The sequence below is a fragment of the Phascolarctos cinereus genome, unplaced genomic scaffold, assembly GCF_003287225.1.
Source record: "Phascolarctos cinereus isolate Bilbo 61053 unplaced genomic scaffold, phaCin_HiC Scaffold_1;HRSCAF=81, whole genome shotgun sequence".
In the NCBI taxonomy this organism is placed as follows: domain Eukaryota; kingdom Metazoa; phylum Chordata; class Mammalia; order Diprotodontia; family Phascolarctidae; genus Phascolarctos; species Phascolarctos cinereus.
In genome coordinates, this window is record NW_027555514.1 from 54,048,809 (window position 1) to 54,120,897 (window position 72,089).

General features: G+C 38.2%; 2 protein-coding genes across 2 annotated transcripts; one reads left to right on the forward strand and one right to left on the reverse strand.

Annotated features, from left to right (window-relative positions):
• The first annotated feature begins 1,931 nt into the window (after positions 1-1,931).
• On the forward strand, positions 1,932-49,024 carry PTER (phosphotriesterase related). Its single transcript, XM_020966905.2, is given in 6 exon segments — positions 1,932-2,241; positions 2,244-2,317; positions 2,319-2,345; positions 4,225-4,450; positions 4,610-4,655; positions 48,172-49,024. Coding segments are annotated over 6 exon segments (894 nt in total). The 3' UTR covers positions 48,383-49,024.
• Positions 49,025-49,128: 104 nt separating this feature from the next.
• On the reverse strand, positions 49,129-59,063 carry C1QL3 (complement C1q like 3). The gene is given in 3 exon segments (XM_020966906.2): positions 49,129-51,917; positions 58,386-58,751; positions 58,753-59,063. Coding segments are annotated over 3 exon segments (768 nt in total). The 5' UTR covers positions 58,975-59,063; the 3' UTR covers positions 49,129-51,737.
• Between the last annotated feature and the right edge of the window lie 13,026 nt (positions 59,064-72,089).

A 72,089-nucleotide genomic window follows, 5' to 3' on the forward strand; every position in this document is an offset into this window, starting at 1 on the left:
GACGACTAGTTGGTAACTTGGAATTGATGCTATCTCCTTTCTTAAGCTCAGTCATATCCGTACATTTGAATTGTTAAAATCTTATAAATCTGGATTCTATGATATTCCTAATTTTTAAAAAAAGTCTTGATTTATCCCCTTCCATGCAACCTATTTATTGTATTCCTGAAGTTCAGAGTTTTCTTTTTTCAGTCTGTTTTCTAATAGATTTCCTAACCTAGCAGCTAGGTGGCACCATAGTGGATAGAGCACCAGCCCTGAAATCTGAAAGACTTCTCTTCCTAAGTTCAAATCTGGCCTCAGACACTTACTAGCTGTGTGACCCTGAGCAAGTCACTTAACCCTGTTTGTCTCAGTTTCTCCATCTGGAAAATGAGCTGGAAAAGGAAATGGAAAACTACTCTGATATTTTTGCGATGAAAACCCCAAATAGGGTCACAAAGAATTGAATGTGACTGAAAATGACTGAACCACAAATTTCTAATAGACTGTAGGACAAGAATTTTTCAACCTCATATGAGGGGCTCTTAACCTGGGGTCCATGAACTTTAAAAAATATATATTTTGATAGCTATTTCAATAGAATTTGTTTCCTTTGGAATCCCATGTGTTTTTTTTTCATGTATTATTTTGAGAACAGGTCCATGGGCTTCAAATAGGTCTATGACATAACAAAAAAGTTAATAGCCCCTGGACCAGATGGTCCCTTATAGCTCTAAATCTGGGATCCTATGTTTCCTTTTTAAAAATAACAGCTGGCATTTCTATAACACTTCAATGTTTACAAAGTGTTTTACATACATTATTTCATTTAAGCCTCACTCCCACCTTGTATGGTTGGTTCTGTCATTATTTCCACTAACAAGTGAAGAAACTGAGGTTCATAGAGTAACTGATCTCCCCCCACCCCTAATCATAAAACTACTAAGTGTCTGAGGCAGAATTCAAACCCAGGTCTTCCTAAATGTGAGTTCACCCTTCTGTCCCCTCGTGAGAACTCCTAGGTATCTATGCAGTAAGAACACAGATTTGATGTACACTTAAATCATTGTTAACAGATTGAATCATCAAGTTCTTGTCAATGAAAATAAGATTTTCACACATAACTGAGAATTGTTATCTATAAAGCAGCTTTTGAGATTTGCAGAAAGCCTTCCTTATGCACCCTACAACCACCATAATATCCATAGTAAAGAATATTTGACATGAGATTGGTTTTGAGTCATCTAATTCCAACTCTGTTTCTTGCTACCTGTGTGACATGGGCATGATTTATAATCTCACTGGACCTCAATTTCAGTACGTGTGATGACAGTGTTGGACTAAAATATTTCCTAAGATCTCTCCTTATCTGCTCTAAATACTGAAAAATCTATGTCAAGTGGGATGTGATTCCTTTTCCCAGCTTATTTTTAAGAGCACAATGTAGAGTAAGAAGCATGCCTTACCTGAACGTTGACTAATGGAAGAGTCTTCTTAACTTGGTATAAACCTTGAAGGTTAGAGAGGGCAAGAAAAATGAGGATTGCAGTAGGGTGATCTGAAAGGGCATAGCTAAGACTAATGAGATGAAATTAAGTGAAAGAAAAATGTGGACTGAATATCAAGAAATATTTCCTCCAGATGGGGCTATGATTAGATCTTGCAGTAGTATCCCAATGGAAGTGGTATGAGCCTTCTATATCACCCTTGTCACTTAAAACTGGACTGGACTTTAAGTGCTCCAAAAATACATAGTAAGAAAGAGCCTAACTTTGGCAGGATGATAAGTGAGATGACATCTCTAATTTCATTGATTCAGTCTCAGGTGTCTGCTCCTAATCACACATCCTCCCATGGATGGGAGGGGTTTGTGTTTCTGTTAGATTTTACCTGCCTACTTTTCTTCTTTCTTTTTCAAAAATAGTTTTGTTAAAATCCTATCCTTGGAAATGGCTTCCTTAAGTGGCAAAGTGCAGACAGTTTGGGGCCTTATGGAACCAGATCAGCTTGGCCGGACCTTAACCTATGAACAATTGACCATTACCTTTGACTGAAGCTACTCCCCTCACTCTTCAGGCCAAGAAGCTTTGCCTAAGGAACACTTTGTGACAAAGAACTTGTTTTGGATTCAGAAGAACCCATATTCCCACAAGGGGAACGTTCAACTAAATCAGGAGACTGAAGCCATCAAGGAAGAGCTCCTAAATTACAAAGCTAATGGTGGGAGGCCTCTGGTGGGAAACACAACTGCTGGACTTAGTGGTTTATGGAAGAGACTGGGGTCCATATCATCTCTGGGGCTGGATTTTATGTGGATGCCACACATTCTCCAGAACAGAACAGGTGCCATGTCAATAGAACAGGTAAACAATTCTTAGTCAATATCTGTACATGAGATTAAAGTAGTCTTGCCTTTACCTCCTTGTTTATTGGTGAACTTCAGCCACAAATGAAAATCTCATTGGTTCAAAGGTAGTGATGCGTGCTACAGAGGCACAGGGGCACAGAAGGAGAGGGAGATTGAATGCCAGATCATTAATATTTCATAAAGAAAACTTTGGACAAAGAAAATTTTGATGTACCCTATGTTGAAAGATTCAAAATAATGATAATTATATTTCACATGTATTGTATCATTGCTCAGTAGTGGTACCATGGCCTGTTTATAAAACTCAGTTTTCCATTATAAACCTCAGTTATACAAGCTCAATTTTCCTTCACGATTTTATAATAACCCAGCAGTAAAAATTCACTGTAGGGTGAAACTTGGCAGGCAGAGACTTGGCAAGTTTGTGAATTTTTTTTACCTCTCCTTTTACAAAGTTGAGGGTTGGAGGGATTGAGGAGGAGAATCTACTCATCTGTTTTTATCTCTATTATGTTATTGAGTAAGAAGGATGAGTTCACAGAAGAAAAGTAAGAATGACTCTTTAAGGGATGGGGGGGAAATAGCGAAACAATGCCCTAAGCATATATTTACCATCATCTATTCAATAGCAGAGTAGCTGCAATTTTTGCAAGGAACAATTAATCTTTAAAACTTGTTTGACAGAAGGTTCATTTTCAAAATTATAATTCTCCATTTCTTCAGTCTTGAGGATTTTACTTTTCCAAAATATATAGGTAAAATTGAATGGACTGTGTTCTCTGGATTCTATTCTCCCAGCAGTGCTTGCACACATTCCCAATTACTTTTAACAACCATCTTAAATGCATGAACCAAAACGTATAATGTTATGGGACAAGTGTATTGTGTATAGTATTTTCTGTTTGTATGGGGTAAAGGATTGAATAAATAAGATGGAATAACAGATTTGTTCACTGTAGGCTTAATTTATTCCATAGCCGTCCCTTTGTCTGCCAGATACTTCAGTTTGGGGATTAGACTACTTTCTCAATCCACACATTACCTAATTGCTCTTTCCTTCATTTGGTTAATTGATCTTAAAGTCATGGGTTTTAAGTTAAATATTTATAGCAAGAGAAACAGCATGCTATCGTGCTAGTCTTGAAATCAGGAAAATCTTGTTTCAGATTCTGCCTCTGACACATACTGACTGTGAGACAAAAAAAAATGATATTTTTGTGATGGTAAACTAGGCCATCTTTTGTCTCAGTTCTTACTCAGCCCTTAGTTATTGAATGGGTGTTGCCTCAGACAAACTGAGGCCTGCAAAAGATGTTAATTTTGAAAGGCCAAGGTCATCCGCTGCATCCTGGTCCTTCACGGTCGTCCTGACTTCAGTCCTGCCTCGGGATTTGGTAACTCTGGAGTAGAGAGTAAGGCTGATGACTTTGCACAGCTCTGCCTCACTTAAATCCAATTCACTCGCAAGTCAAGACATCACCCAGGTGATGTCATTGGTCCTCTCTGAGAACAAAAGACAAACACAACTGGTCATGAGCAAGTTGTTTAAGCTCCCAGTGCACCCAGGCAAACTTCAAACAAGATGAGTTGAATTACCTCTTTATATCAGTGGAACAAATTTCCATAAACCAATGAAATTACCAACCTGGAATCCCGTCTCCTACCCTTCTCCCATCTCACTCAAAAATCTATTGCAAATGTGCCTTAAGTCTTTGAGTTGGAAGAATTATGTAACCTTGTTTCATCCTTAATAGTACCTCTTACCTAATAGGTGTTCAATAAATGGGTGTTGAATTAAATATTTGCTGAATAGATTTCTTCACCACATGCTTTTACATATCCTTTTGTTTTAAGGTGTTCTGATTCTTCTTTAGCTGGCTGATATTCTTATTAATGAAATACTACATGCAGCTGATGGGCCCAACATCAAATGTGGAGTCATTGGAGAAATTGGCTGCTCCTGGCCTCTCACCACAAGTGAGAATAAGATACTTCAGGCAACAGTCCATGCACAGTCTCTGCTTGGATGCCCAGCTCTCATCCACCCTGGTAGGAATCCACACTTACCCTTTAAGATTATATGAATCTTGGGGCAGCTAGGTGGTGCAGTGGATAGAGCACCAGCCCTGAAGTCAGGAGGACCTGAGTTCAAATCCAGCCTCAGACCAAACACTTCACACTTACTAGCTGTGTGACCCTGGGCAAGTCACTTAACCCCAATTGCCTAAAAAGAAAAAAAAATTATATGAATCTTGCAAGACACTGGGGCAGACGGCTCCAAGACAGTTATGTGTCACCTTGACAGGCAAGAAGGCTATATGGGAACCAGTTCAGAGTAGAGCTAAAAAGCCTGATACATGTGTATGGCCAAATTGACCAGCCTATAGGTTCTGATGTTTATTTTACTAGCCTACCAGGAGATAAGCAAATCAATTCAATCTGCAATGGTCAAAGAAATTAAACACTGTTTGGACACATAGTCTTTGCAAGATTTTTTTACATGGCAATCATGGCCAATTTGCCATATTAGGTAATTGTATAGAGCTGTAATGAGCAGCTTGCATTAATAAGCAGGATAAATGGGAGGGTTCTCCCAAATGATTATTGCATATATAGTCTTTCACATCCATGTTACCATATTGGATTTGAGATGTTTAGTTTGGAATTGGTGCTTCTTTGAAAAACCCACGAGAAATAAAAACAATAGTAAAAAAAAATGGATAATAGACTTCCATTAAAGGTCTATGATGCCTTATTTTGGCCTGGACATTGGTCCTGAGTTCATGACCACTAATCCTGGAGCACAGGCCCTGGCAAGAGTGACTGAAGCTGAAAAGATTACAAAAGTCCCCTCATCAGTGGACTGAGCCAAGAGCAATGAAATCACAAATCCAAATTAAAGCAAGATAGTGAATAAGAGGGGAGAAGGAAGGGGATATGCATTTATATAGCGCCTACTATGTGCCAGGAAATGTGCCAAGGGTTTTTTTTGTTTTTTAAGTTTTGTTGTAGTTTTTTTTACAAATATTATTTTATGTGATCCTTACAACAACCCTGTGGGACAGGTGTTACTATTATCCTCATTTTAAAGTTGAAGAAACTAAGCAAACAGAGGGTAAGTGATTTGCCCAGGGACACACCTAGTAAGTGTCTGAGGCTGTGTTTGGACTCATCTTTTGGACTCCAGGCCCAGGGCTTTATCTGCCACATCACCACCAGCTTCCTGGCAGCTGTTCATTCAGTAGCTCCTGAATGAATGAGCAAATGAATAAATGAAGGAATGAATGAGAGGAAGAGAAAGTATTTATTAAGCAGTTACTATGTGTTACACATTGTGCAGTTGTGCACTGTGCAGTTATTAGGCATGACACATTAAGCAATTACTATGTATTATACATTGTGCTAAGTAGTAGGGATTATTTAAAAAAAAAAAAAGATAATCCCTGTTCTCAAGGAGTTGCCATCCTAATTGTTAAAACAATACTCAAAGAGAATGGTGGCCAAGGAGAAACACATTGGTCCAGGGAGTTAAAGGGATAGTGAGTCGACATATCCCATCCAGAAACGTTGGAAGACTTGAATGATTCCAGAACTGGGGTTGGGGCGGGGTAGGTGGTGAGAAAAGGAACTGTATGTCTGTACATTGTAGCAATGAAATTATTTATATTAGAAGAGATGACCAGAGAGTGGGGAGTGAAGAGAAGCCTGGTCACTGGGGCTTTCCTGAAGTAGTGGTCTTGGGAGAGTCAATCACCACTCAGGAAACTTGAGATCTTTGGCATTGCCAAAGCTGTTGGCAAGTCTGTGAGAGACATAGAACACATACATTGAGTAAAAGAGGTCATCTGACATTTGCAGCTCTGAATTTTACAAACAGCCATAACAGTTTGGCTAAGATTTTCCATGAGTAATAGCTCTTAAATGTAATTGATACAAGAATTAATACAGTTCTCTAAGTATGAAGCTAAGAATATTTTAGAAAATAGCTATTATCATGCACACTGGAATAATGCCATCCCAACAGACTGACAAATCCTGATGAACAGACCAGACATTCTGCTATTTGATTAACTAATAATGCAGTAGAATTTATGGACATAGCTGCTCCCCTTAATAGAAATATTGTAGAATCCTGTGCAGAAAAATAAATAACTCAAACATTGTATCCCAAAAATGAGGAAGCCAAGGTCTATCAAAATGAAACCAGTTATCTCTGCAGCTGTGATGGTTTCATGTTCACTAGTTAACTATCTCAGGAATTTTTTAGTATGTTTTGACTTAACATTGTCACTAGGAGATTTGTATCTCAACAAATGATTATATAATATCTCTGGCTTGTCTCTGACCATTGTCAGTAATACATACCAGATTCATCTGACTTGAAAAGAATGATGTCCTATAATACTGTGTTATTCTGAGAAAGCATCCTTTACATTTACAGATGATGGTTCAACAGGGATTCTTCCATCTTTTACATCTATGTAGCCAGCTCTGAGTAAAAAGCTTTGAGGGTGGACAGACAATTCAAATTCAATTTCATTTAATGAACATTTGTTGAATGTCCCCTACCCACAAGGCACCATGCTAGGTGTTGTGAGAGATACAACACATAAAACAGTTCTCACTCTCGAGGAGCTTGCTGCATTGATGAGATGGAGTACAAAATGTTACCTGACAAAGCCTGGGGAGAGATTTTCATAAGGGGTTCTTAGAAACATCTCCCTTGACAGTAGAACTTTCACAGACTCCATAGACTGTAGACTTAAAGCTGGAAGGAACTTGAGAGGCCATTAATCAAGCCTCCTCATTTGTAAAAATAAGGAAATGAAAGTCAGAGCATTTAAATGACTTTCCAAAGTCTACCCAGATAGAATTATCAGAGCCAGGATCTGGACTCAGGTCTTTTGATTCTAGTCAGCTGTCTTTCCACAAGTCTATGCTGACTTTCCATGGGCTAGCCTCCATCATAGGTGCAAGGAAGGAAGGAAGAGGGGAAAAGAAAGAAAGAAAGAAAGAAAGAAAGAAAGAAAGAAAGAAAGAAAGAAAGAAAGAAAGAAAGAAAGAAGAAGAAAGAAAGAAGAAAGAAAGAAGAAAGAAAGAAAGAAAGAAGAAAAAAGAAAGAAAGAAGAGAAAGAAAAAGAAAGAAAGAAGAAGAAGAAAGAAGGAGGAAGGAAGGAAGGAAGGAAGGAAGGAAGGAAGGAAGGAAGGAAGGAAGGAAGAAGAAAGAAAGAAAAAAGAAAGAAAGAAAGAAAGAAAGAAAGAAAGAAAGAAAGGAAGGAAGGAAGAAAGAAAGAAGAAAGAAAGAAAGAAAGAAAGAAAGAAAGAAAGAAAGAAAGAAAGAAAGAAAGAGAAGAAAGAAAGAAAGAAAGAAAGAAAGAAAGAAAGAAAGAAAGAAAGAAAGAAAGAAAGAGAAAAAGAAAGAAAGAAGAAAAGGAAAGGAAAGAAGGAAGGAACAAAGGAATGAAGGAAGAAAGGAAAAGGGAAAAAAGGAAAGAGAGAAAGATAGAGAAAACAAGGAAAGAAAGAGAAAGGCTAGAGACTCATCATAATTGATACTCAGTAGCTGCACCATCAGCCAGTGTCTTCAGTATGATCTAGGATGGAATGGAGTGGGAGAACCAACTTCAGGAAAGTACTGAGCATTATGGAAAGGACATTTCTAGTGCCTCCACCTATTCTATTTCTATTTTATGTGTTCTCCATACTTAAAAGAGAGAAGAGAGGATGTAGGTGCATTTAGTGGGAAGGCAGCTGGGTAAGATGGCTTTCAAAGAAGCAGTACATTCAAAAAAGCATAATGTAGACGGGGGGAAAAATGCTGGCTGGCAGCAAGCACACAGCTGTAGTTCCTGCAGGTGAATATTCACAGCAAGGCAGTTTCCAGGATGGAGTTTGACGAGGTCAGCCTTTCACAGCCAGTCTCAGATCTGCCGGACAGTATGTACGATCTGATCCACACCAAGTGTGAATCTCAGCTTTTCATAATAGAAGATAAATCACAGAGAGCACATACTTTATGCAACAAAATGCACATAGAATCACTAAAAGGGAGGGGGACAGAAAACAAGGCATCCAGCAAGGAAGCAGAAAATAATTTTGTTTCCCCCCATCATTCTCTTTAGGCATAATGGAGAAGAATTTGAGCCCACAGGCTGTTACCGTTGCATGGCAACGAATCAAGGTGGTGGCTTGGCTCTGCTGGCCCCTTTTAGGGTAGTGAGGGCTGTACAGCAAAGTAAAAATCCAGCCTCAACAGTCTTTAGGAGAAATCATTTCTTTTTTTCTTTTCCTTAAAAAATTTTTTTTAATTATGCTAATTAGAGGTACTAAAATAAAATATTCTAATATATCCAAAAGCACACAAGAGCTTAGGATTATTTTTCTTAAGGCACATAAGTATCAATTTAATAGGATTCATCTATAGCACGATTTACTTCAAAGATGTTATCTCACTGTCCAAGCACAAAAGAGTTAATAAATGACTGGCTTCCTGGGAGACCTCTGGACCACATTGCTGTCATGTGACTATTTGTGACCAGCTTAAGGTCATTTACCTAGAGATATCAGACAGACGAGATAAATCTGCTTCTGTGGATAACAGTGCTTCTATTACCATCTGTTCCCTTAATAAATGGCTGAAGAAATGTGAGCTTGTTGAAAGCACTCCTTAAGCATTAGAAATTAACCCTAGAAAACAGCATTACTCTTTGACCATTGGAAGTGCCCAAATGTAACATTTACAAAGTCACAGTAATACTTAGGGGATTTGCGTAAATTCATGTAATTCACGATGAATCTTAAGTCTTTATAATTATTCAAAGTAATTATATTTTACTGACTAAATGTCATTCACCATGTAGCCAGGTGACTCTGCACCCTACCTATCCACCTCTTCCCAAATTATTACAAACTGTTTGTATTTGAAGATAATGCCCCGATGACATCATATACCTAATTCCTAACAGGGGGCAAGACTTCAGTTCAACATGTTATCTAAGGCAGCTTTGTGCCCAATCTTTTCCAGTACAACAACTGTACTTTCTCATTAGTGGATGTAAAACAAAAATAACTGGAAAGGGTTAGGGTGTTGTCTATATCCTGGTAGACAATGTGGTACACTGCATTTAGAGTCTAAGAACCTGAGTTCAAATTACAGTCGTTTTACTTCTCTGGATACTCTCAACCAGTAAATTGAAGGGAATTTTCCTGCTATGCCTCGATCTTTTTGCTGTTTGGTTATCTATCATAACAACCCCAAAGGCTTCTGCAGCAGAGTGCCCAGACTTTGGAAAGGTAGATGAACTGAATGGGAAAATAGAACATCACTCCTTTTTACAAATCCCTGCTTGGGGATGGCTGGTTTGAAAGGGAGTTAAAGAAAGCTGAGGGAGACAGAAAAGGAAACAGGCAAGCTGAGATGGAGGATTGGCTGAGAATGCCAATCTCAGTCTCATTTGCTTATAGTCATTCAAGCCACATTCGCACAGCTCTTAGGAGGAAAGTGGTGCTTTAACACAATCTCTCACTTTCCTAATTAGAAGAGAGATGATGAATTATCATCCACTCTTCTTCAAAAGTTCCACTCCTGAAGGTTTTCTTTTGCAAGGCAGATTGACTGAGTGGTCCTGTGTCAGTCTCCCACAAGGACTAACGTTCTAAAAGACTTGCTTGAAAGGGGAATCTTTCAACTCCTGTCAGTCCAAGTTTTCATGCTCACGAATCCACCTAATGCCATTCACGAAGAAATCTCAGGCAAATATTCAGCACCCATACCCTCCCTCAGAAAAACCTCTCCAGAGAAGAAAGTAGTACAGTTACATTTTTATAGTACAAAAGGGTAATTTAAAAGCATTAAAATATCTATTTTAAAATAACTTAAATTATTTTAATTTAAATTAAATTAAATTTTAAGTATTAATGTATATATTTTAAATAATTCAAATTAACTTAATTTAAATTAAATAAGAATTTTTCAGTATTAAAGTATGTATCTAAAAGTATTTAAATGTAGATACTAAAAATTTTATTAACTAACATGATTTCAAGTATCTAGAATCCTATATTAATTAGTGTAATGGCTGGTCATTATTAGTATCATACTAAAAATTTTATTAACTAACATGATTTCAAGTATCTAGAATCCTATATTAATTAGTGTAATGGCTGGTCATTATTAGTATCATCACTTTTTCTTGGCCTATGATGTATAGAATAGAGGCTACCCCTTAGTCAAAAATGGGCTGAGTTTTTTCCACGCTATCAGGAATTAAAAGAAATTAGCCTAAGCCTGAAAAAAAATGAAGGATAGAAAAGTAACAATTCATAAAAGAGAATGCTTACAGCACTTGACTTTTTTCTATATCTATTGCTAGCTGTCACTACTTGTGTCATTGGTATGACCTTAGAAAGTATAGGAAACACCTGTTCTTTATAAATACATCTACATAGACATGCATAGACCCTTACACAAGTATGTAGACTCATTCTGTACAGTCTGTGCCTAGTAATGTATAATATACATATATATAATTATGTATGTATGTATATGTATATATATATGTGTTTGTGTATATGCGTATATATGTGTGTATAAATACACGCATATATACACAGACATATATACATATACATACATACATATGTGTGTATATGTATGTATAAATACACACATATACCATTTTGACCTGGAATTCATCACATATAAATATGGATCTATCTAAATGTACATCTATACACATGTTTATAGACATATACATATGTATGCATGTATTTATAGATGTATGTTTATGTATGTATTTATAATATATTGCTAGGCAACTAGGCACAGACTGTACAAAAATGTGTGTTTGTGTGTCTGTGTGTGTATGTGTGTGTGTCTGTGTATGTTAACACATTCCAGGTCAAAATGGTGTTCTCATAGGGAAAGCTAGGTGGCACAGTGGACAGAGCACTGAGCCTGAAGTCAGGAAAACCCGAATTCAAATCTTGCCTCAGACACTTGCTAGCTGCATGACCCTGGGTAAGTCACTTCATCCTGTTTGCCTCAGTTTCCTCATCTGTAAAATGAGCTGAAGAAGGAAGTAGCAAACCACTCCAGTGTCTTTACCAAGAGGGTCATGACGAGTCAAACATAACTGAAAAATGACTCAACGACAATAACATAGGCAGTAGCCATTCTAAGCAACAAGACAATAGGACTCTTCTAGCTCTCACAGACTTCTGTTTTCACATCAAAGCCTTCCCTTGTAAAAATGGCCTCTGTCCCTTGGCATGTTAGTGTAATTACCATCCAGGAGCCATGAGAGGCACTGGTTGGTATCTTTTTGGTACATCTTAAGGAGGTGATGACAAACGGTGATGTTGAGAATTTATCAACTACTCACCAACATTGCCATCTTTATACAGATATATGAGCAAAGCTGACATTTTGCCCAAGAGAAAGTGGTGGATCATGCATTCTAGCTAGCACATTATAGTCACCTAAACCTTTCACTAGTAATTTTCTTTTTCAAAAGCGATTTTTCATGCCGGTGATGCCACTCCCATGAAATGTGACATCTTAACAAATACGGTTGCCATGTCCATGAGATTTATCTTCACTCTTCTAGACTGAACTATGCAAAGCCCAATACGAAAACCAGAGCCTCTTTTGGGCTGTGTGGCAGTGGGAAAGTTCACATGATTTAAAAAAAAAAAACTCTTTCCTATCATGTATAAACTGTGAAATGTATTTTAAAATAAAAATTTAATTACACTTGGCAATTCTGAGCCTACTTTTGGCAACAATCATTTAAACAAGGGTTTTTCTCCCTTGCAGCCCATCTGTTCCTGGTGCTTGAGCCTGCACTTAAGTCATAATATTGAAGGAGTGACATCAGCCCTTGCCATGGTAACAGACTATGATGTCATTAAACAGGAGATAATGACTTAACTATGGAGACTTAAGCAGACAGAGGACTTGATGGTGTGGGAGCAAAGACTCCATTCAAATACAAACCACATAGGAATACACGTATGTGGCAATCAGGATTACTCTTAGTTCCATATTTTCCAAAGTTTTCCCTAATGTTGAAATTTATTTCTAGGGTTACATCTTGTTGTACATATCCATAAAATTAATGATTTGCAGTGAACTGAACATAATGAACCGAAAAATATTTGAATATTTAGAGGCATATATACTGGTGCCATGTACTCCTTTAACTGCTGATTTTGTGCTGTATATGCATGGAATTAAAGCACCTTTATAAATAAGGGCTTATTTGAACTAACAAATTATCAGACCACAGATAATTTTTAGCTAATGCGTTTAGGGATCTGACTTTATGCCAGATATGTTTTACTATATGTATATAGTAATATAAATATTACTAAATGTTTTCAACATTGAAAAAGTTAAAGGCAAAACAGAAAATTGACCAATTGAAAATATGGTTCTCTAATTGAGGTGTATAATTTTATAGTGGCCTTGGAACTATATGAGATATAACATCAAAAGACCTAAGTGTGAACTTTAGCTCTAATGCTTATCACCCATGTGACTCTGCATAAGTCAGTTAACCTCTTTCAGCCTCAGTTTCCTGACCTGTAAAGTAGGGATTCATTCTAATCCAATAGATAGTTATTAAGTAACTATGGGCAAAGTCCTGTGCAAGAGATACAAAGACAAAAATTAGTCTTTCCTCAGGGAGATTGGTGTTATATGTTGTAATATGTTGTAATATATGTTACATTATGTTATGTTATGTTATGTTATGTTATGTTATGTTATGTTATGTTGTGTTATGTTATGTTACATTACGTTATATTATATCATGTCATGCTGTGCTATGCTATGTTATGTTATATTATGCTATGCTATGCTATGCTATGCTATGTTGTTATGTTGAAAATAATAACATCCCTTATCTCATATGTTGAGAAAAAATGAATTCTTAACCTGGGCTCCATGAATTTGGTTTTTTCAATATTTTGATAGCTGTTTTTAAATATAATTAGTTTCCTTTGAAATCCTATGTATTTTATTTCATGCATTTAAAAATATTATTCTGAGTAGAGGTCCAGGGACTTCAGGAGATGGCTAAAGGGGTCCATTCCTCAAAAAAGGTTCAAAACTTCTGTTTTAAATAATAAAGCATTGTATAAACATTAGTTGTTATTATTTATTTAATGGACAAAGCAGAATTAGATTTTATAGATTTAATTTAGCTTGAACTTTTGCATTGCATTTTCAATACTGAACTCAGAGTCATAGAATTTTTGAGTTGAAGAGACTTTGGAGATCATCTAGGCCAACCCCCTCTCATTCTGTAGAAAAGTGAAGTTGAGATAGATGAGTGACTCAGGGTCAAACTGCAGCTTTGTCTCATGTTAAGATTTAATGAAAAGAGGTAAGCCATTTTAATGGCAGCTAGGTGGCGCCATAGTGCATACAATACTGGGCCTGGAAGCAGGAAGACTCATCTTCATGAGTTCAGATCTAGTCTCAGACACTTAGTAGCTGTGTCTTAGTAGCAAGTCCCTTAACCTTGTTTGCCTCAGTTTCCTCATCTGCAAAATGAGCTAGAGAAGGAAAAGGCAGACCACTCCAGTATCTTTGCCAAGAAAACTCCAAATGGGGTCATGAAAACCCAGACACGACTGAACAACAGGGAAAAGCCATTTTAATAATGAATTTAGGTGAGAGGCAGAGCCAAGATGGTGGAGTAAAAGCAACGACTTGCTTGAGCTCTTCCCCAAACCCCTCCAAATACCTGTAAAAAATGGTTCTAAACAAAAATAATGAATTTAGGTAATTCCTTCAAAGGATCTTACAACCATTTAATCAAGAGTAGATTTTTTAGATGGCATCTTGGATACAAGTTGGCCTGGGACAACTCATAAAGATGTGGATTCAAATCTCACCTCTGACACATTAACAGGAAAGTCACTTGACCATAAGGATCTAATCTATATGAAGTACTTGATTCATCTTCAAGCACCACATAAACACCACATATTATTTTATTACAGACCCAAATCTTTCTTATCATAGTGAAATTTAGAAATCATTTATGTTGAAAACAATAATAGTAATAAAAGCTAGCATAGTGCTTTAAGGTTTTTACAATGCTAAACATAGATTATCTCATCTTTTTCTCATAACTCAGTAAGGATGAGGCTTTTATGATTCCCATTTCAGAGATAGGGAAACTGAGGCTGAGAGAAGTTAAGTCACTTGACCAGGGTCACACAGCTAGTAAGTATCTGAGGTGGAATTTGAACTTGGATCTTCCTGACTTCACGTTCAAAACTTTATTATGCCAGCTAGTAGTCATTTGAATTCAACAGTGACTGTTTTAGCTTATGTGTATAAACACGCTTTAAGGTTTAATTGAGTTTTTAAAAATTTGTTTTAAGTCGAGTGTCCCGGTTTTGGGGTGATATCAATAGATAGTAATGCCTTTTAGATTTTGCTTTGGTCAACATGTATTTTAATATTTGTCTCAACTATGATGCTGAGATATCATCTCTGTCTACCTGGTTACATACCTTGTAGTCCAGTTTCCTGCTTTGTCTCAATTTTCCTTTTTATTGTTTCTTGCTTCACATCCAAAATTCCATTTCCCTTGAAAGAGAACTCTGCATGAGATGAGCTCAAGCTTATAAAAGGGTTCAGAAGTCAGGGCCAGCTGTCCAGTGTTATAGCAAAAGCCTCAAGAGACCAGGTGAGTGATCACTGTGTACCCTCCCCATGAAGATAGACTAATAGCTCTAGATGCCATTTCCTTCAGCTGATGGCAACAAGCTTTGTCATAAAATTACCCCAGTGACTTATAAACAGAGAGTGTATTGATTAGCTGTGGAACAAAAATATAAATCATGCAACTGCAAAAAATAATGTTAAAATGTTAACTAGGTTACAACGATAAGTATTTGATTCACAGATCCTATCTTTGATCCTAAAAAAAAGATATTTTTAATGACATAGAGATCATCATATCCACCTTGAAATAGGGATCTTTTTTCAGAGAAAAATGCAGCAACTCTTGTTACAGTTCTTAGCTATATGATGAACAGTTTTGAGCAAGAAGTGAAAAAAACTCTAACTGAAAGAACAGGGAAAATTGAAGAGGTAATATTAGTGATGGAATGGTACCAATCAGTTTACAAATGCCTTAAAATTATAGATGACTTTGACTAATTAGCTAGACTAATTAATTAGACTAATCATCTGTTACATATCTCATTTGGTTACTTTCCACCAGTAGTAGATAATTTCTTAATGCCATGAAAACTTGTTGGGGTTAATCTTGGCTATGTATTAAAAAAGAAAATTTTTTTTCCTGTTTCAGCATAAATACTGTTTCAGCAACACTTTGGCTCTACTGGGAAGTCATCCAGTTAAATGTTGACTCACCCTGGTCCTTCTCACCTGAGAAGGTTTGACAGTATTATGGTGCAAGGTGCTAATTCCATGCCACAAGTAGCTTCACATGTCTTGCTGTGATGTAACTTCTTTTTCCACAGAGTGAATTGCTCTGGGAAACACCAGAAGAGGAATAAAGCTAGAACTGTAAATAGGCACTCTCCCCACACAGCATCTATCCAGCAAGCACACAGCTCTTCCTTTCCAAGGCTTCTCTTTGATGAGTAACACTGACTGTTAGGAAGATTTTCTTCCCTTGGACTTCTGAGCCATGTTTTTGTACCACTTCTGATAAGAATAATTACATAAATTAGTCATTCAATTGCCTGCATACTAATGTTCAGTTATCCCAAGTTGGTCCCATTAAAACACATCTGTCAAGAAGACAAATAATGAAATACACTCAATGACATGTAAAGTACTCTTGTGAACAATGATATGTAGTTAACTTGTAACATCTGGCCAGGAAATGTGTTTTTTGACATCAAATTGACTACCCCTTTTATGATCCATAGCATATCTCTGTAACTGCAGATCTGAGTAAGGACCATTGCCTCTTCCTCAACTTAATCACTTCCTCTCCTCAAAAATCCTGGCTTCAGTATGTATGTGGCCATGCATGCCTAAGGAGTAATCCCACTGAGACCATACACACCCTTTTCTTTGGATAAGCATTCCCATGGAATTGCCTCTCTTGCCTCTCCCATAGACTCCTATGTATATGTATCTGAAGCCAAGACCTCTTGAGAAGTGTTCATTCTCTCCCTAGAGAGAAATTTCCTCCCTGAACAAGTTCTCAGGATGACATAATCTAGACAATTTGACAACATGATTACTGGTATGGTTTAGAGGAAAGTGAACCCTTGACCACTTGAAACTTGGATTCAAATTCTGTCTCTGATACATACTGGCTGTGACCCTAGACAAATCACTGAAACTCTCAATACTCTAAGCAACTTTCTTAAATTCTAAGTTGGAAAAAGTACTGACATGCATTGGTAAAGGAAATTTCCATAATCAGGCATTTCCTATACCAATAAATTACAATCCAGTCCACTTTCCTCTTCTTTCCCTATCCTTCTCACTAGATAAATCTATATAGGCACACAGCAAAAGACAATTATTTTCTTATTAACCACCTCATCCCTCTATGTCTCACAGTATTCCTGGAACCCTCCTATCTTCCAGAATCCCCTACTGGTCTGCGTATCTCCCAAGCCCCACCCCCAGGACCCCAACCCTTTTTCCTCAACATTTCTCTGCCCCATTTACCTGACATTCCCTGTGGCCCTAAATTTCTTTTCCATCATCTTCTTGGGCACAAGGAGCCTGCATACTAACCCCCTGGGGATGTGAGACAAGAGGGCCACTCTCCCCATTTCTTTTGTCCCAATACCCTACTCCACATCACACGAAGGCTTTCCTTGACTCTTATTGGGCATATATTCCAAGGAAATCAGAAGGAGGCTCAAAATATTCATAGCATCACTTTTTGTGGTAACAAGGACCTGGGCAAAAATGGGATGGCCACAGCCTAAGGAAGCATTGAACAAAATTGTAGTATATGAATGTAATAAAATATTACTTCATATTAAGAAGTAAAAAAAAATGATGAATTTGGAGAAACACTGGAAGATTTACATGAACTGATGGAGAGAAAAGTGATGAATAATATACACAATTACTATAATAATGCAAATGAAAAGACCACTAAAAGACCACTGAACACTGCATAAGTGTAATTAGCAAATCTTGGTCGCAGAGAACTAATGGTGAAACACACCTCTCTCCTTTTTCAGAGAAGTAGGGGGAGGGGCCTATACAGGTAGAATGTCCTGTATATTGTCAGATAATTGTGATGATATTGATTATTTTGGCTTAACTTTTTCATAAAATGGAAGGTTCAGTTTGAGCATTATGCCCACAAATGATGACAACGTGAAAACAATACCATCAAAAATCTTTTCTTCTTTTAAAACGTACAAAAGAAGATCTCTATAAAAGAGTTGCACAAAATGTTCATTTTAAGACCTGTGATGGCTGTGGGCTTCCTCTCATTTTATAGAAGGAAAGGATTTTAAATCACTCAACTCTCTATAGTTGATGTTGTCTATTAATCTCATTTATAGTTTTTTTCCTTGCCTGTTCTACCTCAAAACCAGCATACTGCTGGAAAATTAATCTCCCTAAAATAGTACTTTATTGGGACCATTATACAACTTAGTGATCTTCAGTAAGTTCCCTGTTGCCTGCTGGCTAAAGTATATAGCTTGACATTCAAAACCTTTCCCAATCAAACTCTGGCCTTTTCTCTCTCCTGTTTCTATCTTTTATGAACACTCCATTCACTAATCTATCAATGAATCTATATTGTCCTTGCATATCTTCTAGCATTCCTTCTCCCTGAAATATCTTCTTCACTGTCTCTAAATATTGAAATGTACCTTATTCTCCAAGGCCCACCTTAAATGCCACCTCTTCCAACAAGACTTTGTTGATTACCCAAAATCCAAAAATGATCTTTTCTTCTTCTGAATTTATATATCACTCATCATCTATTCCACACATGGGATTTATCGTACTTCCTTGTGTTGTGGCTGTCTTTGCATATACATTACATCCTCTCATATTATGAACTCCTGAGAAGATCTTCCTTTATGCACACACATTTAGTACAGTACCTGTCTTGCACCTAGCAGTTGCTTAATATATTTGCTGAATGAATGGGAGACCAGTCAATATTACTCTCTCTCTCTCTCTCTCTCTCTCTCTCTCTCTCTCTCTCTCTCTCTCTCACACACACACACACACACACACACACACACACACACATAATATGTCAATGTGGAATGCCTGACATCCATTCACTAGCTATTAGTTTGTTTCTAATTGGAACAGAACTGTACTTAGCAGAAATGGAAGACTTGGCGGATATAAAACTAGTGGAGTTTATGTAAGTTTCCAGATGAAGAGCTCCACATGGATGTTACAGTTCAAAATAATCTTAAAACTCTAAGCTTTCATGACACTTTTCTCTACCAGTTTTTCTCCCACTTGTCTGACTGTCCCTTCTTAATCTCCTTTGTAGAATCATCATCATCATCCATGTTCTTCAATCTTTGCATAGAGTTATCATCTTAACCCCAGGACTTTCTCTGTCCTCATTCTTTGTTATACTTTCTTCTTTGGTGATATCATAAGCTCCCAGTCAGTTGACATTTTTGTGCGGGTGACTTCCAAATCTCCATAACTAATCCTTATATCTTTCCACAGTTTTGGTCTTATATTCCCAACTGCCCTGTTAATTATCTCCATCTATTTGTCCATTAGGCATATCAAACTCCATATGTCCAAAACAATTCCTTTTCTTTTCCCTCTCTTCCTATTTTTTCTACTTTTGCTTAGGGCATCCCCATCCTTTAAATTGCAGAGGTGCATAACCTCGGAGTCATCCTCAACTCCTCACTTTTCCTCACTCCTCATGGTGAACAAACACCCACCACATCTTACTAATTGTACCCCTGCAACATCTCTCGTATTTACCCTCTTTTCTCTGCTCACAGTCATCACCCTCAGGTCTTCATCACCTCTCACTGGAACTCTTACAATGATCTTCACTTCTCTGATTCCAGTCTGTCCCCTCTCCAATCCATCCTCCAAACAGCTGCCAATTTGATGCACAAACACACGTTTGACCAAGTCGCTCCCTCCATTGTCCAGTAAACACCCACTTATTAAGCATTTACGATGTTCTAAGCATAGGTCTAAGTGTTGGGAATACAAATACAAGCAAAAAAGAAAGGCAGCACCTTCCCTCACAGAACTTATATTCTAATGGGGGAAGACAACACATAAGAGAAAGAAAAGGGGGAAGGAGGAAGAACATATGCATGTAGTAGAGGTTGAGGGACAGGAATGGTAGAGACAATCCAGAAATCCAGAGTCTGGTATCTCTCTGTTGTATCTAGAATAAAATAAAAACTTATCTGTTTGGCTTGTAAAGCCTTTCACAATCTGGCTCTAACCTATATTTCTAGATTTATTTTTATATTGTTCACCCTTACACATTAGGTCTCTCTATGCTAATCTCCCCACATACCATATTCCATCATGCTGGATGCCTGGAATGTTCTTTGTCCTCATGGACATCTTAGAATCTCCATCATTCTTCAAGGCAAAGACTCAGGGATGATCTCCTATATAAGACCTTTACTAATGCCTCAATTTGGGTTCTTCCCCTCAAAAAAAAAATTACTCATTTACTTTGAATATATTTTGTATTTATTGTATCACTCCAGTAAAATGTAAGCTCCTTAAGATAAGGGACCATTGTATTTGTATATCCTTTCCCCCTAAAATTGTTTTTTGGAAGCAGCTAGATAGTGAAGTGGATAGAGCTCCAGCCCTGGAATCAGGAGGACCTGGGTTCAAATCTGGATTCAGACAAATAACATTCACTAGCTGTGTGACTCTGGGCAAGTCACTTAAGCCCAATTGCCTCAGCAAAAAAAAAAAAATTGTTTCTTTGGGAAGGGGGTGTTGTGGAGAAGTCTGGACCTGTGATTTCATTGGTATAGGGAGTTTTAGGTCTGGGCACTTCTCCCAATGTAGATTGGCAATTCCTCTGCAACACTCTTAGGGAATTATTTTGAGCTCAAATGTCTCTCTGAGATTATAAAGGCAGTATGTGTTAGATTCTGAACTTGAACTCAGGTCTTTCTGAATCCAAGGCTAGCACTCTAACCATTCTGCCTGGCAAATGACAATTGCTTCAGAAATGTTTGTGGAATTGAAATGAAGTGAGTTGAATATATCATATCACAATGCAGTAAATATTATGGAGTGGTACCATTACCAGGTCAGTAGCCTCCCTGGTGCCATCCATCAGATAATACCATAGGGTCTTTCTGGCAGTTTTGAAGTCCAGAGATGCAAACCCCTCCATGACCTTTAGTCCTTTGTAGATGTATAGATATGTACTTAGATCTTGAAATTGATAATTACGGGGTTTTTTTAGGCATGTAATTTTGTGGGACACTCATTATGTTTGGTGCAAAAAAAGAAAATAAATCTGCCAGGAAGGAGAACATACTCAGGAATCTCTTCTTTTGCATTTCCTCAACCACTCTTCCATTCTCCCCATCAATTACACCTGCGCACATCAGCATAGTTTATTTCCATGTCTTTGTGATCACATCTATGTAAGTATCCCCCACTGCAGATTATGACACGTGCACAATGGCTTTATCCTATTTGACTCTTGTTTGCATTCTTTCCTAAGTGGGAGGGATCAACCCGATCTACTGGAGAGCCTTCTTCTACATCTCTTGAGGTTAACTACTGGTGGAGCCACTTAGATTGACCATCATTTAGATAGTTCATTCTCACTGTGTTTGAACCACCTTCTTTTCTGATCCTTCACTTCCTTGATAATATGAGGTGTCCTAAAAGTCTCATGGTAGTTTTAAGCCACTAAAACTTAATAAATAAAAAGCTATTATACCTTAAAACTGTACAGAGACTTTTGGATACCCTGTATATATTTTATGCTGCTTCTCCTACGGTAGTGTGATGCAGTGAAAAGAGTGTTGAATTTGGAATCAAAGGACCTAGATTTGTATCCCAAATTTGCAATTCACTGCTTGTATGACCTTGGGCAAGCCACTTATCTCTGGGCCTCAGTTTCCTCATCTAAAATATGAAAGAATTGGACTAAAATAGCTTTAAGGTCTCTTCCAGCTGTAAATGTCTGATCTTATATTAATCATGTGAAACACAAGAGAGAATGACATTAATTAAAAATGGGTCCAGGACTAATCTACATTTTATAACCAAGGGAAAGTTTCTTTTTTTCAATTTTTTTCCCCAGGCTCAAAGACTTTTTTAAGCCACAGTATGTGCTGTTTGATTAGGGAATAGGGAAAGAGGAGGATTCAGTCATTCTTCAGAAATGACTAATCAGGATAAAAGCAAAGCCAGGCCCTAAAAAGTATCCCAGGAAATCATTCAATCCTTAGCCCCTTTGTGTAAAAAGGATTGTTGAATAATTATAGTCCTATAGTTTTTAGGATATTCTTTTGAAGATATGTCTGACCTCTTGGAAGCATAATTCCCCACTGTGCTATGTAGAAATCTAATACTACATTAATCCTTGTATCCTGGAGCTGCCATGGTAATAAGATATTACCATGGCTAAAACAGAAGACAATGGGAATGGAGTTCAATTTTCAGCCCTGCAAAATGGCAAAGTTTGGAGCTCAATCATTTCCTTTCTTACTCTTAGCCCTGCCCTGAACAACGTAAAATGGGGCACAATTTTTTTCTCTTCCTATTTTTTTCCCAGGTATTTTTGTAGAATTTTCATTATAATTTCTTTTTATATCTCTAAGCCTTTAAACTTTGAAGTGTTCAATTTGCCCTAACCCACTCTTCTTTATTTCTTAATACTATTATTTTGTCTAATCTAGTTCCATCGGTTCTTATCTTCTTATGATAGTATTGTAGAGAAATTGCTAACCTGCATTGACAGAAGCAATTTCTTCATTCAGGAGTTCCCTATATCAATGAAATAATAGGCCAAGTTTTTTAACCATTATTATTATTATTAATTCCAATTTTGATTTTATTTTTGTAAAATCTTTAATTTTTTTAACTGAGAATATCTGTTTTCTTTTATAATTTCCTCTATTCTGTGTTGTATTTTGAATTCTTCCCCTGACTATAGTTGTAAGTCTTATTACCTTGATTTTTCTGTATTTTTTATATTGTAACTTTTTTATATTCAGATCATGTATAAATTTGGAATTTATTATGGTATATGGTGCAAATTGTTGTTCCAAACCTATTTTCCATCTAATTGCTTTCCAGCTTTCCTCGTAATTCTTCTAATAAAAAGTCTCTTTCCAAGGAATTTATATTCTCAAGTTCATCAGAAGACCATTCAAGAGGTTATGGCCATAAACAATAAAGGCCTAAATTAGGACAATGGCCATTATCAAGAGTTGAAGAAAACTCCTAGGCACCCAGTACTAAACACAATACTCTGGAGATGATCTTCCTGGGGTAGAGTGACTGGCTCCCCACAGTTTGTCTCTTCCTCATCTTAGATATTATATAGTCACAAATTCATCATATTTCTTAGCTGAAATATCACATTATTGACTCATATCCTTTTTGCAATACATTAAAATTCCCAGATCTTTTTCAGATGAAATGCTGTCTAGCCGCCTTTGCCCTTCACTACTATCTTGTAGTTTTGAAGTTTATTTTTAACCTAAATATATCTTTATTAAATTTCATATTACATAAAAATTTGGTCCAAAGCTCTAGCCTGCCAACATCTTCTTCAGCTCTAACTTTGTTATGCAGACTTCCATCCTAACTTTGTTTAATATACAAGTTCCATAAACTTATCATCCACGCTCTATCCATTTGTAATGCCCTCTGTGAGGCCACTTCTCTAAGTTACCCTAATGCCTGTGATTTGGCATCCTCAAAGAACATAGCTAATAATTATTCCTCTAGTGGCTCTAGGGATGACCCTGAAGAGTATGATTTCCAACACAAGCCCCCATTGGTCTTCTCCCCCAATTATTAGTCAGACTCAGTCAACTTGTAGAAAAGAGATTTATTGACAAGGTATAGGGGCAGCTAGGTGGCGTAGTAAATAGAGCTCTGGTCTTGAAGTCAGAAGGACCTGAGTTCGAATCCAGCCTCAGACGCTTAACACTTACTAGCTGTGTGACCTTGGGCAAGTCACTTAACCCTGATTGCCTCACCAAAAAGAGCAAAAAAAAAAAGACAAGGTATAGCAGGAATGATTGGGAGAAAACATTCCATCCCAAACTGGGGGCATGCTTTCCCTTGGCATATATGAGATCCTTGGGGAGGGTGAGCTCAAATATAAAATACAAGTATAGTGAGTTACATTGGTAGGCTATATATGTGTCAAAAGGGATACATCTTGACTCTTGGCCCTGAAAATCCTTTTTTTCTCCCTTTATAGAGGTCTCATAAAGTTCCCCTTAGGTACTTCTCTCTACTGGGCTCCAAGAGTCAGTCAGTATCTATCTTGAGCCCATAATTGATACTTTCCTCTTCACATTCTGTGAAGCTGTCACTACCCTTAAATGGCAGCTTTTTCCATATCTGTCTACAGGAACTTCCTTTATCATCAGCCATTAACACCTCAACATCCATTGCTGAGTCATGTCACTCAGTTGCTATCCTAAAATCTCTCTAGATGTTATAATATTCACAAAAGTTGCTGCCCAAGCACATCTATCTAAAGACTGCTTTTTTCATTACCTTTTGTCTCATGTGGCTACTGCTACCATTTTTATGGTACCAGCATATGTCAAGGTGATGTCTCTCAAATGTTGGCCATAGGAGCTCCCTTTGTAGAGAAGTTGAGAACTTATATGGGACCTCTACATGGAACCAATTCACCATTGCCTAGGCACTTCCGTCCTGGAATATATGTTCACCTAAAATCAGGAAAGAAATAAACACACAGAGAAAGAAAAAAACAGAAGCACTCTTTGAATTTCAAATCCACCCAATTGTATTATCATCTGGTCCACATTTATATATTATTTTTACATTTTTACTCTGTAAATGTTTTGCTAAAAATCTAGGTAGTCTATCTATAGCAATTTTCAATCTACCACTGTAGTAACCCTGTCAATAAAGGAAATACAGTTAGACCATTATCTATTTTTAATAAAGCTATGGTGACTGTGGCTACCACTTCCTTTCTCTAGATGCTTACTAATAAGCTCTTTAATGATACCATCAGTAATTTGGCCAAAATTAAATCTGATCCCACTAACCCAGAATTTATAGACCATATTTTGTCCTCTTAGGAAAACAGGACAGTATTTATACTTCTGTTCCTGCAGTGGCTCTTCAGGTCTTCATGATCAAAGATCACTGAGATTGACTCCTCAATCACACCTCTCAGTTCATAGGAGCTCACAGATATAGAGCTGCAGGGGCCTTAGAGGTCATCAAACTCAATCCCTCATTTTGAGGCAATTGAGGTCAGGTGATTTTTTTCCAAGGACAAACAGGTAATATGTGACAGATGTGGCATCCAAATTGTCTAATAGAGCCCCAGGACTACAAATTTAGCATTACAAGTTAAACCTACTTTCCACTTCGTCACTCTGCTTCCTAGAAATGTAGTTCATCTAACTTGAATTCTTCTAACTCGACAGAATTCTCTTTTACTATCTCCTGACTTATTTTGGCAATCAACTCCTATCAGCCATTTTGTTTTGTCCTTTCAGATTCCAAGATCATTCCCCTTGGCAGAAAGAGCAGAAACAAAGTAAGAACTGAGCAGCTCTGCCTTCCCTTTATTGCCAGTTGTCATTGTCCCATCCACCTTCAAACCATGATTTTAGCCCTCCTTTGATCTTCCTCTTTTTCTCAATTTAGCTTTTTACAAGTGTTTCTTAACTTGCCTCACCAACTTTAGCTATTCTAAGCAGTAACATCTGACATTATTTTCACAGGACCAACTCATGATTTTGCATTCCTCCTCCATTACTTCTCATTTCTTCCATTTCCTGTACATGTCTTTTTCAAATCTAACTTTGTTGGTGAGTTCTTTGTGTGTCCATGTCAGTTTCTTTAAGCCAACTCCCATTTTTCTTCCTCAATGGAATTATTTCTCTTTTTTTTCTTCAGAATTTCATTCTCAAGAGTTTCCCATCCTTCCTAGGCTAACTCTCCCTCTGTTGGGGATTTTAGTCCATAGGAAACTGCCTATCCTTTTGCTGAGCTCATCAAAACAAAAAATTCCAGGCTTTTTGAAGACTTTGCTTGGCTGTCCTCTCCTGTATCACAAATACAAGAATAAAGAAGTCTCTTTCCTCCAAGATTCTCATCCTTCTGCCCTAGAAACAAGATCCTCCTTGTTGCTGAAAATCAGATCCAGAAAGAGTTTCCTCATGTTGGTTTCTCTCCTTTACACAGGATGAAATTATCACTAAGACAAGTTTATACAGTATTAGATGCTCTGGTTTTGGCAGAGAGAGAGAGAGAGAGAGAGTTCCAGCAGAAGTATGGACAACCAAAGGCCCTAATCACTACTATTTTATGAATCTGTGCCATCCTTGTGATGTTTCCCAGACTTCTCATCTCTTTCCTCTTCTGTCCTTTTGGTATGAATTATACTTCAATGACACTATTTTTTCCATCAATCTTTAGCGGGGGGTGTGCTGGAGCTTGTTTCTACCCAGTCAGGGGCCAATGGTCAAATTTTTTAGAATGACCATTTATACCTTAGAAATCAGCAATGCTACAAATCAAGGTTTAATTTATTGTTTCGTTGATTGTTTGGATAAGAGGTGGCAAGCACATTGGCACCCAATACTTCCAGTGAAACCCCAATCATATTAAAATATAATTGAGAAATATTTAACAAAATAATTAAAATACAACAGAACATACTTAATGTTAATATGTAGCTTTCTAAATCAACATGCAACACACAAGGGATCCTTGCATATAATTTAGTGGCCCAAGTTTGACAGCATTGGTCTAGATTTAAGAAAGTATTAACAGTGCAGACCAAATATAAAAGTATGTGTGCATATATTTTTTCTGGTTGTTAAATCAGCACACCCTTGTGTTGTCCTATAAAATTGCTTGAACTCGGCAGGAATGCAGAGGGGGTAGTCTTATTTTGGGATCTCTTTTAGGGGGTGATTGGTGGATTCTTTCAATTTCCATTTTACCCTCTGGTTCTAGAATATTGGGGCAGTTTTTCTTGATAACTTCTTGAAAGATCATGTCTAGGGTCTTTTTTTTCATCATGGCTCTCAGGAAGTCCAATAACTTTTAAGTTATCTTTCCTAGATCTTTTTTCCGGGCCAATTGTTTTTTTTCCCCCCACTGGGATAGTTCACATTCTCTTCTTTTTTTTTTTTCATTAGCTTCCATTTGCTCCATTTTAATTTTTAAGGAATTGTTTTCTTCAGTGAGCTTTTGGACCTCCTTTTCCATGTGGCCAATTCTGTTTTTAAAGGCATTCTTCTCCTCATTAGCTTTTTGGACTTCTTTTACCATTTGGCCTAGTCTGTTTTTTAAAGTGTTATTTTCTTCAGTATTTATTTGTGTCTCCTTTACCAAGCTGTTGACTTGTTTTTCATGCTTTTCTTGCACCATTCACATTTCTCTTCCCAATGTTTCCTCTACTTCTCTTAACTGATTTTCAAAATCCTTTTTGAGTTCTTCCATGGCTGAGACCAATTCATATTTTTCTTGGAGGCTTTGGATGTAGGAGCTTTGACTTTATTGTCTTCAAAGCTCCTACATCCAAAGTATATGTTTTGATATTCCTTGTAACCATACTAACTTTCAAAAGTCAGGGGGTTTTTTCCCATGTTTTTGCTCATTTCTCCAGCCTGTTGCTTGACTTTTAATTCTTTGTTAAAGCAGTGCTCTGCTTCCAGGGTGGAAGGCATGCTGTCCCAAGCTTCAGGGGTTTTGTACAGCTGTTTTCAGAGTTACTTCTAGGAACCTGTAAATTTTCAGTTCTTCCAAGATGGTATGATCTAAGGAGAGGTGTTTACTCCTCTCCTGGCCTGTGCTTTGGTCTGTGAATGACCATCAGCACTCTTTTCTGCCCTGGAACTATGAGTAGGGTCCCCCCTCTACTGCTGCTGCAAGCTCTACTATGCTCATGCTCCTCCTCGTCCTGGGACTGCCACCCAGGACTACAATTTGTATCCAAGTATGGGCAAAGCAATACAATCCTATCTCAGTGCTGGCAAAAAGACCCCTGCAATCTCCTCCTGACCAGTTGTTCGACCCCCTTACCGTCTGTGGGCTGAGAGCTCCAGAAGCAGCCACTGCCTCTGCTGATAATGATTCTGTCACTCCCAAGGCCTGCTCCTGGTTTGCTGCAATGTTGGTGCAGCCTGCACTGGACTACACACCATTCTCACCAGGTGTGGCAAATCTTTTCTGCCAATCTTCCAAGTTGTCTTGGGCTGGAAATGTGTTTCACTCCATCTTTTTGTGGGTTCTGCTGTTTTAGAATTTGTTTAGAATCATTTTTACAAGTATTTGGAAGAGTTTGGAGGAGAGCTCAGTCATGAGTCCCTGCCTTTACTCTGCCATCTTGGCTCTGCCTCCAGAGAGGGCAGTCTCAGGGAATAAAGCCATCTTTATTAGGATGAGGAGAGGAGGAGGAGGAGGAGGACGATGATGATGATGATGATGATAAATGTCATTTGTACAGTACTTTAAGGTTTGCCAAGCGTTTTACATTCATTATCTCATTTGAGTCTCATCACACTCCTGTCTTTACACATTTTCTCTCCACCATGCTTTCTCCATCTGGCTACTGAATTTCCTAACATGAATATATCTTTTCAATATACACTGCTACTCTAGCCTCATCCCATGAGTGTATATATAGATAGACAGATAGATAGAGATAGATATTGCATGTATATGTGTGTGTGTGTGTGTGTGTGTCTATATGCATTTTAGGTGAGGGGGTGTCTTTTAATAAAGTACAGTTTATACTTCCAGAGTCATATTCTCGTCTTGGATCATTTTCCACCAAGCCTGTTTGATACTCTGAAGTTAAATGTGCTTAATTATGTTGGACTCTAATCAATGTTGTTTGTTGATCACACTTCTTTTTGCATTTCTGCATACATACATATATACACAAATACACATATATTGCTATAGGTTTGGTTACTGATTACTTTCTTGGATTTTGGTTCATGTGAACATCTGACTGTCTCTACTATTATCTACTACTACCATTTCTCCACATGGTTCATAGTTTGATAGATGTACACAGTCAGATTTCTCCTTCCCTATTCCTTTGCTGCTTAAAACCTTTTTTTTGTTGTTGTTAGAGTTGAAAGACTCTAGGAGGAAAAAATCCTTAGCAACCCTTGTCAAGTTAATTCCATCCATGGCCGGGTCCTGCCATTCCAATAATTTAAGCCCTTGTCCAGATCATGGGGATCAACCATCCCATACTACAAATAAGAGAGTTTAAGAAACTTCACAAATGCAGAAAAGAAAAATATTAAACATTTTTGTGGATCACAATGTGATAAAGATTATGTTTAACAAATGCTAATGAAACCATTAAAATTAATTATATACTAAACTCAATACTAAAGAATGAGTGGGTCTAAGACAAATCATAAAAGTAATAATTTCATTAATAGCAATGAGGCAATATACCTTTTAAGCATGCAGCCAAAGCAATCTGTAAGGAAAAATTTATGTTTCTAAATATTTTTATCAATAAGTAAAAAAACAGATCAATGAATTGGGCATGAAAATAAAAACACTTGAAAACTGACAAATTTTTAAAACTAATTAAATAAAGAACCCAATTAAATCAAAAAAGAGAATAATAAAATTGAAAGATAAAACCAGCACAGTAATAAATAAAATTAAGAATTATTATAAAAAACAATTAAATTGATAAACCATTAGCTAATTTGATTTTCTAAAGGAAGAAGAAAACCAAATTAGTAGCATCAAAAAATGAAAACTATGAGTTCACAACCATAAAGAGGAAATAAAAGGAAGTATTAGGAAATACCCCAATTATGTGCTAATTAAATTGGCAATATAAATAAAATATATAATAACCAGATGGATTGACAAATGAATTCTATCAAATTCTATCAGACTTTTCCAGGAATGAGAAATCATAAGGGAACCAGTAAGGTCCAACTGTTTACATTTGTAAATGGGAAGATTATGCTTGTAACTTTTAAAAACCTTATCATTATTAAGGCAGCTAGGAGGAGTATACATAGACAGAGGACAGAGGTGAGAGTTGACTATGATAGGATGATATCCAGAAAAATAAAACTAAGGAGTAAGAAAAGGGGATGCACTGGAAGTGAGGGGGTGGGGTAAATTATTTTGTATAAAAGAGGTACAAAAGATCTTTAACAGCGGAGGGAAAGGGGGGGGCAAACACTTGAACCTTACTCTCATTGGGTTGGCTCAAAGAGGGTATAAAAGTCTATCTCACAGTGGATAGAACATTGGCTCTGAAGTCAGGAGGAACTGAGTTCAAATCTGGCTTCAGACCAAACACTTGACACTTATTAGCTGTGTGACCCTGGGCAAGTCACTCAACCTCAATTGCCTATAAAAAAGTAAAAATAAAAGTCTATCTCACCCTACAGGGAAGTAGGAAGAGAAAGGAATAAGAGAAATGGGGGCTAATAGGAGGCATATTGGGGTCAGACTTTTGAGGAGGGGCAGGGTGAAAGGAGAAAGAGAAAAGTTTAAGCACAGTAATTATAGCTGTGAATGTGAATGGGATGAACTCACCCATAAAATGGAAGCAGATTGCACAGTGGATTAAAAACCAGAATCCTACAATATGTGTTTACAAGAAATACACTTGAAGCAGAGACACACACACATACACAGAGTAAAGGTAAGGGGCTGGAATAGAATTGGCTGAAATAAAAAAAAATCAGAAAATAAAATGTACAATTTTGATCATATAAAATTAGAAAGATTTTGCTCAAACAAAACTAATATAGATAAAATTAGAAGAGAAGCAGCAAATGGGAAAAGTCTTCACAATAATATTCTCTGATTAACGTCTAAGATAGATAGAATACTGACTAAAAATTATAAGAATAACAACCATTCCTGAATTGACAAATGGTTAAAGCATATGAGTTTTCAATTTTTAGAAGAAGAAATCCAAGCTACCTATAACCAGGTGAAAAAATACTTCACATATAATAATTAAATAAATGCAAGTTGAAAAAACTCTGAAATTCCCACCTCACACCTATCAGGTTAGGAAACATGATAAAAAAAGAAAATGACAAATAATGAAGAGGCTGTGGGAAAATAGGTACACTAATGAAGTATTGGTGGACCTGTGAACTGGTTCAAAACCATTCTGGAAAGCAACTTGGAATTATGCCCCCAAAAAAATTATGCCCATGACCCCATGGAATTATACTTCCATATATTAAACTACATGCCTTTTAACCCAGGAATACTGCTACCAAGTCTGTATCTCAAAGAAATAAAAGAAAAAAGGAGAGAAAAGTTTTATTTCAGTTTTTTTGTGTGGTTGAAGAGAATTGGAACTGAGGAATTGCCCAGCAATTGGGGAATAAGTATAAGTAATTGTTGAAATGATGAAGGGAATAGTTCCAGAGAAACCTGGGAAGACTTGTATGAAATGATGCAGAATAAAGTAAGCAGAATTTACACAATTCACACAATAAATTTACACAATAAAAATAGACAAACAACTTTGAAAGACAGGAACTCTGATCAACAAAATAACCAACTATAATTTCAGAGGACTCATGATGAAACATGCTACCCCCTCCCTAATAGAGATGTAATGGACTCAGAGAGCAGATTGAGACATTTGTTTTGGGGCACGACTAATGTGGGAATTTGTTTTGCTTGACTATACATGTTTATAATAAAAGCTTTGTTTTTCTTCCTTTCTCAATGATGGAGTTACAAAGAGGAAGGCAAGTGGGAGGGAGAAAAGGTAGGTCCTTATGGGAAAAAAAATTCTTTTTAAAGGAGGCACTTAGGTCTAGAGAGGTGATTTTACTTGCCCAAGGAACTGGACCAAGATTTGAAGCCACATCTTCTGATTCCAAATTTCCATTACACCATGATGCCTTCCTCTCAATCCTCTGTGTGTGTGTGTGTGTGTGTTGTGTGCGCGCGCGTGTGTGTGTTTGTATTTATAAGCTAAATTCAAGACATAAGTATTTTAACTAGAATTTTTCTGTCTGTTCCTCCTGCTTTTTGTTGGTAATATCAAGAAAAGATAATGATTTTATACAGTTAGTTTGAATCTTGATGCTGTGCTAAATTGTTATATTTTTTGTTGATTTTGGGGGGTGGGTTCTATGTATGTTGTCTGCATGTGGCCTTAATTCTGTTTCCTCTATCAAAATTCATTTGCTCAATTCCTTTTTCTTTCTTATTGAAGACTTAGTATTACTTATGCCATGTCAAATAGTGGTGGAGATAGAGATCATCCTTGCTTCATTTATGGTTTTATTAGAAAAGTTGTCAATGTTTTTCATTGTAAATAATACTGACTCTTGGTTTTAAAGAAAATTGTTTTAAACAAATCCCACTATTGATCATATTAAGGTAAGGCCCTTCTATTCGTAGACCTGTTAATATTTTTCCTAAAAATTAAGGAAATTAATGACCACTCTTCTGCATCTTTTGATGTCATTGTATAGTTTTTGTCTTTTTATGGCTAACATAATTAAATATTCTAATTGTTTTCCTGGTGTTGAATTGAACATTCATCCCTTGCATCCATTTGAGTTGGTTATAATGAATAATGTTTGAGATGCCTCACCATGGTATTCCAGTGACTCTAGATTCTTGTAGGCTGTTCCATCTAAAATAAATTCTAAGTTCCACCATGCTGGAAAGTTTTGGGGTATGAACCTAGTGACAAACTGAGACTGTTTTCTAAGGACAAACCTAAATAATTACAAAAGGGCACATCACCAGTAGGCTGGCAACCGGATGATTAGAAGAGGGGGAAGGGTGGATGTTTTCAAGCCATGAAACAAAGAAAATATTTTAAATAACCCTCAGTCCTGTACAGCCCCTTCTCCTGCTTCTGCAACAAGCAGAGGGTACAAAGAATTACACAGTTTTAAAACGTCAGTAAACTTCAATTTGACTAATGGTACTCTAAATGAGAGATCCTTTTCCAACGACCAGTTAATGGGAATGTTGCTGGAGAAGCTGAATTGTGTCAACCCTGACACTCTTATTATAACCAAAACCAGAAGAAAAAAAGTTTCATATATATGGAAGGATGGGTTCACAAGTACTCCTTAGAGAGGCAAAGGAGAGAATTGTCAGAGTGGGTTTTATTGTATGCTTAGAGGCAAACGATCTACATTGGTCAAGGCGGTTCCTATACTGACAATTTCCAACCACCAGCATGTCACAGGTCATTTATGTATTTGCCTCATGTTTCATTAATACATAGTGACTTTAAACATAATGTAATTTCCTTTGCTAGTGGCTGGTTTTCATGTACTTTACTGTATACTTATCCAGAACTGATTATACCTCCTGTTTTAATTTTTCTACAACATTATATATTTTATTCCCTTCATTTTATGTATATATGTGTGTGAATGCATATGTGTGTACACATGTGTATTTATGTTTTAAATATGTATCTTGTAGGCAACAAATTGTTGGGTCATATTCTAATACAGTCTTCCACTCTTCCATTCCATAGGCAAGTTCACTCCTTTAACATTCAAAAACAAATTTATAAGATTGTATTTCACTCAAATTTTTCCCTTCTCTATTCTTGTTCAGATCAGAGTACAGTAAATATTGTATTCAATAAGGGACCATGGAAACACAGATTTAAAAACTAATTGGACACTAAACAATCTAATCTTAAAGAATGAATGGGTTAAAGGACAAATTATAGAAACAATTTCATTAAGGAGAATGATAATAATGAGACAACATATCTCTAAATGCTTATATCAATAGAATAGAGAAAGAGCAGGCCAATAAATTAGGAATGCAATTTAAAAAACTAGAAAAAGAACAAATTAAATATCTCCAATTAAACACCAAATTGGACATCTAAAAATTAAAGGTGGGATTAATAAAATTGGGTGTAAAAAAAATCACTGAATTAGTAAACAAAACTAGGAGTTAGCTTTATTTAAAAAAAACTACAATAAAACAGATAAACCATTGGTTAATATGATTTTTAAAAAGACAGAATACCAAATCAGTAGCATAAGAAATGAAAAATGAATATACCACTAATGAAGATGAAATCAAAGCAATTATAAGGAGCTATTTTGCCCAGTTATATGCCAATAAATTTAACAATTTAAGTGAAATGGAAGAATATTTACAAAAATACAAACATGAGGAAATAGAATACCTAAATAAACCTATTTTAGAAAAAAAAATTGAACTGGCCATAAAAGAGCATACTAAGAAAAAAGCATCAGTACCAGATGGATTTATAAGTGAATTCTACCAAATATTGAAAAATTAAGAGGGCAGAGCCAAGATGGCGGAGTGAAAGCAGCAACTTGCTTGAGCTCTCCCCAAACCCCTCCAGATACCTATAAAAAAATGGCTCTAAACAAATTCTAAGGCAGCAGAACCCACAAAAAAGACAGAGAGAAACAAATTTCCAGCCCAAGATAACCTGGATGATTGATCAGAAAGGTGTATCGTGCCAGGCTGGGAGCGCAGCACAGCGTGGGCGTGCAGGCCACAGTGAACCTGGAGCAGGCCTCAGAGGATTGAATCGGGGGCAGCCGTGGTGGTTTCCAGACTCCTCAGTCCAGGAATGCCAAAGACAACTTAGAAGGTCAGTGGGAAAAGTCTGTTTCTGCGGTGCTGAGGGAGGAAGGCAGGGTTTAAGATCCAGTTCCCCAGAACTCGGCCCTGGGGTGGGCAGCTGCATCTCAAGCTTCCAGCCCACAGACCAAGGGGGAATCAAGTGGCTGATCAGAGGGGGATTGCAGGGATCTCTCTGCTGGCGCTGAGGCAGGAATCTCTTGCTTTGCCCATGCTTGGATATAGGTCACAGTTGTAGACGGGAGTTCTGGGATGAGGAGGAGTGCTGGCATGGTGGAGCTTGTAGTGGCTGTGGACAGGAAACTAAAATTTATGGGTCCCTACAAGTATCTCTGAAAACCCCCGAAGCTTGGGACAGTACATTCTCCACATTGGAAGAAGACTCTTACCTTAACAAAGAATTTAAAACTCAAGTACTTGGCCAGGATCATGAGCAAGCAGTGCAAAAAGAGTCAGACTATATTATCTTACTTTGGTGAAAAAGAAGATCAAAATATACAACCAGAAGACAACAAAGTCAAAGCTCCTACATCCAAAGCCTCCAAGAAAAATATGAATCAGTCCCAGGCCTTGGAAGAGCTCAAAAGGGATTTTGAGAAGCAAGTAAGAGAAGTAGAGAAAAAACTGGGAAGAGAAATGAGAGTGATGCAAGAAAATCATGAAAAACAAGTCAACAGCTTGCTAAAGGAGACCCAAAAAAATACTGAAGAAAACAACACCTTAAAAAAATAGCCTAACCCAAATGGCAAAAGAGGTCCAAAAAGCCAATGAGGAGAAGAATGCCCTAAAAAGCAAAATTGGCCAAATGGAAAAGGAAGTCCAAAAGATTACTGAAGAAAATACTTCCTTAAAAATTAGAATAGAACAACTGGAAGATAGTGACTTTATGAGAAATCACAAAACAGTAGAACAAATCCAAAAGAATGAAAAAATAGAAAACAATGTGAAATATCTCATTGGAAAAACAACTGACCTGGAAAATAGATCCAGGAGAGAGAATTTAAAAATTATTGGACTATCTGAAAGCCATGATCAAAAAAAGCCTAGACATCATCTTTCAAGAAATTATCAAGGAAAACTGCCCTGATATATTAGAACCAGAGGGCAAAATAGAAATTGAAAGAATCCACAGATCTCCTCCTGAAAGAGATCCCCAAAGGAAAACTCCTAGGAATATTGTAGCCAAATTCCAGAGTTCCCAGGTCAAGGAGAAAATATTACAAGCTGCCAGAAAGAAACAATTCAAGTACTGTGGAAACACAATCAGGATAACACAAGATTTAGCAGCTTCTACATTAAAGGACCACAGGGCATGGAATATAATATTCCAGGGCAAAGGAGATAGGATTACAACCAAGAATCACCTACCCAGCAAAACTGAGTATAATCCTTCAGGGGAAAAAATGGTCATTCAGTGAAATAGAGGACTTTCAAGCATTCTTGATGAAAAGACCAGAGCTGAATAGAAAATTTGACTTTCAAATACAAGACTCAAGTGGAACATGAAGAGGTAAACAGGAAAGAGAAATCATAAGAGACTTATTAAGATTGAACTGTTTACATTCCTGCATGGAAAGATGATATTTATAACTCATGAGACCTTTGTCAGTATTAGGGTAGTTGGAGGAAAAAATTATATGATAGATAGATATATAGATAGATAGATAGATAGATAGATAGATAGATAGATAGATAGATAGATGATAGAGGGCAGGGTGAGTTGAAGATTAAGGGGTCATATCTGGAGAATAAAATTAAGGGATGAGAGAGGATTATACTCAGAGAAGAAGAAAGGGAGAGGTAGAATGGGGTAAATTATCTCACAAAAAAAACAGAAAAGAAAATGCTCTTACAGTGGAGGGGAAATGGGGAAGGTGAGAGGGAATGAGTGAATCTTATTCTCATAGGATTTGGTTTATGGAGGAATAACACACACATTCATTTGGGTAAGGAAATCTGTCTTACCCTACAGGAAAATAGGGGGAGAAGGGGACAAGAGAGCAGGGGATGATAGAGAGGAAGGCAGATTGGGAAAGGGGTAATCAGAAGCAAATACTTCTGAGGAGGACAGGGACAAAAGAAAGAATAGAATAAATGGGAGGGCAAGGTAGGATTAAGGGAAATAGAGTTAGTTTTTCATATTTCTGCTATGGACGTGTTTTGCATAACTGCACATGTACAACCTATATTGAGTTGCTTGCCTTTTCAATGAGGGTGGGTGGGGAGGGAGGAAGAGAGAAAATTTGAAACCTAAAATTTTAAAAACATATGTTTTAAAGAAAAACGTTTTCACATGCTATTGGGAAATAAGAAATACAGGAAATGGGGCACAGAAGTCTGTCCTGCCCTATAGGAAAATAGAAGGGGAAGGGGATAAGAGAAGAGGGGAAGAGATAGAAGAGAGGACAGACTAGGGGAAGGGATATTCAGAATGCATGCCATCTTGGGGAGGGGTGAGATGGGGCGAAATAAATAAATCAAATTAATGGAAAAAAAAAGAAAGTGGGCCATGCATTTTGTTCAGCAGGTTTTTAAATATCAATAACAACAAACTATTTTCAATAAGAAATGTGCTTAATAAATGTTTGATAAATGAAACAAAATAAAATTACTGTAGACATTAAGAAAAAGATAAATTAACTAATTCTAATATTAAATAAATTATTTGGAATAATAGGCAAAGGAGTCCTACCAAATTCCTTTTATGAAACAAATATAGTCCTTACACCTAAACCAAGAAGAGCAGAAACAGAGAAATAAAATTATAGACCAATTTCATTAATGAATATGGATGCAAATATTCTAAATAAAATACCACTAGCTGGGAGACTAAAACAATATATTACAAAGATTATATATTGTGACTAAGTGGGATTTATGCCAGGAATGCAGGAATGGTTTAAAATGAAGAAAACCTTTGAAATAATTTATTATATTAATAAAAAAGTAACAAAAAATCATATGATTATATCAACAGATGCATAAAAAGCTTTTGATAAAATACAACACTCATTCCTATTTTTAAAAAAAGAAAACACTTGAAAGCATAGATATAAATGGATTTTTCCTTAAAACTATAAGAAGCCTCTACCTAAAACCATCAGCAAGCATTATTTGTAATGATGACAAGCTAGAAGCCTTGCCAAAAAGATCAGGGTTGAAACAAGAATGCCCATTATCAGCAATATTTTTCAATATTATATTAGAAATGCTAGCAATAAGAGAAGAAAAAGAAATTGAAAGAATCAGAATGGGCAATGAGGTATTAAAACTGTTTGTTGGCAGATGATATGATGACATACTTGGAAAATCCTAAATATTCAACTGAAGTGTTAGTGGAAACAATAATTTTAGCAAGATAGCAAAATATAAAGTAAACACATATAAATAATAAACATTTTATTACCAATAAAACCCTGCAAGAAGAGATAATTTTTAAATATCCCATTTAAAATAACTATAGACAGTATAAAACACCTGGGAGTATACCTACCAAAACAAACTCAACAACTACATGAACATAATTATAAAATACTTTTTATACAAATAAAGTCAGATTTAAATAGTTGGAGAAATATTAATTGTTCACAGATAGAACCACTATAATAAAAATGACAATTCTACCTAAACTAATATGTTTATTCAATGCCATCCCAGTAAATTTACCAAAAAAAATTTGTTTTACTGAACTAGAAAAAAAAACAACAGTAAAATTCATTTGAAAGAACAAAACATTAAAAATAACAAAGGAATTAATGATAAAAAATGTAAGAAATGGAAGTTTAGCAGTATCAGATCTCAAACTATCTGGTACTGGCTAACAAATAGAAAAGTAGATCAGTAGAATAGAATAGATATACAATACACAATAGCAAATTATGATAATAACCTTGTGTTTGGCAAATGTAAATATTTAAGCTTTCGGAATGAGAATTCATTATTTGGCAAAAAGAAAAATTATTGGGAAGATTGGAAAGCAGTCTGACAGAAATTGGGCATAGATCAAGATTTTACACCATTTTCCAAGACAAGGTCAAAATGGATATATGACCTAGATATAAAGGGAGATGTCAAAAGAAAATTAGAAGAATTTATGAATAAACAAGAGATAGAGAGCATCGTGAGATGTAAAATAGATATTTTTAATTAAATTAATTAAATTAAATAGGTTTTGTACAAATAAAACAATGTAGACAAGATTAGAAGGAGAACAAAATTGAGAGAAAATATTTATAGACAGTTTCTCAGATAAAGGTTTTCTATATCAAATATATAAAGAACTTTCTGGATTTAGCTATGATATTCCTGTAGGTTTTCCTTGTAGGATCTTTTTCAAGTAGTGATGAGTAGATTTTTTCTATTTCTACTTTCACCTCTTGTTCTTCAGGAAAATTTTCTTTAATTGTTTCTTGTATTATTGTGCCAAAATTATTTTTTGACCATAGCTTTCAGGTAGTGTGATTATTCTTATGTTTTCTCTTCTCAATTGGTTCTCCAGATCAGTTGTTTTTCTTATGAAATGTTTCACATTCTCTTCTATTTTTTTCATTCTTCATATCTTGTTTGTTATTTCTTGGTCTCTTATAACTTCATTGGCTTCCCTTTGCTCATTTTTAATTTTAAAGAATCATTTTCTTCCTTAAGATTCTGGATCTCCTTTTCCAGTTGGTTAACTTTCTTTTCAAAATCTTCTTGTTTTTCTTGGTTTGTTTGTTTTTTTCCTCAATCTCTCTCATTTGATTTTTAAAGTCTTTTTTAAGCTCTTCTATGAATTCTTTTTGGGCAAGTGGCCATTTGACATTACTCTTTGGGGTAGGGGAGGCTTTTTTGCTTCAGTAGCCTCCTCTGAAGATGAACCTCGGTCTTCTCTATTCCCATAGTAACTTTCTATAGTTGAGTTCTTTCTCTTTTGTCTGCTCATCAAAAAAATATTGCAGCAGCTTTTTATTGTAATCACCTCTAGTCCTGGGGTATGGGTGATGGTGCCTCTGGCCTCAGGTACACCTTAAGTTCTCCCCTCTATCCTAGAACTGAAACCAAGAACACCACTCTCCTGTGAGTGTCCACAGACAATGACATCCCCATTGCTACTGTACTCACTAGGTATGTGCTAGTTCCTTCTCACCCAGGGCCACATCTCAGCAGCACAGTGGGGCCTGGCATCCCTTATCAGCAGAGGTTCCCCCAATCTTCCCCTGCTCAGACACCTGACTCCCCACACTATCTAAAAGGTGAAAATTCCTGTGGCTGGGACCAGGCTCCCTCCCAGTCCAGCTAGCCCCAGGACTCACCATTTGCTGTTTCCGTGAAACTAGCCTGGAGGTGTTTACACTTCATAGGTTTTCTTCTGATCTTCTCTGGTTGTCCCAGGAGGAGCACTGTTCTGCCCCAACTCTTGTTTATTTTTACCACTCTGTACTCTCCCTGAGGCACTATTTTGTCTTATTTGTGAGGGAAATCTGGAGAGTTTGTAATTTTGTGACCTACTCCATCTTCCCAGAATCCTCTCCAGACAGTTTTTCAATGAAGAAATATAAACTATATATAGCCAGATGAAAAACTGCTCTAAATCACTATTGATTAGAGAAATGCAAATTAAAACAACTTTGAGGTATCATTTTATACCTATCAGACTGGCTTAAATGATAGAAGGGGAGAATGACAAATGTAGAGATTTTGAAAAATTGAAACACTAATTCACCATTGGTGGAACTGTTAACTGATCCAACCACTTTGGAGCACAATCTGGAATTATGTTATAAAGAGTTATAAAACTGTATACCCTTTGACCCAGCAGTACCAATATTAGGTCTGTTTCCCAAGGGAATTAGGGGAAAAGGAAAATAACTTACATGTTCTAAAATATTTATAGCAGCTCTCTTTGTGGTAGAAAGAAACTGGAAATTAAGGAGATGCCCAACAATTGGGGAATGGCTAAACAAGTTATGGTATGTGATTGTGAAGGAATACCACTGTGCTATAAGAAATGATGAACTGCTTGATTTTAGAAAAATATAGAAAGATTTGCATGAAATAATGAAGAGTGAAATGAAAAGAACCAAGATAATATTCTACACAGTAACAGTAATATTGTTCTGAAAACAACTTTGAACAACTAAGTTATTTGGGGTATTATAAATACTCAAATCAAATACAAAGGACTTGTGAAGGAAGGTGCTATACACATCCAGAGAAAGAACTGTTACATACAAGTATATATAGTATGGTTTTATATATGCATATACATACATACATATGTACATATACACACACATGGGTATGTGTATACTTGTGTCTAATGATAGCTTTCTCTAGGGTGGGGTGGGGAGGGAGGGAGAAAAAAATAAAAGTGCACAGTGGAGAACAAAAGAAAACTTAGAAGGAAACACAGAAAATCAGGGCAGCTTTGAAAATTATGTGTAGTATCTATTACATAGGTTTTTTTTTAAAGTAAACAGTGTGAAATGGAAATTTATGGTTTTATATTGAAACTTCTTGTGTTGTGTACATGGAAATGTTCTTTCTTTGTCTTTTTGTATTTGTTCAAATTGAATTTTTTAAAACAAATCTGTTCTTCATTTGGAAGTTCACTTAGAGAGGGACTGACTTCCACCTGAGTTATTTAGTCAGTGGCTTCAGCATTGGTTGATGACAGTTTGTTGAGAATACTATGGTAATGTTCAGCCCATCTAACCAGGATCATTTCCTTATCACTGATCAGTATGGTTCCATCAGCACTGAGCAGCTGAGATGCACCAAAGGTCTTTGGTCCCATAGATAGCCTTCAGGGCATCATAAAACTGCTTTGGATTGTTACTATCAGAGTAAAACTGAATTTCATCTGCCTTCTTACTGAGCCAAGAATCCTGCGTCTCTCTAAGCTTTGCTTGCACTTTACTTTTGATGGAGTTAAATGCTGCCTTCTTAGAGGTGGACAAACTATCCTGCTGGGAAACCCTGTGGGGTTCTCATTGTTTTATTTAGCATCTTCTCAATTTCTCCATCATTTTCATCTGACCAATCCTGATGTTTGCAAGTGTTCTGGCCCAAAAGAGCAAAGGTGGTGCTGTACACCAAATCTCTGAAAGCTCTCCGCTTCTTTTCTGCTCCACTGTTGCTGGCCATGGGTTGGCTTAGCTTTCCTTGCAAGTCAGCAACAGCAAGAGTCACTTACTACTGGAGACTTGTGCATCTCATGACTTCATCACCGACACCAACAACCTCATCACAACATCCCCCTGCCCGCCCGCTCCTCTTCTTTCTGCTTTCCACCACTCCTTGGGGAATTCACATACTCTGGTCCGGCCTTGACCAAAAACCTCAGATCACATGCCTGTCTACACCACCCTCAGCTCCCTCAAATCATGCCAAACTTCTTCCTTAAGTTTCTCCATACCTAAATTCCAATATGGATTCAGTGGTGGAATGAATGTGGGCAGGCCCTGAGGAATACGAGAGAACCACAATGGCCCTACAGCCTTTTGGATATGTCTGTCCAAGGAGGTAAATTGTGCTGCCCCCTCTTGAGGGGGTGAGTGGTGGGGTGGGGGGAAATCTATAGAACCTGCTCCTCTTCTAGCCTGGAGGACATCTGAGTCATCAATGTCTTTACCCCTTTTTTCCTTTATTAAAATGTAATTTTATCTTCTAAAAAATTTTTTTTTGATTAGGCAAATTCCATTTACCTGAATGCAATAAAACTTCTTGGATACAACCTCACAGTAAACATTGGGCATTGAATAGACTATGTCATTGTAAGGAGAAGAGATATGCAAGTCTTGAGAGTGATGAAGGCAAGGTGTAGTGCAAAGTGCTGGACTGATCATAGACTTATCCTCTCCAAGCTAAATACTGACATTCAACAAAAGCAGCAGCCTCAAGGTAAGATGACTATCAGAAGATTCAAAGTCAACAAATTAGAGCACTTCTCCATGCCTTTTTAAACCGTTGAAAGTAGGTAATTGCTTGAAAGTAGTAAATCCATTCTTCCAGACGTTTCTATTTATGTCAAAGGCACCACTATTTTTCTAATCTCCCAGGCTGTAACATTTGTGTTATCCTTGAGTCCTTGCTGTCATTCACTGCACATGTCCAGTCAATTGCCAAATATTACTGTGTCTACCACTGTCATCTCCTGCATCTGACCCCTTCTCTTCACTCACACAGCCATCACTTAATTCAGGCCCTTCTCACCTTTCATCTGAACCCTCCTGATTAGTTTCCTTGGCCTAGGTCTCTCTCTACTTCAAACCTATTCTCCACCCAGCTGTCAAAATTTTTTTCATTCAGTGCTGATCTGTCCATAAAACTCCTGTATTCAATAAACTCTAGTGGCTCTGTATTGCTTCTAGAATAAAATATGAATTACTCTGATTAGCTTTTAAACCCTGTCATCTGGCCCTAATTTAAATTTCCATCCTTATTGTGTATTATTCTCCGTTCTGTTTTCTATAGTCCATATAAACTGATATTGTCTCTTCCTCATCCATCTCCTGTCTCTGTCTTTTCAATGGCTGTTCCCTATGCCTGGAATTCACTTCTTCCTCCCTTCCACCTCACAAAATCCCTTCCTTCCTATAATACATGTTTCAATAAACACCTTCTAGAGGAGGTCTTTCTTGATGCCTGCAAATGCTGATGGCCTACCTTCCAAGCTACCTTTTATTTAACTGCTTTGTCCTTAGCTTACATTTATTCTGTACATATTTTGATAGAATTCAAGCTTCTTTAGAGCTGAGATTATTTCATTCTTTGTACCTATATCCCTAGCACCTAGCATAGACCCTGGTACATAGTCATTACTTTGTTGATTGATTGATAAGGAGAACTTCCCATGACCACAGTGGAGAAAGAAATAAAAATGGATCTTCTTTTCTTGCTTCATCCAAATGGCACCTCTAATCTTTACCACTAAGATTGAACTAGACTGGTTTATCTTTTTTCTGGGGTAAATTCAGTCTCATAATTCACCAAGAAATAAGCTTTTAATGCTTCATTAAGAGCATTCACCAAGATGAGATGCAATTTAGACGTGAGTGCAAAACCCTTTCTCCAAACGTTTTCCAAAAAGCAATAAAAACAAGTCAAGTCAGGTCAAGCCAAGTCAACAAGCTCTTGTGAAGCATCTGCTTTGTGCCAGGCACAGCACAAAGTGCTAAAAGATTTAAAGAAAGACCAAAAGAGTAGTCCTTGCCCCGAAGAAGCTAACAGTCTAAAGAGATGAGGCATAACAGACAAGAATCTTGTACAAATAAGATACATACAGGACAAATTGAAGATAATCTCAGAAGGAAGGCATTAGCATTAAGAGGTTTGGGGAAAGGATTCTTGAAAAAGTGAGATTTTAGCTGAGACTTGAAAGGAACCAGAGATACCTGGACATGGAGATAAGGAGGGAGAGTATTCCAGGTGTGAGTACAATAAAGATGTATGGAGTCAAGAAATGGGGTGTCTTGTACGAGGAACAACGTCACTAGACAGAATGTGTGGACTATAGGAATACTTAAGGGATAGGAAAACTGAAAGGTAGGAAGGGGCCAGGTTATGAAGGGCTATAAAATCCAAACAAATGATTTTATATCTGATACTGAAGGTAATAGGGAGCCATCAAAATTTACCAATAGAGCGAGCAATATATTCAGATCAGGGCTTTAGCAAGATCACTTTGATAACTGAGTGGAAGATGAACTACAGTGATGAGACATTTGAAGCAGGGAGACCAACCAGCAAGCTATTGTAATAGTCCGGGGCTGGGGTGAAGGGGCCTGCATCATGATGGTGGAAGCATCAAAAAAGCAAAGGAGGCATATAATAGAGACATTACAAAGGTAGAATGGAGAGGACTTGGCAGCATATTGGCTATGGCGAGGTGAGAGATAACAAGGAGCTGAGGATCACATCTTGTCAACTAGTAGGAGAATGACACTGCAAACTCATACAGTCCCCAGTCTGAACTCAAAAGAAACTACTTACATATTTTCAAGCCTAGCACAGGGGTGAATAGAGACCTAGTTCTTGCTAATGTTCTCAGCATGAAAAGGAAAAGAGAGTGGGCGGGTCTTGGACCAAAGTCTTTTTATATTTATGCCTTAAATGCAGAGACAAAAAAAGATGAGGCTATAAAGTATGTGTGTTGGTTGGCAACTGGAATATCTTAAAAGACAAGAGATTTCAAGGCCATTTAGTCAAAATATGTCATTTTACGGAAGAGGAAACTGAGGTTCTGAGAGTTAAGTGACTTGACAGGTTACCAGGAAGTGAATGACAGCCAGGATTTGAACAAAAGTCCTCTGATTCTGAATCTTTCCAGTGTACCACAGTGCTTCCTATAGAAAAAAATATATATGTCATTTACATAAGTCTGCCCACTCAGTGTTGCCCTTGTTCCAATTGGACTACTCAGATCTGAAGGCATTAAAGTCTTTTTCTATAGGGCAGGAAACTTCCATTGCATTGGAACCTAGAGGGACCATAGCTGGGCTGAATTATTAACCTGGGTCATGGCTCTTTCTGTTGGAAACAGACAACAAACTGATTTAAGCTTAATTTTTTTCCTGGTCTATTCAGTTTGCATTTTGTAGTTATAAACTAACAAGTCCAAACCCCTTCCTAATGTTATAGCAAGAATTAGGTTTTACCTATCAAAGAAAATAGTTTGTTTGCCTTGACCAGTGAAATTAATAGTATAAAATATCCAATTAATTGTCTCACTTAACTGTGTTTGTGTTGAGTTATTCCTACTGGTTGGTTTTTAATTGATGACTTCAAATCAGTAAGATCTATCAGACTGTGGATTGACTGCCTCAGTCATTTTGCAAATGTGTTGTAGGCAAAGAGGAACATTTTATTTCTACAAGCATTCTCTTCAAATATTCTAAAGCCTTGAGTACTTTAATCCACAATGTGAGTAGCCTTTCAGGATAATTAATTTCTTGTCAACCAGGTTCCCTTTTCCCAAAGCCTGTTTGTAGCTGTGAATATTCTCTTTATCAATGCACATTTAAGGAAGCACCCTCAAAGCTTCCAGTGTGGACAGGAGGTGATTCCTTAGAGGGAATCCATCTGGAGGTATTGAGAAATGAGCCAGAGTTCCCCCATATTCCTTTTCTAAGTCAATGGGTTCAACACATTAAGCTTGATAAAAAGAAAAAAATGAATACCAAGAAGTTAAGGAAACTGACTCAAATGTACCTGGGATGCAACAAAAATGACCACCACATCTTTTGAAGAATTCATCTTTTCCCCATTATATTTAACTAAAATTGAAGCCCTGCTTTGGGCTACCTTATCCAATTGGAGCTCTTGGTTAAATTATTAGAATGACTTATTCTGGCATGTTAAGCTGTGTCCATTATATAATTCCCTTTTAGCCTATCATTTTCAGTCCCTTGGGGTCCTGATTTCCATAACTAATCCAGTCTGGTCCAAACTAATTTTAAACCCTGGGCACCAGTGGACTTGGACTCTGGTTTTCATGACCAGAAATGTGCTATGCCGAACACCTGTTTTCAATCTTATGCTCCATTTCTCAAATCTTATTATATCACTGGCTTTTCACACTTGGAATGTCTCTCTAATATTTGTTTGCAAATTACTAACTCATTTGTCTCTCTATAATTACTGTAATTTTTTTTAGCCTCATCTGTAGCAGTCCCTCCCTTCTGGTGGCATATCCGCCAGACCTGTTTATTTCACAAAATGGCCTAGGACGGGGGAAGTTTTTTTTTTTCTATGTGATAAAAGACCAGGCTGCTGTCTTCAGTTGCAAAAGGGTTGTTCTAGGAAAACTGCACTAGTGTCTTTCTCATGGAAGTATCATGTGAGATTAGCAGTCTCTAGAATCATGACTTAGTAATATCAGACTGAATACAAATTGTACCCTGCATCTATTTAGAAAAATACCTCATCTTACATGAGATATTTCCATATTCTCTTTTACTTCACAATTTTGTTATTTCTGTAGCTTTTCTGTACTTTCAAGGAGCCATCATTAACTAGCCTTATAGCAGCCTTGTATGGTAGAAGGGTGTTATTTCCCCCATTTCACAGATAATAGAAAATACATGGCAAAAGAATGAGGGACCCAAAAAAAGCCAGAAGCAAAAAAGAATAGGACCATCCTAATTGTTTATTTATTTAAGTTAGTTAGTTAGTTAGTTATACTGAGACTCTGGCCATCAAATAAAGCTATAGTTATATGTGTTAGTATATCAGTAATGAGATCTCTAATTTAATTTGTCCACTGATATGAATTGTGTATATGTGTATATAGATTTGTGGGGGAGAAAGAGAGACAGACACAGAGACAGAGGGATAGAGTCAAATTCTCTTTTTTTATAAAGACCCATAAATTCTCCAGACAGATAAATCCCTTTAAAGGGTATTCTCCCCAGAACTTCTGGAAGACTAAGCTACTTGGGAAAGGATTTCAACATGTTAACTAGGACATATATGAGATAAGTAATGTTTAACTGCATATTGTAAAGGAAAGGAAGGTGAACTTGGAGCCATGGGTTCTGAGTTCAAGTCTTAGATTTACCACTTACTACCTGTGTGACCTTGGACTAATCACTTAACTTCTGTGGGTCTGTTTCCTCATCTGCAAATAAGGGAGTTGGATTAGATGACCTCTAAGGTCCTCTTCTTATGACCTCTAAGATCCTTACCTATGATCTTATGGTAAGTTCTTTGAATATATGTCTTGTCAATCACTTGCTAGGCATGGCTTCCAGTTTGTCTTAGACTATCTGAGATTTGCCTAAATATTTGGTTGGCCTGCAAGTGAAGAATTTTACCTACAAATGCAAGTTTATCTTTTAAACTACATTCCCAGAGTTCACAGATCATATCTTTCTGAATTGCTGGTAATGGTGCCCCACACCTTATTTTGCGCCAGAGTGGTTATTAAATATGATTAATGTGCTAGAATACCTTCAGCCAGAGTTAAAGGTGTCAAGGGATCATTTGAAAACTTAAACCTGAAATAAAGTCCCCCAGTCATCTATTGTTCACTTCTGCTATCTAGACAATCACAAAATATTCCTCCAAATCTCCATTGTCTCCAAAATGATGTCTCTTGACATCAAATACACTCTTTCAGCCATGGCACAGATTGTCCAACCTCTAGGCACAGTCACTCAGCAGTTATCTGAGGTTAACCCATTCAAAAAGTGGCAGTCCTAATAAGCAGAATGGAGAGAATCTCTCAGATCATTCTTAGAGCTATATAGTTGGGAAGCTATTGTTCATTCATCCATCTATAAAATATTAAAAAAGCTATTAATTATTTCAGAAATCTTGTTGAGACAGAGGGAAGATATCGTAAATTTTTCTGGGCCAATTTAGCCCAACCCCCCAAAGACTACTGCTAAATCAAAATTCTCATCGACTTCAAAGATTGTTCAATACCGAGGCTTCCTGTGTACACTAGGGAAAGATAAATCTGCCCTCCATTTTTAAAGCTACTAATTTGCCTGTTTTGTTTACTTTAAAGCTTTCTCATAATGCTACCCAATTTTTGCTTTAATAAACATTTCTCTTGTTTCTTTATATGAAGCATGAACGGTCTGGTCCTCTAGACCTCTTAACACGCATTGATTTTAAATGCAGAAAAAAAGATCGAGGGAACAGAGAGATCGCTGAAATTTGGGAAGGAGCAGACTTCGGAGAGAGGTGACCTGAATGTAAAGCCAGATCACAATATCGCTGGTGGTGTGCTAAAGTGGTCACTCAAGACAGCATCACCTATCAGAGGCAACCCCTCAGGCAGGTTTTGGGACATTATGCCATAAATAACTGAGGCAAGAGTGATCGATTTATGTGCCCTGAATGCAGATATTGTCTCTACCAGAATTCAGCAATATCATCCTCACCGCAAAATATTTATTACGGGACTCTTACTAAACATGCAACAGCAAGTAGGCACTATCTTTACCATAAGCAAAATAAGATTCATGAATAAAAATAGTTACAAAGCACTCAGAAAAAATAAAATGCTAGACAAATGCCAAGTAATATGTTAACATTTTTGCAGGGTACTGCTACTGGTGGATGAAGGCTATGAAGACAAACTTCTGGTTGCTCATGACATACATACTAAACATTGGTTGATGAAATATGGGGCTCATGGCTATTTACATATCCTCACTGATATAGTTCCTAAGATGTTAATTAGAGGCATATCTGAGGATGCAATTGAGAAGATATTAGTAGAAAACCCCAAAAGATGGCTAACTTTCAAATAGTAAAATCATTTTGAATCTTACACATGAAATTGACAGAGAAAATCCAACTATTTGAAACCAAGCCAGTTTGAGGTGGGGGGGGGGAGGGAACGGGTGTGATGACTGGGGCAAACATGTGGGAAATTATCCAGAGCCCCTCACGGCTAATAATCTTTTTTTTTTTTAATTAGAATAATGAGAGGTTTGCCTTATCTCTGAATCCGGCTCCCTCTAATACTAGTTTTCCTTAGTTAAAAAAAAAATTGAGAAATACCTGTTCCCAAACAATGATTTTAATCCTATACTTAGCAAATAATTGGACTCTTTTGAAGATTCATCAGCTGCACTACTTGAGAAAATTTAAACTGTTTCCAGTTAAATTACCCCCCCTCTGGAGCAATTTGAGGTTTCCTGTAATATTGATGATCCTACTAATTATCCTGCTGTTCTTTAATTAATGCTTAACGAATAATATGGCACTATAAAGTAGCTTCTGTAGCAAGTGAACTTGAGATTTTTAAGTTTTTTTCTTCAAAAGATACTGTCACCAATTAAATGCATTAGAATATTTTAAATGAAATATCCAACGTATGTTTTCTCTCTCTTACACACATGCAAACAATAAAAGCAGACCCCTCTCCTCACTGCATTCAGAGGTCCATATCTGTTTTGTTCTAAATTTTGTTCTCATGCTTTTGGAAATGTGTAAGCATGAACCACATGGCTACTCGCTTTGAATTATAAAAATGCAATAATAAAAGTTGAAATATATTACATAATATAGTTTAATGAATTATCATCATTACATGTATAACAAAGGCTACAATTTAATTGGTTTGTAAGATATGATGCAAAATAAATAAATAAATAAATAGATAGATAAATAAAAGAAATGTTTGCCTTATACGTTTTCCCATTTCTTTTGTGTACTTTTTATTTGAATATTTTTCTCTGGGCCTAAATGGGGGGTAAGCAACGGTTATTTATCTGAAGAAAAGGTCATATCTATTAGAAATGACAGTCTTGATTTTTAGAGCTTGGTACCCAGCTCTGGGTTGTTGGTTTTTCCCCCTGTGGAATGAAGTCCTTTTATTAACTCCTTGGTGTACCCTGCTCCTAAAATAAATCTTTTGTTTGAATGCTTACTTTTCTAGTTGATACACACAGCGCTTCCCCAAACTTTGCTTCCAGTTTCCTCTGCAGTAAACATACATGTCCACAATTATAAAAGTCTGTTAAGTGGAAGGGAAGTCCATTTTAATTTTTTTTTTAATGAAATAGCTTAGCATTAGAAAGACCTAAGAAGATTAATCATCACACTTGGTGAGTATCTTCAGGCTTTTTCATCTGGTAAAGCATGGTATTTGATCAGATTGGGGCATGTCACTGGGGGAAAACAGGAACTATAAATAAATATATTGATGAACAACAATACTGCTTTTTTGAGATCTTGGTTAGGCTACCTTAGACATTTACTGAAAATAAGCATAGCGGAGCTACGACAATGATCCATAGACTCAGAACGGAACTGTCCCAAAAGAGACAAGTCAAAGAGACAAACTGTTTCTTGAAAAAAAAAAAAAAAGAAAAGCAGAACGGACATGTACAGTTATTTCAGCAGTGAAACAAGTGGGTTAAATATTTTTAAATTTCTGTTTCTAAAAGCTATTTGTCAGAGGATCTTCAAAGGCAAATAGCAAGGAATAGATTTTTCATCATTATGGGGGAAGTTGTTTGACAGTTCAGTGTATGACAACGCGTACTTTATATCTTTCACTTGGCAGATTAAAGAGATGGCTCTCGGTGGTACGTGTTAACCAGAAAGGCTGGATTTTGGCCTCTTACTGCGCTCAAAATCTACATTAGTGTCAGTTTCAGTCCACCTCTGAAACAAGAACAAATTGATGGTTCAAATACATGTAATACATCGACATTGAAAGAGAAGCCACTTTGTTACTGCAAGCCTAATGTTAATAGTCTGCCACCGACTCCAGAATAAACTCTTGGTTTGAATATGAGAGGAGTGGTCCAATAGGAAGGAAAACGTGCTCTGGGCCATCTTTAACCTATGCAAAATAATATTCTCTTTTTAAATTCTTAACAGGAGCTGTTTTCACTAAGAACTGTTGTTTTGGTACTCCATAGATTTTTGACATTCAAAATAGTTCACATACCATATTTAGTATACTTTTTAAAAAATGTAGATCTCTAAACTCTATATCCACTGTGCCTAAGCCACATATAATATATATATATACATTATATATAATGTACATATTATATATAATATATATTGTGTATAAAATATATACATCTTGTTGTATTGATAATATGTCTATCTGTTAATTTTGAAATAACCTCAGGCTACAAACTTGTAGTAAAAGTTTGAAGGCATTACAGACTGTCCCCTTGGTAATTCATGCAGTGGCCCAAAATAAACATCAACAATCTTTTGTTCCATCCCAGGGCATGAGGGGTGTGGATGGGGAAGAGGACGGCAATCTGGATTTATCCTGAAGAAGAAATGCTTTTGCCTTTTGAAGGAAGTGTAGAATTTTTTTTATATTGACTCAATGTTTATATCGACAAGATGAACAATTATGAAGCTATCTAAACACTGTAGATACTTACACAAATTTCTCAGCACATGTACAGGACAATTCAGTGTCACATTCTAGATCTGTTTCTAAAAATCATCATTACAGGGAGGGGAAAACCAAATTAACAAAAATTAAATTATGTGGCAATAATACAAGGCTTGAGAATTACTTCCCTCAAAATCTAGAACATTCCAGGTTAAGGCTTAAAGCTGAATCATTCCTAAGTTTAGGTGTAAAAGTAACAAAAATACAAGGCAAACAATTTCTTTGGAAAGAAATAGTATGATTTCCCTCAAACCTTTCTTTTTAGCATAAAATCATCCCTCACCACACTATAAGTGGCCTCCAGGTATCATAATTAGCAGGTAAACTCACAAGAACCAAAGCTGACATATGGATAAAAGCAGCAATATCATAATACACCAAAGTATCATATATATTGAAGAAATAATTCAGTGTAGTAGATTTTTCTATAAAAAGTCATGATCTCTATAGGACTTCATTCACATGGACACTAACATTAAGGAATATTTGCTTTGGTGGCGGTAGTGGATCACACATCTGTGTATCTTGCTTTTAATTTTTCTTTAACATAAGGTTTTTTTCTGAGTTGTACAGATGTGAGTCAGGTAGCATTTGATTTCCCCCCTCCCCCCAACACACACACACTATTGATGTGCCCCACTGTTGGTATCCACTGGGATTCTTGATTCACAGGCATGAGCTGTTATGGATCCAGTGCTCAGATTCAGAAGAAATAATTAGTTCCTGAATGATCAGTCCGCATAAATAATAAATCCAGAAAATGTGCTGTATTTGTTGTTGTTTCCTCCATGTGCTTTTCCTCCATCTAATTTTATGTAGACTTCATCTCCTGGCTCCAAATGAAGAACCACACTGTTACTGGCATAGTCGTAATTCTGATCAGCATCCTGAGCAATCGCGCTGGCCCGGACCTATGTAAAACAGACATGTAATTAAACATGTGATTGTTAAAAATTGAGAACATTTTTTTTCTAGCACTCGAAAGACCTGGATTTAAATGAGAGTTGTGGACTTCTCTATAATTACTCTACTGTGATCAGCCATAGCATAGAAATTGGTATATTTAGTCTATAGCTGTTTGTTACTGGAAAAGAATGATGTCATTACACCATGGTTTCCACTCTCTCACAGTCCTGTTGCACAAATCTTGAGGACAGCACTGCTGTGTGGATTCATTCACTTCCTTGTCAGTTTTGACTAACAGTTATCACCATTGTGACATTTACTACTTAAAATAATACAAAAGCAATTTTTCCTCTTCTTTGAAAAAGTTCCCCCCGTCCTGATGCCACTCACCCATCCAATAACTCTTCTTGAAGTAAGAAAAAAAAAACCACTTAATTTCTTGCATTTTAATTTAAACCATCATTAACTAGACAGCCTAGGCAAAGGCCAAAAGAATATGAGAGTATTCACGCCCTCATTCCATTAGTCTTCACTTTTGGAATTTAGCACACTATTTGGCACATTGTAAGCACCTAATAAATGCTTGATGCCTTGGGGCCTTAGCAGAAAATTCTGTAGGGTTTGTGGTAGAAAAAGATCCAAGGAAGTACTTGGACTTGACAAAAATAACAACAATAAAACAAAAATAATGTATATAAGCAAACCTCAAAAATATATTCTGAATGGACTGAGCAGATTCCAGAGAAGATTTTTTCTTTAAACTAATGATAATCAACAGATCTGTTGGGTCCTCAGAACCTTATAAATATAAAAGAAAATAAACCTGTAGTATGGTCTCAGAGTTTACAAAAACCTGAGATGATGATGATAATGGTGGTGGTGATGATGGTGGTGGTGGTGGTGGTGGTGGTGGTGGTGGTGATAGCCAGCATTTATATAGCACTTTAAGGTATTCAAAGTACTTGACACATTATCTCACTGATCCTCACAACAACCCTGTTATTATTATTATCCTGATTTTATAGATAAAGTGAAATTCAAATGACACTTTGTGATCTGACCAGAGTCTGAGGCAGGATTTGACCTTGGTTCTTCCTTACTCTAAGGCCCGAACTCTATTGCACCATCTAGACAAGCTTTAGAAACTGACCTCATTTAACATCTTTGGTTAGGCAGCCTAAGTTTGTTTGGAGTTCCTTTTTTTACCTATTGATCTTTTTGAGCATCATAGTTTGGCCAGGCAATGCTGGCATATCCCCTTAAATCAATGAATTAAACTGAGCATAAGCTAAAAGATATAAAATGAACTAAATTCCCATTATTTAAGGGCTCTACATGGCTTTGAATGTGAATTCTCTAATTGAATGTACTTTTATCATTTGATGGCTGTAAAACGTGGCGTTTCCTTTTGGTTTTCAACATGTAAGCTGCTCATGAATGGGGTCTGTGATCTCATTAGTGACTTGATAGGCATTTGCAAACAGTCAAATTGCCCATCACATCAAGTGATATGAACATTCTGTCACATCTACAACTGAAATGAAGCTTTGGCTTCATTTAGTTCTGTTTTGGTTCAGCCCTGTAAAGCATTTCGGTAAGCATATTCGTAGGTGATTTATGAGAGTAAAACATCTTCTCTATGACCAGTTACTACCTCCTGAAATAATCACAGCTCCCCAAGTAAAGGACCTGGGGGTGGAATGCCTTTGCAAGCCTCAACTAAGCACTAAAGGATGACTTCTGCAACAATATGCTGGATTTTTATCATTTGGCAAATTGGAGGGGGAGGGGCAGGAAATGACCCATAAGTCAAGAATTTCTTTGCTTTCCTTTCAGAGTTGAAATGATAGATTTTCAGATTTAAATTTTCATGTGGGATGATACCACATTAATGCTGAAATGTTAAAAGAGGAGAAACCTCTTTGACCTTGCTGAACTCAAAAGGTAATTTGAGTAAGGAAGGGAGTGGGGGGGGTGTAGAAATCTTTCTAGGTGTCACATACCAAAGAGTAAGAAGAGCTTAAAGGCAGTAGAACTGTTTAACACTATACAAACTTGCACCACTTATATTTCTTATGATGATGGCAATATAGCATACGATTATACTTTAGGAATATTCACTCAAATATACACACCAATTGAGTGGCATGATCTGTTTTGACCATTAAATAATAACAATTGAACCACAGAACATTTCTTGGGAATTAATTACCAGTTGGAAGGAGCTGATCATCCCGAGTCATTAACTCCATCTAGTCATTATTCCCCAGAAAGAAAAAAAAAAACACCTATAGGATATTGCTATTTGGAACAGATGTTAAAAACAAAAACCAAAAAGACTAGGTTTTAATGGATGGTGAAAAATAAATTCCATAATAATTCTCTGTACTATTGGACAGAAAAAAAAATCCATTCATGTATTTAGAAATCCAGTATATAATTAACAGCTGTTAATAGGATTTACATAACATTTTATATTTGGGGTGATATGCTTAAGTATATTTGGCAGTTTGTTGGTTTAAACATTAAGTGCATCCTCTAGAAGGGCATTACAGGGCTAAGAAATCATTTTCTCTATTAAAATGATATGATTTATAGGCAACAGTCCCTAAGATATACAGCAATTTCTATTCAGTTGTGTATCCCCACAAAATCCTGTAAATGCATTAGTTTGATCCCGCCTTCCAGCATTTTACCCCTTACAGATTGCCCTTCCTTTGTTTGGAAAAGCCAGTGCAATTTCTTTTTAATGTCTGAGAAGAATCCCATAAGACTTTAAAATACTCTGCTACAAGACCTTCCAAATTAAACAAGTATCATTCTCTAGTATACTTGATACCATTTAATACACCTGCCCACCTCATCATATTGCAAAGGTATAATGGGACCTGGAAACTGCAAACCCATAGGAGCCAGCTCTGTGACTTCAGCAATTCTGGAAGCTCTCAGATTGTCAAGGGTAATATATTCACCCTATAGATGATTTTGAATTCCTAAATGTACACTGATTTGGCTGTTTTCTCAGGGAATGTGATGCTTTCTTCACGTTTAACCCACTATCACCAGTGTATCCCTGAATGCAATCCACCATCTTTTCTATATTGCATTCTACCTAAGAATTTGCTTTTGTCTTCCAGTATTTCCCAAAGTCCTTAAAAAGATAACAAATATACTATAGTAATCACAACAATAACTATCTCCCCACAAAAAGAGTCATCTTAAAGATAAGATCAGGTACTTAAGTTAAATTCTAAGGAAAGAAAAATATCTGTATTATTAAATTATCCATTTCTGATCTTTTTCTGCTTTCACTGGCTAGTTTATTGTGGTTTAAAAAGCAGAAGTAGTACTTTCAATAGAATAGCAATCTTTTACTCTCGAGGTTTCCTGTTTAATTGAAGGGTATACAAGGATTTTTTCTGGTTTTTTTTTTACTTCACTTTGAATAATTTCAGTCTTAGCCTATCCTAAAGAACAAAAGAGACAAAACGTAAAAATAAATTTAAGCTTATTTGGAGAGACAACCACAACAAAACCCCAGCCATATCCTTCTTAGTGGTAAGTTTATCAAAGTAAAAATGAGTTATCATCATCTTATTATTAAAGGTTTATCATTAAAGACAATATTTATGGCAGACATTTGCTAATTTAATTAATTGTTATTGAAGTTCTCATAATTTCATTTTCATAGTACTTCTGAGGAACCATAAACAAAAGGTTAAGTGGCATTTCAGATTAATTTACTGGCCTTTGATGTTTCCTTCTGTGATCCTGCATCCAATACACAGCATAAATGAAATGGCTCTTATAAGACTCTGGTACAGTAGCCTTTCTCTCCGGAACACATTGCATTTTTTGTTTATTTTATTATTATTACTTTTTGCCTCCCAAAATCCACTTAACCCATAGAACATGACACTGATACGGATTTGCAAGTTTCAGTTCTACAGACATAAATTAGGTCATATCGAAAAAGGGGATAGTATGGAAAATGGTTCTAAGAAATTATCAGAATGCTGTATAATTTCAAAGGGGGTGAATGAAGGAAGAATATGTTTGTGGAATTCCTATCACATTTTCTGCCAATAACCTGAACTCTACAACAGGATTCAATTATTTCAGAACCATGCTCTAAATCTACAGTAATCTGCTTACAACTATATGGATTTTTTTTCTTTTTAGAATTACCTGTTGCATACATCTTGCAGAATTAACAAATCTAAATGATTTAAAGCATTACACATTCTACACATCGACATACACAGAGCCTGGCTATCTGTTTTGCCTTCTCTTTCTGACTGTACAAAAGAGGCCTCTATCTGTGAAACTCCACCAATGTAATAATTAAAAACGCCAAAGTAATTAGCCTTTGGAAGGGGGGAAAGGTTTTAATGAAACCACTATAAAATACACAGGCTTAGTAGGTTAAAAATCAAATTTCAACTATTTTAAATGGATTAGTTCTCTGTTTTCTGTTCTACTGCCAGATCTCTAAAAAGTAAATTTTAAAACATTTTAATAAAAACCGAATCTTATTACATCCATGAATAATCCATTACGTACTTTGCTTAAAACTTAATTTGTGTCCATAGAACTGAAACTTGTGAATTCATGCCAATGTAATGTTCTATAGATTAAGTGGATTCTGAGGCAAAAAAACCCAAAAACTAAAAATGCAATGTTTTAATGGTTTTTTTTTTCCTGTTACCTCCACTTATTCTACCTATCACACTTCCATTTAGGAGATAAGTGCTTTAAAAAAATGCCTACTGATTGGTTGTTATAAATGTAAATATACCTTTTAGGGTATCATAACACCCTAAAAGACCTATTTTCTTACACTGAGTTATGTCGCCTTCAGCAACCTACCTATAACTATCCAGGGAATCAGAGGAAAATGTTATTTATTTTAACATTATTTTCATTCATAATAATTATAATACGCATCCCAGGCAGTGCCTCCTGGTGGCAGTTTGCCTCTTTTTCTATTCCTTGGGCCCTGAAGTCACCTTAAAGAAAAAGGCCTTTGTCCTTTTTGAGCACCCAAGCCCTTTTGGAAAGGATTGAGATCTAGGTGTCTATCATCTGGCTTTTGTTTTTGTGGGGCTGTAGGGGGAAATTAATCGAAGAAAGGGCTCTAGTGGTTAGGGGAGAGAGGAGAAAGGGTAACCTGAAGCCCTACTTTGAGTAAAAGGGGGTTCCAAACCATGCCAGAACAGTTAACCTAGGGGAAGTAGAGAGTCCCCATTAATTGCCACCCAATTAGCATCGTGACTTTTCTCAAGACGAGACACCTAGCGGGGTGTTGCAAAGCCTCTGAATGAGTTGACTGGGAGGGAGGCAGGCGCGTATTTTAAAAGCGCCGTAGTGGCTGCGTTCCTTAAAGAGTCTTGGAAAAGAGGATTACAGCATTGTTTTCTGTCTCCAAGCACGGGACTGCGCACGATTTCCGTTTACAGCAGCAGTTCACTACTGGAGTGAGAGCGAGAAGCGCTGGAAGCACCAGAGTTCGCCCGGGCCAAGTGCGAACCCAATTCCCCGAAGACTCTTCTGCCTCTGTGCGTGGGTAAGGCCGCTCTGTCTTCCTGGGCTCTTCTACTCCCACTCCTAACGCAGCTTCGCGTGGGAGGGAGGAAGACCTGCGCTCCACTGGCCTTAGCCCTGGGCCCCGGCAGGAGACTGGGAGGGGACGAAGTTCTTCCTCTGGTGTCCAGGGCACAGGCCGGGCGGGGTAGCTTAGTGCAACGTGCGCTACTCTGCTTGCGTCCCGCGGTGCTGAGCCCCCCACGGACTTTCTGGCCTTTCTACTTTTCTTCGTCCCAGAAACATCCCTGGTCTCGTCCTTTCTCCTTCCTCTCCCGGAAGTAGGGGCTCTAATTTTTCACACTTAAAGAGCCCTCTCCCTTCCTTTGTCCTAGGAGGCAACGTGGGTCCTTTGGCCACCAGGTCAGGAACCCGTCAATCTCCTGCGCTCCCCTGCTCTCAGCATCTTCTTGGGACTTAGCTTTCTCCTCTAGGGTTGACAGCCTCCAGTTCCCGGGAGAGCCAGCTTGTCTTGTAGGTTCTAGCCCCATTCGTCCCTTTTCTTCCAGATGATACAGGTCCCAACTTTTTCACCCTTGGGGGAACAACACCACGCGCACTCCCGCCCCTCGGAATGTTCCTGGATCTGACCTCTCCTGGGCTTGGAGGTTGGGGGTGGAGGAGCTGAGCAGTCTGGGACCGCCCTCTACAAGCTGACCCGTAGTCTACCGCCGACGGAAAAATTCCACCCCTTTCCCAATCCTAGGAGCCCTCGGTGAGGCGGTGTCCCCTCCAGCCGTCTCACTCCTGAGTCCTGGTTACGTCTCCCCTTCCCCACTTCCTTTTCCATTACCCCACCCCCCAACTTGATTTCGCAGATCTCCTCTATCTTCCCCCTCCTCCCTTCCCTCGAAGTCCCCCCTCTCCCCGACCCCACTTTCTTTTCTCACCTGGTTGTTTTTGCAGAGATCAGCCCACATGCTGGTGCCATCCCCCCCGCGCATCAGGACGTGGTAGGTGAAGAAGTAGATGCCTGGGATGGAACAGGTAAACTTGCCCGTGGTCGGGTCGTAGTGGTTGCCCAGATTGGTGACTACGTCGTCGAACTTGAGGACCTCGTAACCTTCGTGTTGGCGCTTAAGGCCCGCGTAGAAGGCGATTTTGGGTACGGTGCTGTAGGTGGCGGCGCTGATGGCCCCGGCCGCGTTGAGCCCCGGAGCCCCGGGGGGCCCCGGCAGGCCCTGACGGCCCGGCTCCCCCTTCTCTCCGGGCGGCCCCACGGGACCCGGCGGCCCGGGCTCTCCGGGAGGTCCGCGGGGCCCCGGCTTTGCCCGGCCGGCCGGCTTCGCCTTTGGGGCCCTGAATGAAGGTGGGCAGCGATTGCATGAGGCCCCGGTCGGGGGTCGCTGCCGTGCTGGGAGCTTTGGTGCCCCCGTAGGGGTCGCAGACCATGCGGCAGGTGCCCAGCATCTCGTAGTGCGCCGACGTCCCCGCCGAGCTCACCAGCACCGGGATGAGGATGACCAGCAGCAGGACCATCACCACCCCCAGGGCCCCGGCGGCAATCAGGCGCCTCCTGCTGCCCACCAACCGGCTCAGCGCGGGGCGATCCTCTTGTCTGCTTTTGGACAAAATTTTGAAGGCTGGGCGGGGACCTCCTCAGAGCCGAAAACGACCCCCTACGAACCCCCAACTCCCTAGGGCCGCCAAGCGTCCGGCAGCTCTCCTCCTCCTCTTCTTCTTCCTCCTCCCTGCTGTGGCTACTGCTGGGGAGGGAGGGCGAGAGGGCGGGAGAAAGGTGACTTGAGTTGAAGTCCCAAGCTGTATGGGGAGGGGTGGCTGAGGTTGGAGGGAGGGGGGAAGGGTGACGAGGGCGCCCTCTCGCCTGCTCTGCGCCCCTTCGCCCCTTCGCACCTGTGGCTGCTGCTGCTTGCTGCCGCTACTACTGCTGCTGCCGCCGCCGCTGCCGCCTCTGCTAGTGAAGCTTCTGCCGCCGCTGCAGCCGCTGCAGCAGCCCAGGGAGAGGGATCGCGGGGCAGAGAGGAACCGCCCGCCTCCTGGGTACCACTGAAGCCTCTCACACTTTTATGCTGCTGCTAGTCATCGACTTCTCCCCTCTTTTGCATACTATGCCAGTTCGAATCAACTTTCCGTCTGAAGTTGCTTTTCCTCCCCCCTTTCCTGTCGCGTTTTCTTCTCCTGGAGATCCTTCTTTCCAACCTACCCCCTCCCGCTTCTTCCCCCAAGCACAACTCCAAATAGGCGCACACAGGGTTGAGAGCGCGAGCTCAGCCGTGCAACTCCTGGAGCGTGCAAAGCCAATTGCCTGGAAGGAGCAGCAGCAGCAGACGCAGTGCTGGAGCCGCGAGGAGAGGCGGCGACCCCTTGCCTCCTTCTCCCACTCCCCTTCGAGGCACTAGAAAGCTGCGACGTGGAAGCGAAGAGCAAGCACTAGCGAGGAGAGGAGCGCTTCTCTGCCGGGCACACAGAGAGACTGAGAGCAGGATTCTGCTCCGATGCCACCTGCCAGGAGAAGAGGAGGCTGACAAACGCGCCCGAGCAATTTATAGGCACCCAAGGCACAGAGGAAGGGGAGCCGCTTTGGCATCACATTCCAGCATCTGCTCTACTCTTCCCACTCATAGGGAGTTTGGCATTACTCTGACAATGTGGGGATTTTTTCCCTTTTTTTCTTTCTCCTCAAAAGGATGAACAGTGAAATCCCAAACACTCCCCTTGCTGGACCTGAGTGATGACATCTCTCTTACTTGGGGAGGGGAGGGGGGCTGGGAGGGACACGACAGCTTTCCAAGTCACTGAACCTGGACCAAAGGGTCATTCCTGTCTTTGCCCTCGGTTTCCTCTACCAGGAGCAGCATCTGAATAATGGAGGTGGAAGGGCTTGGACCAACAATAATTCACCAAGGCCTGGCTCCCATTACCCATCAAGTGTTATGTGAAATAACCATTTTATTTTTCAATATAAGCACAGCCCTTTAGAATTTTTAAATGGCACAAATGAAAGTTCTTTTGAAAGCACCTGGTTTTCCTGATAGGCTTCTTAAAATGAAGGAACTTTGTTTCTAGCAAGAAAGTTAGCATACTAAACTTACTGAGGGGAGTTAAAGTAACTCATTGTAGTTGGGAGTTAAGTCATACCTGCCATAAAGGCCAAACATTTTACATATATGGGACAGGTTTGTCTTTCCGCATGCTCTGGAAACAGTGATCAAATCAAGCCCAACATTTTCTGGAAAGAGGGTGACACATATATATATACATACACATATACATGTATGTATGTGTATATGTGTGTATATATATGTATATGTACATATACATATACATATATACACACACATATACACATGCATTCGAGTCAGACTACTGAGTGTTTCTTTTGTCCATGGATTTCATTTCTTAAAAGAATTCCAGTCCCTAAGAAAGTGACTGCCTGGCAAACTGCATTTAGAAGTCCTCAGACAAAGCAGTATATCACAGGGCTCTGGAAAGGTCTCTCTCTGATACAGATACAGATATGTAGTTTCCATAGCAGATTTCCCATGTGTATTGGGGGAGGGGTGAAGAGGAAGGGAAATGAGAAAGGGATGGGGAAGAATGGGCAGCTTTAAGTATAAGGTCAAAGAAGTCTGAATTTGTAATATTAATGGAAAAGTCCCCAGAGTGGATATTAAGCAAGTTATCCCACCAACGAATACACAGGACACACCAAAAGCAGCTTTAAATAAATAAGCAGCATTGATTCCTAAAGCGTACTTCTGCATTCAGGAGCAATGGACGTCAATCAAATGTGGATGACATTTGCTTGTCAATACGGGAATGACGGCTGAGAAGATGGTGACTTATTACAGCAAGCCAAGAATCCCAAATTAGAATCAGGAGCAAATAAGATCACCACCACCAAATAATAACCTCCTGGCGATGATCAGAAGTCTGTGATCTTACCTGTGATGTAGGAAAAACCTTGTTCCCTCCGCTTTGCACCTTGCCTCCCTCACCCTGACCACTTTTATTGGGGAGTTTTTTCCCTGTTCCATAACACAATAAGGTCAAACAAACAGACAGGGAAACAAAGATTCATTGATTCTTTTAAGCAGAAATGTCAGCAACTCCTTTTCCTCTTTCCTGGGAGAATCAGAACTAAACAGTAAGGCCAGCAGGCACTGGGGTGGGCTGGGTCACCTTATCTTCCTGCCTGGCTGCTGACAAAACCACTGTTCTTACAACTTAGAAATATTCCTCCTTATCTCTTCTAGTCTCTTTCTTTTCCAATGGTGTTTTTACTTGCATGGATGCATGCATGCAAATATAATTTCTGTGTGCATGGTCTTTTGAGCAGATACAAGATTCTTCTGTTACTCTTGGCCCCAATATATTTTCTCATGAATACTTTCCTGGAAAATACCCCTCTTTAAAAAAAAATGTGGGAGTATATAAAGAGGCTTTTCTTTAAAACATCAACCAAAATAAATCTACAAAGCCTGAGTATTGCCAAGACTATACAGGTGGTAGAAAAAGGGAGGGGGTATAGAGGGATAAAAGGGATACTGTTGGGAACAGCAGTTTTGGAACTAGATCCATAGAAAAGGTCTTCAGACTATTCGGTATTCCTCCAGTGAGAGTGGAGGAGGTTAAAGCTGTATTGCCCTATGAGCCAGTCTGATCTGGGTCATTATCTCTTTTGTCCTCCCTCTTTTGCTCATACCAAACTCAAGTTTTGTTTATCAATTTAGTACCCTCACATCTGAAAGCAGTTTGAAGATTTTGAAAGGGCCTTAGAGGTATTATTCATTCAGAAAACATTCAGTACCTACTATGTACAGATCACTGTTACATCCTCAGGGAGTGGGGAGGGAGAGATACAAAGTTTAGATAAGACAAAAATCCCTACCCTTGTGAAACTTATAGTCTAGTAAAGAAAGACACCATCAGGGGCAGCTAGATGGCACAGTGGATACAGCACCGGCCCCCGGGGTTCAGGAGGACCTGAGTTCAAATTTGGCCTCAGACACATAACACTTACTAGCTGTGTGACCCTGGGCAAGTCACTTAATCCCATTGCCTAGCCAAAAAAAAGAAAAAAGAAAGACACCATCACAGAAAAATAATACTGAGTGTTACATGAAAAATGTATTACAGAGAAGCAAAATGAAATGCTATATTAGCTCTAAGGGGGGACGGCAGAGTGAGAGAGTACAAACTTACCTAACCCCCTATATCTAACTGGCCCCAGACTATGCCTCCCAGGGGTATCCCATCCACCAAAGGGCATATTATCATATGCCCTATCACTGTTTAGGTGCCCCCTTTCCTGCTCCACCCCCCCCACCTCCTCCCATATGCATACCTTTTAGTCAGGGAATAGTAATCAGATCAACACTACCATGAAAAGATGTAACAATTGACTACACTATGGCTCCACTTACTATCCCAGTGATGTCCCACACCAAAACTCCCTTCCTTGGCTACCACTGCCGTTAAGTGTCTTAGTTCCCCAATTAGAACGTAAGCTTCTTGGAGGCAGGTACTATACCATCTTGTATTTGTATCTCCAACTCCTAACAGTTCACAGATTTGCCTTTTGGCCCTTTGGGTACTTAAATCCTTTCACTTAAAGTGATTACAATGCTGGGTGAAGGTGGAATGTTTCATGAAATAGACAGCATTTGAGTTGGGCTCACAGGCAGGTAGAAATTCAACAGGTAATGAAGGAAGGGGGGAAAGGACCTTTAAGGCAATGAGGACATTAGAAGGAGAGAATCCACACAGGTCATGTCCCAGGAGGCACTGGGTATGCTGAGTTGGCCAGAATATCAAGTTATTTGGAGGGAAAATGACATGAGATAATATTGGAAACATAAAGTGGAGCCAGATTGTAGATAGTCTTTAATAAGCCGGGCAAAGGAGTTTGGAACTTTAGGGAAGCACTGAAAATTTTAGAGTTGTGACATGACCAAATATGCAAGAATATTCTGGCAGCAGTGTGAAGGACAAATTGGTGATGGCATAGACAGCAAGATGAGAAGAGCACCTTGATTGCAGTTTTCAGTAAAACTGTCTTCAACCTACCATTGCAATCAGCACCTGGATTCAACTGAGGGAAGTGGGCAGCTAGGTGCTAGGCCTGGATTCAGGAAGACTCATATTCCTAAATTCAAACCTGGCCTCAGACACTTTCTAGCTATGTGACCCTAGGCAAGTCACTTAACCCTGTTTGCCTCAGTTTCCTCATCTGTAAAATGAGCTGTAGAAGGAAATGGCAAACTACTCCAGTATCTCTGCCAAGAAAATCCCAGATAGGGTCACAGAGAGTCAGAGAGGACTGAAAAAAATGACTGAACTACAAAAACAAGTGGGGGAAGTAAGACGAGAAACTTGACAGGAATGATAAGATCCATTGATATACTGCCCATTTAAATGATAGTTCTCCTCTACCCCAACGCTTCCATCCAGAAATATCCTCATCAAGTAGCCTGGAATCAGCTCCCTTAGTTATCCTCCAAGTACTTTGTGGGCTGCCTTGTGGGTTAAGCCTATTCCTAGTTCCCTCAAGAACATTTTGGGTGGCTCTGAGGCCTCAGAAGTTTCACTCAGAAAGTACTCATGCTTTAGCTCTTGTTCTGACAGTTTGAGTAACCCATCTGATATGGCATATTACTCATCCTCTTCATATGTATATAATAATAGAAAATGTGTCAATTAAAACAATATTTGGTTTTCTCCAGGCCTCCTCAGAATACTCTTTTTCTTTCTCTTCTCCTTCTTGGTGTTAGTCTTGGAAATGGGCTTTGGGATCCAGTTTTTATAAGGGGGGGCTGGCCTTTTGCCAGTGGGCTATTTCACTCCACCTTCTTTCTTGTGTCTTTTCTTTAGCATTTACCATTCCTTACCCCCTTAATGGTTTTTGGCCTCAGCAAAGCCAAGCATTCACCTTTGTCTCATTTCCTTCCCACTTCTTTTGTTCTCTCTTTATCTTCCCTGCCACTTTCTAAAAGTTCAGCTGATCCTAAGTGGATACCTCCCACTCAGGCATGTGCTGCCATCAATTAATATTTACTGAGCACCCACTGGCAACATGGCACTACTCAAGGCTCTTAGTAGGCAAATAAATATTTAGTCATGAGAGTGATTGCCACATCTTGCAGCACTTAACCAGAAATAGCATTTTTATCAGATCAGGCAAGAAAATAATGGAAGTAACTGGGATTAGACCATAAATCAGAAAAAAGGACCCAAAGCTACTTAAAAAAAAAACAAAAACCATATAATTTCATGTTTGCTCCCCATATCTGGAAGGCACTTCCTCTTCACCTCCTTCTCTCCCTTCAAAGTTCACTTTTGGTTGTCCATATCCTTGTGAGGCCTTTCCTAATTTAATCCACCTCCCGCTAGTTATTAGTACTATCCCTCTTCTTCAAGCTACCTTGCATTTATTGGTTTATATGCAATATGTGGGAGGCAGCTAGATGGTTCAGTGGATTGAGTGCTGGGCTAGAGTCAGGAAGACCTGAGTTCAAATATGACCTCTGATACTTACTAGCTTCTCACCCTGGGCAAGTCACTTAATCCTGTTTGCCTTAATCCACTGGAGAAGGAAATAGCAAACCAGTCCAGTATATTCGCCAAGAAAATCCTGTGGACGTATCAGGGTGCTATGGTCCACAGGGTCACTGAATGACAACATGCAAAATGTCTCATTTTGGTCTTTGTATCTCCAGAGCCTAACAAAGTGCCTTCAACATGGTAGGTGCTTTATAAATGTTTGCTAAATTTCATTGAAGAAAATGAATTTTGGAACAGCTTTCTCCAACAACCCCAACACATAGCCAAAGGTCTCCAGAGAAAACATAAGGATTGAATTGACTTGTAGAGACCATCTGTTAGATTGTAAGCTCCTTGAAGGCAGGTACTATCTTTTGCCTCTTTTTGTATCCCTGGCACTTAGCAAAGTACCTCGCACATGTTGTTCAGTCAATCCAGTCATGCTTGACTCTTTGTGACCCCATGTGAGGTTTTCTTGGAAAAGGCACTAGATGGTTTTCCATTTCCTTTCTCCAGATCATTTTACAGATGAGGAAACTGAGGCCAACAGGATCACAGAGCTAGTAAGTGTCTGAGGCCAGATTTGAACTTAGAAAGATGGGTCTTCCTGACTCTAGGTCCAGCATTCTATTCACTATGGCACCACCTCGCTGCCCGCCTGGCACATAGTAAGCACTTAATAAAATGCTTATTGACTGACTGATCCCATGAAACATGTCTGGGTCTCTCTAAAGGGAGGGGCTCTGCAGCCAGCTTCTACAGGTATCTGGCTCAGTCATTTTAGATGCTGAGTTATTGCCCTGTTTGGCCACGGAGCAGAAAGTTGTAGTGGATGTTGCAGAGGAAGCGACCCCACTATCACTGCTCTCTTCACTTTGGGCTACTCATAGTATCAAGACCATTCCAAGCTTCCTTTAAGACAGTAATGGGGAAAGGGGGAAAGAGCGTTACCTAACTCTACCCCACTAGCCACACCACCATTCCTGTTGTCATTTCCATGATAGATAATGCATACATCCTGCCTAGGCAAGATGGAGCTTGGGTTTGGGATACCTCATTTCTGTTTGTTCTTTCATGTTCCTAGGTAAATGAAAAACTATCCTGTGATGATTATGTCCAGTCTTGGAGGTGACCTCCAAGATGTCTGGAGGTCTTGAATCTTTTTTGCCAGAGCTGGCTGGCAGCCCAGGGAGAAGACTGCAGCAGCTTCTCTGTTGCTCTTAGGGAACACAATGCCAATGACACAATGGGCCCAAGCCTGGTCTGACTTCTCAGAAGACTTGGACATTAAGGTTAGACATTGTAGAGCCAAGTTAATATGTAAAATCCTAATCCAGTGACCCTGGCCTCCTGGCTGTTTCATGAACAAGACACTCTATCTCTCAGCTCTAGGCATTCTCTCTGGCTCCCATCCTCTGCTCCAACTAATAACCTCCCAGGCTTCCTTTAAGTCCTGACTAAAATCCCACCTTCTACAGGAAATCTCCAGTGCTTTCCCTCTGTTAATCATTTCCTATTTATTCTAGGCAGTGAAGTGGGTAGAGTGCTGAGCAAGGAGTCAGGAAGACCTGAGTTCAAATGCATCCTCAGACACTTAGTAAAGGAGAGACCCTAAGCAAGTCATTTAACCTCTGTTTAAGTCAGTTCCCTCAACTGTACAATGGAGATAATGGTAGGACCCACCTCCCTGGGTTGTGGTGAGGATCAAATGAGGAAATAATTGTATAGTGCTTTAGCACAGTGCCTGGCACATACTAAGTTCTACTTAAATGTTAGTTATCACTATCATCATCATCTAAAACCTGGAACCCCCAAAAGAAAATAGGGTGGGGGAAGATACCAGCAATGAGGTCCTAGAGCACAGACAGGTCCTTCAGGAATTAACCCATGGTCTTGACAAGTCGGCCATATGAAGATGAATGGATAAAGGCAGAGTACCAAACCAGCTGCTATTTGACTGTGGGAAAATTCCAAGCCAGAGAAACATTTACAAGGACACTGTTGGGAAGCCTAGCAGCAAATAGATCATCTTGGCAGGCAACCATCAGAATTTTGGTAAGTTAGGTTTGTTGTTTTGTTTTCCCTTGTAAGTCAAAAGTATCATGCAGTCTGTGAGGTGAAGACACAGAACCATAAATAGGCAGGCCATGCCAGAATAAGAGCAGCTGCCACCCCAAGGGCAGATTCTGAATGGCATTGGTGGAGGAATCAGCACAGGTCATGCTGAAGTTTACTGTCACGATCATGCACAGGAATGGTAACCTTGTCAGCAACATCACTACAATCATAACAAGAATGGTCCAAAGTGTATATTATGGCCATCTGTACCTATATGTAAATAAGTATATAGACTCTACCCAACTTCAGAAAACTAGTTAAGTATATTCAAAATCACTTGAAGTACAAATACACAGTGGCTCCCTAGTACTTCCAGGATCAAATATAAAGTCCTTTTTTTTTTTTTGCTTTTAATGTCTTTCATAGCCTATCCCCTTTCTACCTTTCCAGTCTTTTATGCCTTACTCCCCTCCACATACTCTATGATCCTGTGGACTATTCTGTTGTATTGGTCTGATCAGCCACAGTCAGACAACTGTACCTTGACCCTGACATAATGATGTTATTTTAGTCCACTTCCATTACAAAGGACTGATCCATTGACATTGGCCTCCTTGGAATTCCTTGAACACCTACACTCCTTCTTTGGAGTGTGAATTTTTCTGACTGTCCCCAATGACTGGAATTTCTTCCACCCTTGTGTCTACTTCCTGGCTTCCCTGGCTTCTTTCAGGACCTAGCTAAAATTCCACTTGTTGCAATAACTCTTGCAATCCACCATAACAATACTAGGTAGGGCCTTCCCTCTAAGACTGTCTCCAATTTATGCTGTGTATATCTTGTTTGTATATAGTCATTTGTGCATTGTCTTTCCCCTTAGACTGTCAGCTTGTTGAAGGCAGGGTTTGTCTGTTTGTTTTTGCTGAATTATATTTGTCTAAAGTCCAGTTCTTCCCCAGCACTTTTGGGAATGTGTACTTTGTATTGTCATCAAGCAAATAATCGAGTGTTGGTAACATGCATCCCAAAAAGCAAAATTCCTCCCTGCCCAGGCGTTCAACTACACTTTAAAATCTTAAAACACAGCACAAATCAATCAATAAGCATTTAAGCACCTACTATTTGCTAGGTACTGCACCAGGTGCTAGGGACACAACTATAAAGAATGAAACAGTACCTACTTGCAATGAATATAATTGTATTTTATTGCAGGAAATAACAAATACATATAAAATATATGCAATATCAATATAAAGTGAATAAATATCAATACGTTCATAAAGTAGTTAAATACAAGGTAGTTTAGGGGGTAATCGAAGTTGCAGAGATCAGGAAAGACATTATGTAGAAAATGGTGCCTGAGCTGAATCTTAAAGGAAGACAGGAAATCTCTTGAGCCATACAGAACAGCACAGCAAACAGTAAGCACTTGAGTTATGTCTAAAGCTCTGCTCTAGGCACTGAAGGAAATATACATTTTAATCCAAGAAATAATTCTTGACCTCAAGGAGCTACCAGAGGAACAGGACAGTAACATAGATAGTCAACATAACTGTTGTTGTTCAGTTGCTTTTTCAGTGTTCAGCTCTTCATGACCCTTTTTGGAGTTTTCTTGCCAAAGATACTGGAGTGGTTTGCCATTTCCTTTTCTAGCTCATTTTACAGATGAGGAAACTGAGGCAAACAGAGTTAAGTGACTTGCCCAGGTTCACAGAACTAGTCAGTATCTGAGGTTGGATTTGAACTCACGAAGATGAGTTTTCCTGACTCCAGGTTTGGTACTGTATCCACTGGACCACCTAGCTACCCAAGTACATTACAGAACAGTGTTATTTGATGTTTGAAGGGGTAGGTCATTACCAACCATTGCATCATACCCCTGAAACTGGTGATTTGCCTATTTCACTTTCACCCCATTTTGCAGATGGAGAAATTAAAACCAACAGAAGTGAGATTATTTCTGCTTAAGGGAGGCCAGAAGTGGGAGCTAAAAGTATTAGAATTAGGTCTGGACACAGCTTACAAGTCATCAGATCTTGAAATGTACTTTGAAAAAATTGGTGGGACATAGGAGCCAAATGCCTGTAAATCCCACTTCCAAGAACAGAATGAATGGGATTTGAGACTGAACCACAAAAAGTAAGATAAACCATGCAGGGTTACAATTCATTTTCAAATAAAAATCAGGAAAGATGGCAATAAGGATGCCCACTGGTATGATAAAGCTTTGCAAGAAGTATTTCTAAATAAATTTCATATATCTGCTTCTTTTTAGCTTTTAATCTGAAAAGACCAGTCAAATGCTAGCTACAGACAAAAAAATTTTTTTTAACTATTTAGAATATCTGTATCCAAGGCATGCATATAGGGTTCTGACCTATGAATTACTACAGATTAAAAAAAAAAAGCATTGCTGTATATATCAAGCCACAATCTTAAACAAATAGGAGCTTAACCAAAGTACATCTGAATGGGTGATCTCAAAGCCATAAAATGATTGCATATAACACTTGATAATGATGCACATAAATACCAGTAACTACACATATAAAAGATTAATATCTTCATGTGCTCTTGTGTATTGTAAACACTAATATGCATACTGAAAACATAACAGTCATTGAATGTACCCTTTGCCCCATATTGAAATGGTTATTTATATAATCACTTGATTCATGTCAATGCAAGCAGTTCCTTATGTTACCTTAAAACAAGTATGTTCCCCTCTCATGATGTAGAATATAAAAGTCTAAGAAAATATAAAGCTACATAATATTCAAGAGACAGCTCATGAAGCCTCTGGAAAATTTTGAAAAGATAATACAGCACCAATTTTAATAATTTGTTAACCCCATTTAAATCTATACCTAGATGCAGGATTAGGTATCTTACAATGCAAATGAACTTGAAATGATTTCAATGAATGGTAATTTCATCCCTGTGATGGGTGTATTATTTACCCAAGACCAGAAACCATTCAAGTGGTAACACTTTCCTATCAGGGAAAGATAAAAGCAAACCATTCTTACAAAGACATAAACAGTACATAATAGGAAAGAGGAAATATTCTTCAATTGCACAAAAGAGGATGGGATTAGGGAGCTAGATAAAAATGTAAGAATAAATGCAGGTGGTACAAGTTGGTAGAAGAGGACCTGAATGATAGAAAAAAAAATTGTTAGTGTTTCATTACATGCTACCTTAATGCAACATTAAGTGCTAGCATTTAAATTTATATATGGGCATATGAGCATGAGGAAGGATTTGTATCAGTGAGAAAAAGTAATTACAACACTGGTGAGTGTAATTAGAGGCAAATAATCAAGAAGGATGAAAAGAAAAGAAAACAACCTGTCATATTCCATTTCCTTCCACCTTCTCAAAGCCTCCAAAACCCTCTTCCCATTGTTATCCCAACCCAGCGATCTGGTGGCATGATATACTGAGGTCCTTCATATTCATCAGGAACCTGATGGATGTGCAATAAGAATAGATAGCTAGGAGTGGGGCACTCCAAATTAAAATCCTAAGAGTGGTGTGTTGGCCCAGAGATTCATTTTTTTTGCTGTCACCTTCTCGATACACTCTTCCCTTTGTTCTGTGATTATTAATTTTGGAGTCATTAGTGATGTAATTTGTTTCACAAATTGCAAATATTTTAATTATTCATTTCCGTAACTTTGTGTGTGTGATTTAATTTAGAGTAAGGGAAGAGTTTAAGCAGAGTTCTCGAAAATGAAGAGGTACCATTAACATACTAAGTGGCCTCTTTGTGGAAAACAGTATATTTTAATATAGATTTCAGGTCTTTGAGTAGAATTTAGCTATGATGAAAGAGTGTGTATATGTTGGGGGTGGAGTATTGAGGCATTAAAGATAAAACATACAGGAATACAGGTGAAAGATGCATTTTGTTCTCGGAAGAATGGATGTCCTATTCATAGAAACAGGATATGTACTGGGTTTACCTTGCTCATAGCAAATCCTGACATTAAAATAACACTTGGTCAGAATAAGGCAGAGTGTGGCTTTTAAGTCTAGAGTTGTTTTGACTCAAAATGATATGAGCAGCAAAAGAATTTGCAGAGGTAGTTCTATGGGAAAGAAAAATATACTGGTTAGCCTCTGTGGCTTTATGATATGCAGTCTCTATTTTTGTAACCCTATACACATTTAAGGGGCAGCTAGGTGGCACAGAAGATAGAGCACTAGGCTTGGAATCAGGAAAACTCATCTTTATGAGTTCAAATCTGGCCTCAGACACTAGCTGTGTGACCCTGGGCAAGTTACCTCACCCTGTTTGCCTTAGTTTCCTCATCTGTAAAATGAGCTGGAGAAGGAAATGGCAAACCACTGCAGTATCTTTGCCAAGAAAATCCCAGATGGGGTCACAAAGAGTTGGACACGAGCGAAACAGCTCGACAAGAAACATATTTAAAAGCAGCAAATCATGACATTTGATTTTGCAGTGGACTAACTTGTATTAAGAGGTCAGATTTTTTTCATGACAGAAATTTCATTTCTGTAGTCAAGCAAATGAAAACCAATATACTCAAAGACACAGACCGACATTTGGATCCAATGCTCACGTATAACAGAAAGAACACAAATCTTATAGTTAGGAGACTAGGATTCTAGTCCTGACTCAGTCCCTAATTTGCTGTGTAATGTTGGGAAAGCCACTGGGCCTCAGTTTCCTCAATTGTAGAATGAAAGGGTTAGAATGAATTGAACTACATGAATGATGAATTGTCTAAATGAAGAACAGGATGACTAGACTCCATGACTTCTAAGGTCTCTTTTAAATATAAGATCTTATGATAGATATCATCAAAGATATGAAGGTTTGGAAAGAGTGGTGGGCTGGTCACATAGGAAGAATAAGAGAAAAATGGCAGCCAGCCTATGTGCTACTCTAGCATCCATTTAATGATACCAGATCAAAGGGAAGCTGTTAGGTGAACCCCAACGGAGGTTTTGTAGGAGGACAGGAACAAAAGTCATAGAAGGGAAAAAAGTTTAGATAAGTTGCT